Source organism: Pelophylax lessonae (assembly GCF_965119305.1).
Source record: "Pelophylax lessonae genome assembly, chromosome: 6".
NCBI classification, from domain to species: Eukaryota; Metazoa; Chordata; class Amphibia; order Anura; family Ranidae; genus Pelophylax; species Pelophylax lessonae.
The window spans coordinates 42,326,551-42,398,639 of NC_138773.1; the positions used below are offsets into that span (position 1 = coordinate 42,326,551).

Sequence of the window (72,089 nt, forward strand, 5' to 3'; positions counted from 1 at the left end):
TAATCTTCGTGTAAACTAATGGGCCATACACACTATAAGATTTTCTGAAGACTTTTTCCTTTAGACTTACCAAAACCATATAATATGAGGTCAAACCTAAACACTTTCAATTTGTATGCAATCTGGCAGGCCCTTGCACTACATAGAAAAGGTAAATCTGAAGGAAATCCAACCACAAAAATTGGATAGTGTGTATCCAGCATTAGTCACAATGAAATCGGAGGTGCAATTTGTCATGCGTTTTGACAGTTACAGATCGCATGACAAGTCGCACCCCATTGCCGGCAATTAATTTAAAATTGCCACAACTCATGTCGCAGTGACTTTGAAAAAGGTTCCCGCACTCCTTTTTATCTTTTTATCCGATTTTATTGTGACTTGCATAAACTTCTGGTAAACTAAGTCACAAGCCGCAATGAAATCGAAGGTTCAAATCGCAATTTCAAAGCCGCACTGGTGTGAACCACGGCTTACTGAACTGCAGAGGAGGAATAAAGAATCAGGTCTCCTCCCCTGCCAGGCAGGACTATGCTATGTGATAGAGCTGTGTAAACCCCAGGACTGGATGAAAAGAAATACAAATCATTTGGCCCTTATATAAACGTCATCTGTGTTTTTAGCAGTTTGCCTGGAGTTTAGTTTTAAAGGTAACTTGTTGTCACAACAGAAATGTCTAAGCTGCCATTGTTGACTCGCTCTGAGGCTATCGACCCCCCCCCCCCCCCCCCCGCCGGCTCCAATGCCTAGTAAGTACCTGTCCATAAGAGTAAATAGGGACCACATTAAAGAAATACTCCAGTCTCAATCTTCACAGGACATACATATATCTCCAAAGTCATTCAAAATCCATAAAATGACCTTTCAATTTCAAACTGCAATTAACAATTTCCATTAAAGGAAAATCTTCCTTCCTTGCAACCAAGGCAAAAGTATTTGGGCTTGGGCTAAAAGCTCTGGCTGGCCTGCTCTGGTGACTGGCTCTCTGCTTTTAGCAGGAGACAGTGGTCACATTACAGGCAATGCGGTAATATGGCATCCCCAGGCTTGGTTTACTGCACTGAGGGTGAGCAACTCAGCACAGTGCTAAACATCTAGAAGGATGCTGGTGGGTTTAAGGTTTTTATTACACTGCTGAAAATGAGCATGGGATCATAATCAAGACAAAGCCTTTCACTTAGCATTATCTCCATATCTACAGGACAAAGGCAGGCAAGGATTGCCAATAAGATTTGCTGGAATTCTCAGCATGTATAAAGCCGTCCTGGATGGTACTGAGAATGGAGTTTCACTTCAAGTGACTTGTCACAGGAAAATGTTCTTTGTTCTTTAACCCCTTCCTGCCAGCTGTATGCATATATGTGGAGGAATAGAGATGGGCCTTAACATTGGACTGACACATCTATGTTCACCTCTTTAGTGTTGCGAGCACTCTGTGCTGTCACCTACAGCTCACGGCCACCTAGCAATGTTCAGGAACTGGCAGGACAGGCTCTCAATCATGTGATCACATGGTTGTGAGGCCCATGCACCGCCCAGCAAAGTGATGAGAGTGCTGTGGAGCTATGAAAGGGAGGGTGGGGGTATATATGGCCAGTGTGATATGGCAAGTTTTAAGGCAAATGTTACCTATCAGAATCCTTACTTAAACCCCTTGACGCTCCCGTTAAGGGGTATCATAAGCCGGGAGGCAGGCTTTATGATCATGTGACCACTGCGATTGGCACATGATCAAAAACTCCCGATCGCAAGACGTGATCGGGAGCTTTCAGTTAGCCGCTCTCAGCACAGCTGTGTTTGCAGTGTGGTACGCAAATATATGCCCGCTCCGTGCCAAGGCCCATTCACAGAGAGGCCACATATTTGCATGCCATCGGAGCCAAGAGGTTAGGAAGCCAAGAATTATACATTGATGGCAACGACAAAACAAACCAACAGCTATGCATTCCCTTTCAAAGAGAACTGGTCACAAGCAGGCTTATGTAAGAAGCTAAATATACCGTCTAAAAGGATTAGAACTGAGTAGGTTTACTGATGAAATATTTAGAGCTGCTGCTTTCTTCACTTAAAAAAAAATATATACATCACTGGCTAGAGGTGGTCTGAGGCCTAAAGGGGCTTTTCCAGTCATCTGCTTAACCTCAGTCTCTCAGCTCCCAAGCATGCATCTCAGTATCCGACAGCCAACTGCTGCAGTTGTATTTTTTACATTCCTGTTAACGATGGGGCCTATTCTTTCATGAGGTTATGCATACTCAGAAGCTGGGAGTCAGATTACAAGCTCTGGCACCTGACTGGAAAACAAGAAAGAGCGAGACTTCAGGTGACCTCTTGCAATTGACCTTCAAGATGAAGAAGAAAAAAGGATGCTGCACTCTAGGAAAATTCCAACTGACAACTTTACTGTTGCCTTGCACGAGATCCCAGGCAAGGTACTCTTTACTTGTTTTTCCGGAACAATAAACTTTGTCAGCGTTTTAATGTTCCTGGAGAGCAACAGGCCTTTACCCTTTCCTAGATTTATTAGGCAAAGGAAGAGCCCCCACCAGCATTTAGCACTCAGGTCTAAGCTTCAAGCTAGTCAGGCTCCAACAATAGCTACAAATTTGGGCAGATATAAACCTTTTATAAGTAAGCCAGCTTGCATTATTGAAATTATGACCAATTCTCTTTGAACTCACTGACTACATGGAAGGGGTCAAGCAAATCCTCACTCAATTTTTTTTCCCCAGAGGAACCCTTGAGACACTTTTAAGATCTCAGGACCACCAGCTGAAACCAAGCCAGTGTGAAAAATGCCCAGAACATGGCTGGTCAGTAGGAAGAATGCTCCCCTTACAGTGATGGTTACAATGCCACCATTACAGACATCTATAAAGACCATTGGTGTCATGCTGCAGGTTCTACCAAGTGTTGTTGGCCCAGGAACTAGGTAGGCACCATCAGATAGGGCAGTGATGGCAGACCTTGGCACCGCAGATGTTTTGGAATTACATTTCCCAATACACTGCAGAGTGCATGAACATCATGGGAAATGTAGTTCCAAAACATCTGGGGTGCCAAGGTTCGCCATCACTGCTCTAGAGTGAAGCAAGGAAGGAAATGACCACCTCAGAAGTCCACAACGGTAATGATGGTCAACTACACTGCACAGTGCATGAACATCATGGGAAATGTAGTTCCAAAACATCTGGGGTGCCAAGGTTCGCTATCACTGATATAGAGGATCAATCAGCCACAGAACCTCTAGCAACCTCTGGTGGAACACTGGTTAACAATGGCTGGTCTAGTCTGTAAGCAGGAGAAGCAATCAGGAACATTTTGGTTGAGGTGAGGTCTCCTCTCTAAAGGGTGTAGTGTACCATATTATCAAACCTATAATGGACCTGTTAGTATGAAGTTTAGTGTATGCTCGGTGACACCGAACTGTAGTGTTTTTGCAAGATTCCTATAATATTCACATACGGGGGAGGGGCTGCAGTGGGTTTGTTTACTCTGGTATCTCTGGTCTAGCCATGTTAGTGTGTCTATATCAGAAAACAAGACTGTTTCTGCCCGGGAAGGCAAGCTGCAAAATAGGATGGGAGCAAGATCCAGCAACCAAATCTGTCTCTATTACTTAGCCTGACCCCGCTTATACAAAAGAATACTGGTTGTTTACAGCTCGTGCACGAGAAGCAGCATTGGCATCGCTCATATCCTCCGAGCTGGCACCCCCTGGCTGCAACTGCTGCAGGCGGACTGCGGCTTCCTCCTGATTTTCAACAGGTGCTGCGCCCTCCTCTTGCGGAGTGATCGGAGGCTCCGGAGGAGGCCGGCTGATCACAGAATCTTCTGGAGGGGAGCTGCTGGGCGGGTACCAGGGCGGCTGCATGTTCCCCTCAGCGCTATGATGCCGCGACAAAGGGTGGGGGGGCAGTGGGGGAGGATTACGGCTGCTGGCTGCCTCTGCAAACAGGAAAAGAAAAAAAAAAGGTTAGACACACAGTCATGAGCCATACTAACACCATCTTGAATCCAGATCCAGCTGGTGTTTAACTATTAAATCATCTAAAATGATACAACATAAAGGAGGAATTTTCAATAATCACAGGAGGTGTCCTACAACTGCAGAAAACGGGCATGAAACTCTTATGTCTTAAAAAAGAATCCAACTATTCATCAGAGTAGAAGGTAAGAGTGTCTTACAAACTTAATAAGCACAGCAAAAAAATAAAAGTAGAACTATAGGCAAGAAATAAAATCACATACATGATTCAAGCTGCCTTTAACAATAAGACTGCATTGCTTGTTTCTCCAAGTTCCCACTGTAAATGCTTATTAATCCTGACAGTATTACCATTCACCCTCCATAAATCTAAGGAAGGCCATAGATTATGCGATTTTCTTTCCTGCACCCATGGGTTGCAATAAAGAAAATTGCTCGATTCCCCCATCAACACAGTCAGTGTTGATGGGGAGGGGGAAAATCCCTCTTGCAGAGCTGTTGTGTTCTCCTGGACAGGTAGGGGCGCAGGAAGCTGTCCCTGCCAGCAGAACACAGTGATTACAGCTAACGGCTAAAGCCGCTGTCATTTCGCATGCTAGAAATCTGGCATGCTGGTTGTACCCAAGTCTATCGATGGATTGACTTGCTAACAATCAGCCTGCCCATAGATGGATTGAATAGCGACAGTCCCTACTGAAACGCCCGAAATTTGAACCATCTACAGCCAACCTAACAGTCAGAATCCTTCAATAAACATTGAAGAAATTAGAGCCTATAGATGAATTTTGCCTGATTTTGAACACATTCCCAATAGACATTTATCATCTCTCTTCCTAAAGCAGAGCTCCACTCAAAAAGGGAAATTCCGCTTTAGGCACTCCTTCCACATTGTGTATGTATTTCTTTTGGGAGGGGGGGGGGGTACCTAGGTTTGACAGGTACCCACTCCCACTTCCGCTAGGATAGCCTAGGTGACCAAGCGGGAGTTCTCCTCTCCCCCTCCCTCACTGCAGTCTTCTGGGCCACAGGTCCCAGAAGACTGCCGGGCTACACACAGCTGGGTGCCCACAGTTGAAGTGCCAGCACCAGGGAGAGGAGAGAAGTGACGTTTCAGGTGAGTACATCATTAGATCCTGGGACAGACAAGTGCATGTTTATTAAAGGTCAGCAGATACACTTTTTGTAGCTGCTGACATTTACTAAGCACAAAAGCGACTGGAGCTCCTCTTTAAAACATTTGTTTTTTGAATAAGTCTTGCTGCTGCTACCCCTCACCTTCTTATGTCTGGGGTGAAGCTAGGAGGCAGCCTATGTGTTCAGAATAGATAACCTGTAGGTGCCCATGTGAGACATATCCGTAGCAGCAAGAGGGCGAGCTTTATGCCTGCATGCTGCACATATACGTCGCTGGGCAAACGAGCATTCTGTGCTGACAGCATGCTCACTGCACACTTCCAGCATAAAGACTGAGCTGTCACAGACAACTCCCGGTCCGGACTAAGGATCGGTAGCTGGAGGGACCGGCTCCCAATCATGTGTCCACTGTGACAGCCAATCACAGTGGACACCTGACCCACCATCCCGCCCACCACTGGGCATTTAGAACTTTTTAAAAGGGATGTTGGGGCGAGCAGAGCTAAAAATTGTAAGCAGGTAGCTCTTTACTGCAGACAAGACATGCAATATCCTCTTCTGCAATGACAACACAGTTTTCCAGCATGCATAGATAGTATTCATTGCATACAAATATCATGTGACAAGAAATCACACTAAGTGACTACTTTCAATAATCTATTTGCCTGCTCACTGCAAGTCACTAACATGCTTCCTTTAGAGATGTATATTAGAAGCGCTCCAACCCCAGCTTGTGAGTGACTCGCTAGAAACAATGTCCACCTTCCCACCTTTACTAAAACCTGCTTATTGGAGGGGTCAATCTTGTTCAGGGTTAAATATACCATTGAATTAAAAATGCTATACCTGTTGATGCTAACAAATCTTGTGAGCTGATGACTTCCTGTGCGCTCTGTCTGTGTGGACTGCTATCAATTCCATGGTTCTCATTTATGTCTGAGAACTACAGAACCTGGCCTCTATAGGTTATGTGGAATAGGTGAGAGGTCGGAATCATTAGTCTTATCCTGTTTTTTGTTATCCTGATACTGTTTGGTGAATGAATGTTGTCACCCTACGACAGGGAGTATGTTACTGACAGGATCACCAGATAAAAATAAAGCTAAAAAAGCTTAAAAAAGAAAACCAATGCAGCCACCACATCGAAATACTGGTAAGCTGCAATATATTACATTTTTGTTTTTGGGGTTAGGATACACTGAGTTTCCATCTCAGGTGGACATAAAACAGCTACTAATAAGTGAAGTCCCACAGACATGGAATAGGCCCTAGGATCCCCACTGCATGGTTAAAAGCATGGTATAGGCCCCAAGGATCCCCACTGGGTGAATACAGGCATTGTATAGGCCCCAAGGATCCCCACTGGGTGAATACAGGCATTGTATAGGCCCCAAGGATCCCCACTGGGTGAATACAGGCATTGTATAGGCCCCAAGGATCCCCACTGGGTGAATACAGGCATTGTATAGGCCCCAAGGATCCCCACTGGGTGAATACAGGCATTGTATAGGCCCCAAGGATCCCCACTGGGTGAATACAGGCATTGTATAAGCCCACAGGATTATATAAAAGCATTGTACAGGTCCTCAAAATCCCCACTGGGTGATTACAGGCATTGTATAGGCCCCCCAGATCCCTACTAGGTGATTACAAGCGCTCTATAGACCCCAGGATTCCCATCGGGTGATTACAGGCATTCTAAAGAGCCCAGGATCCCCATCGGGTGATTACAGAGATTTTATAGGCCCCAGGATCCCCATTGGGTGATTGCAGGCATTGTATAGGCCCCAGGATCCCTACTGGATGATTACAGGCACTCTATATACCACAGGATCCCCATCGGATGGGTACAGGCATGCTATAGGCCCCAGGATCCCTACTGGATGATTACAGGCACTCTATATACCACAGGATCCCCATCGGATGGGTACAGGCATGCTATAGGCCCCAGGATCCCTACTGGATGATTACAGGCACTCTATATACCCCAGGATCCCCATCGGGTGGTTACAGGCATGCTATAGGCCCCAGGATCCCCATTCGGTGATTGCAAAACTATGGTTATGGTTTTGCCAGAATGAACAAGGTTTAGTTAGCCTATTGTCTGCTTTCCCATTATAAAAAAAAAGTATAATATTTAACTGGTTGGACTTAGAAAGCTCAATACCTCTGCCTGCTTCTTTATTAGACTGAATTAAACAGATAGCAAGTTGAAATGGGCTTCTAGCAAGAATTTCAATTTTATGTCTTAAATTATTGTAGTCTTCTTATGGAAACGGTATAATTATCCCAATATTTAGCTTTACTTACTCTGAAGACAACATCTAGAGGGCTTACAGATGATTTGTAATTAGGATATTACATGATGTCTCCCAGCTCATTAGGGTTCATAACATTATCAAAAAAGCAAACCTGTTAAACTGATTGGTGACTGGTAATCTAACATTGTGGTGTTCTACTAAGGCTGAAAGCCTCGTGTAAGTTAGGTGATGTGCGGTCTTCCATTTAATAAGAAACTACAAGTTCCAGCACACCTTATCAGGGCAATGCTGGGAGCTGCAGCTCTTCTGCAGGTTGCCTACTATGTACACTCCCAGATATTAGAAAACCCCACAATGCCTGGCGTTGGCACAGGTCCACCCCCCCTAACTCTCACCTTCCTGGGAGGGGATTGTGGGAAGGGACACAAATGGGGCATGAATGGTTGTAGTCAGCACTTACATACAGTCATTCGCTCCAATGGAGATGGGGTTTGATGGTGAGTCTGGGATGCGGTGAGGGACCTCACATACGGTCGTTCTACTGTCAGCCCTGTCTCGGCCTGCAAAGAACAGATGGTGCCCAATCAGAGAAGAGGATGGAGTGAAAAGGGGAGGGGGGGGGGGAGAGTAATGCATGTGGAGGGGGGGGGGGAGAGGAGAAAGCACTTAAAGACATCTCCTCTGCTGAGCATATGTGACTTCCTCTGGTAGCCATCTTGTAAAGAAAATGCAGACCTATTACTATGGACTTCACATCTTATCTGCTCAACAAAACCAACAACAAAAAAATCCAGAAACCAATTGTGGGTCACATGATCATAATGTTCAATTAAATCAGACTTTTTTTTACTTAAAAATGAGGATTCCACTTTTCAAAAAGAGCAAAAAAAAAAAAAAAACTTTCCCAACCTACAAAAGGTCAGAGTGACCTGAAAATGTAATGGCAGGTGGACTGGTTTTTCAGTCTGAGTAAGTCAAGGTGATGATCGGTTGATCGTAAACTGTCCATAGCTTTTCATGAAAGCTTGTTCAGCTCTTTTGATATTGGAGAGAGACAGATATATTTTATGCTGACAATTGTCAGAAGTCGCTCTTCTTCCAGCCAAAACCGCTCCGCATAATGTTCATAAGAGAGCTTACATGTGCCTCAGTCCATTTAACAAGTATGGATGTTTAAGCCAACCTAATGCCTCCTGATAACAAAGGGAATATGTGGCCAGGTCCTGGACTTTCAAATATCTACATATTTTTAGCAAACATTTATTCAGCTTGAAACAAGCCCTCACTGACCCCTCTGTAGCTGCAGTCAGCTAAACACAACATCCCCAAATCCAATGCTACTCTGTGCTTATATTAAAGGTGACAGGGCTGAAAGGCTGTAGACTCACTGCTAGAAGAAAGTAGCAGCCTGAGCTTAGTGTCACTGCAGCCGCCGGGATACCCAAGACGCTGCTGTTCCTGCAGCATGAAAAGTGTGCAAGATCTCACTTGCAAAACTCCATATCACAATGCTAGATCTCTGTCTGCGCATGCACAAGATCTGTCACAGCATCATTGGGAAGAGAGGGCTGCAAAAAAACAAAAAGTGTATAAAAGAATAAATGCTGCACTAATGCACAGATCACTATAACCAATATCTGTGATCTGATGTTCTGTGTTTTCAGCAATCATCAAATAATCAGAAAAAACTCTCAACCAAACAAAAAAAAGCAAAAGTCCATATAATTGTGAATGTAGTAGTCCCAAACAGCCCAGGTAATGTGCAAGTAAAAACACCTCCACCACGTTGAATCACTTATGGGCAAACTCTCACCTCTCTGTAGTAACCACCACCACAAAAGTCAATATGCGCTCCAACAATAGATGGACTCCTTTCCTTCTGAATCAGCAAGGACACTGACTCTCGGAGAAGCTCAGGTGTGTTGGTGGATGGATGACTCAGTGTGTATTTGCATGTTAAAAGACAAAAGGAACCCATATATAGTGCTCACTGTTGTTATTTAAAAAAATATAAATAGAATAAAACATAAAAATAAAAAGGCACGCACATGTATTAAGCCCTGACATGAGCCTATATAGCTTTAAAAAGTTCCAAATGTGTAACCGTCAGGGCAGATTGGTTGGAACATACAATGAAGGATCTAACAGTGAAGGATCCAATCCATTGCCTTCTGCCCTGACAGTTATAGATGGGAACCTTTTAAAGCTATATAGCAAGGGTCTTCAAACTAAGGCCCTCCAGCTGTTCAGGAACTACAATTCCCATCATGTCTGTGAATGTCAGAGTCTTACAATGCCTCATGGGATGTGTAGTTCTGCAACAGCTGGAGGGCCGTAGTTTGAGGATCCCTGCTATATAGGCTCATGTCTGGTCTTCAAGAGGTTCTTCACCATGTAAACAAGACTGTAAAAGTCAGCAGCTATAAATACTCTAGCTGCTGACTTTTAAAAAACACACACTTACCTGTCCCAGGATCCAGCAATGTCCTCACTCGACTCGTATCTTTGCTGGTGGATGCACTGGCATCCTGTGGGCAGATGACTTCACAGCTGGCTGCCTACTGTGCTTGCATTAAACGCGCTGTGCCCCGTGATTGGTCCGGCAGTCTCCTGGGACCTGTGACATGTCCCAAGAGGCTGTGGGGGAATTCCAGTTAGATCGCGGCGGAAGTTGGAGAAGGTACCTGTCAAAATCGGGTACCCCTCCCAAAAAAAAAAAAAAAAAAAACCATCACAAATATTGGAGAGGAGGGGATACCTGTCAAAATCAGGGACCCCCCCAAAAAATATAAAAATAAACACATCCCAGATATTGGAGAGGTGGAGGAAAAGCGGAACATCCCCTTTTGGGTGAAATTTCACATTAATATATGAGAGTGGCTTTTTAGGTTTATGTTTTTTTTTAAATAAAATAACAGTGAGCACTATATGGGTTCTCATTGTCTTTTAACATGTAAATACATCCAATCATCCAATCACCCACCTGAGCTGCTGAGGTTCTTCAAATGTCAGAGTCCTTGCTGATTCAGAAGGAAAGGAGTCCATCCAGTGTTGAAACGCATATTGACCTTTGTTGCAGCGGTCAATACAGAGAGGTGAGAGTATGCAACTGTGCTGGTGTTTTCCACTTGCACATTCTTGCAGCACTTACCTGGGAGTGATCTATATCACAAGTTGTATGGGACTACTACATTCACGATTATATGTACTTTGCTGTTTTATGGATTAGGATTGCTTGAGAGTTTTTTCTGATTTGAGGATTGCTGAAAACACTGGAACATCAGATCACAGACATTGGTTATCACGCACAGATAAACTATTGGTTATTACGCACAGATAAACTACTGGTGATGGTGCAGCATTTATTACTTTATACACATTTCAATTATTTTTTTCACTTCATGCATGGGGCTTTAATTGTTCACATGCTTGTGCGCCAATAATTACATACACAAAGAAAAACAGGAAGTGACAGCCGAATGCCAATGCCATAGAAAAGATGGCGGTGTAGGCCTGGGTTTGCAGCAGAGTGGGTTACAAGAGGGCACAGTGTGATTCGCTAGGCTGCTAAGAATGTTTATTCTTCAATTAACATCAAAAAAAGGAAAAAGGGATTGGGCAAGATTTTACTTGGGAAGGTCCTCTTTAATGGAATCAGTGATTATTTAACAAAACTTGAGCATTGATTGGTCTACAGTGCCTAAGGCTAGGGAAGAGTGATGGGGGGTTTGTTTTAAAACCGATGTAGTGCTTCTTAAGAATGTGTAAATACTTGAATGTCCAAAGTCCTGCCACAGATTCACTTTAAGCTATTTTACAGCCCATTAGCAAAGGGTGGAGCTGCTGTCGCAGCCTTTCATGTCAAATTAGAGACAGGGCAACAGAGCGATCTGTAAAAAAAAAACTTTGGTTAGAAGTAGACTTTAGGGCCTCTTAAAAGAGGGTCAAAGCATTGATATAAGCAGCAGTGTAAATCTCCAGCTGAAAAAAAAAAAACATGCCTGTGTTCCACCACCCTGAGATTAGAGAAGTGCCGACATATTTTCTCCTGGTAACGCGAAGAACACTTACCATGCAACCTTTGAGAAGACACCACGTAGCTGATGAGGGTGACATCACTCGAGCCCCCTGACTCCAGAGGTATCGGGTGCACGCGAAAGTGCTCTAGCATGTCGAAGATGGTCTGAAACCAGAGGTGTTGCACTCGGCACTGGCCATCCTCGTTCAGAGACAGGCGGAGGTGCTATGGGGGGAGAGAGGGAGTGGAAATTACTCTTCATGGAAAGAAGAAAAGACAAAGCCAGCACAACAGAAATAAATAGTGACTGACCTTGGCTTTGCCCTGGAAGTTGAAAGTCAGCACGTACTCCCCTCTCCGAGTCTCGCTCTGCCGCACCAAAAAGACACCGTGGCTGTTGGTGCCCCCTGCAAGCACAAGCTGGGCTGCTTTGAGTCGGGATAGTGTACCATGGAACCACTGGTACTCAGACAATGGGTGCTCCCCATCTCCAGGGTCCTGCTCTCCTTGGCATAGGAATGAAGCTAGAAAATGGAAATTAAAAAAAATACAACACATTTCGAATGTGAGTTAGGGACCATAGATTGTAAGCTCCTTGAGGGCAGGGACTGATGTGAACAAACAATATATGTTTAAAGCGCTGCGTAAATTGACAGCGCTATACAAGTACCTGTAATAAACAAAATAAAATAAATTTCATAAAAAAAAGTAGAAAAGAACAACAAAAATAGACTTTAGGTTTAGAGTATCTACCTTCTAAGATACTATGCTGAAACTGAACATACCTGGTTGCATGACTCATAGTGAAAGGCTGATAGGTCAGTCTAGTGAAATGTTACATTTCAATTGAATAAGGAGTTTGGTGTGCATAGTATCCATCCTCCTGGGATTTTTAGGTTTTCTTGTATCCTTTATAGAGAGTGTTTCACTCCTCCTGCTACATTCTACATAATATAAATTAAATGCAACAGGGAAAGCTTGACTTCTTCATAATGGGCACAGCAGGTCTGCAGATCTGGCAACCCAATGCAGGGATCTCCCCAAAAGAGTCCCAGAGAGAAGTAGAGACGGTCACATGAATAATATATCCACCATCTACCTGTATAGACGGACTACACCTCCTTAAAGCGGAGTTACACCCATTTTTAATACGTTGGATTACATAGATGTATGTAATCCCCTTTAAAACGACTTTTACCAATGGAAACTTTTTTTTTTCGCTAGTAAATACCTTATTTTCTCGTTTATTCCTCCTCTCCTCAATTCCGGGTCCGATCGGCGATGACGTCATTTGGAGATTCGCAGTGTGTGCTGGGATGTATTCCATGCTAGAAATCTCGCAGTATTACCCAGGAGCTGAGCTGTACTGAGCCGTGACCTGCCCCGCCTCCTCTCAGTGAGTTGTACTGTATGCATTGTATTCAGCCCGTGCTCTGCCCCGCCTCCGCCTCCTCTCAGTGAGCGAGGGCTGAAAGCATTATATCCTCACTGAGAGGAGGCGGGGCGGAGGCGCGGCAGAGCACGGGCTGAATACAATGCATACAGTACAACTCACTGAGAGGAGGCGGGGCAAGTCACGGATCAGTACAGCTCAGCTCCTGGATAATACTGCGAGATTTCTAGCATGGAATACATCCCAGCACACACTGTGAATCGCCGAATGACGTCATCGCCGATCGGACCCGGAAGTGAGGAGAGGAGGAATAAACGAGAAAATAAGGTATTTACTAGCAAAAAAAAAAAGTTTCCATTGGTAAAAGTCGTTCTAAAGGGGATTACATACATCTAAAGTTACGAAAATGGGTGGAACTCCACTTTAAGGCAAAGCCTATACCTTACCAGGGTGCAATGGTAGCCCGTAGCCACTGCTTACTTGATTTAAAGGTGCAAGCTCCAAGGCAGACATCTATAACAAGCCTTGAAATCAGAGGGTCACATGTGAAGCTTTTATAGATAGTAAAAGGTAAAAGTGTTTACTCAGATCTGCATTGTGAAAACTTGTGAGGAGGAGTTTCCTTTCCTTCCACAAGCAACCTATTAGAAGACCCTCAATGTACTCACTCCTAAATAAGCAACTGAAAGCTACGCAAACTCTACGCACCTGCAGTGTCTGGGGTGTCTGGGAAAGGGGCCCCCATAGCGTTTTGCGGTCTCTCTTCGTCGATAGGTGCTCGTGGAGGCAGCTCTGGCGGGAGAAGCTCCATAGAGTCAAAGTGTGAGGCGGTTATGGAAACTGAAGTGGGTGAGATGGATGCAGAGGGCCGGTCAGAAAGGCCACCATAGGCTCCTATCAGGGAGTAAAGGAAACAATCATGTAAGGTCCCCCTCACGTCTTTTTTCCCAGTGTCAGGAGCTGAAAGTAACACCTGGTTGGGAGAAGCATGTGACATCACTGGGCCAACCAGCAATGTCCCACCTTAAGAATTATTTATTTTATATTAATTTTTTTGACACTGTACCTTTACATCGCTTATAAACTTTATTGCTAATCACAAAGGATGCCTTCATCCCTTGTGATCGCAAAAAAAGTTAAAAGAACAAAAAAAAAAAATGTAAAAGGGTACAGTTTCAAAAAATAGCTGGGGCAATGACAGGACCTCTTTATGGAGAGATCTGGGATCTGTTAAGACCCCAGATCTCTCCTCTGCCCTCCAAAGCAGTAGATCAAACCAAGAACGGTTTGAGCGACTGCTTTACACCTGAAACCTGAAGTGTCGAAATCCTTGTAGCTTCTGGTTTCATATGCCATAGTGATGATCTCTATGGTATATGAAACCAGAAGCGACAAGGATTGGGATGCTTCCAGTTTCGGCTATAAAGCAGTCGCTCAAACTGTTTGACCAGAAATACTGATGTTTAAACATCAATACCATGTGCACATACCCTAAAGCAAATCTGTTTTGTCCAGTATGGGAAAAGCACAGGTTTGCTTTGAAAAAAAGTTTGTTCACTTCGATGCTCCCACGCACCTTGCAGTTCTTGGTGTTCACACACCTCCTATTACACATTCTAGAACACAAAACAATTTAAAATAACAGTTTTGTGTTTACCAAAGCTTTAATCCTTGCCATGCCTTCGCATCTGGCAAAGGCTGCTCTCAGGTCTTTATAACAAAAACACAGGTACAATATGATCATGTAAACCAGAAGCTAGAACGCAGTTTCACCTGGTGTCAGGTGACATGTATTAGGTAGGCGTCTGCCTATACCTTGGCAGAGCTGCTCGTTGCTCTCCGTGGGTAACAGAGGTAGATCCCGGCTGGGCATACTTTCCGAATGGTTTATATGAATAGGTTCTGTGGGGTCAGGTCTTTCCCTGCTGAGCAAAAACACAAGACATTATTACTCAGGAGCTAAAAAATAATAGAAAATAAAAACCTAATGTACAAAAATTTCAAAACAAAAAGAAAAAAAAATACTTTACTGTTGAGTGACAGTAAGACCTACCTAGACATCATGCAGTCCTGTATGTCAGACAGCCAGGATCTCATCTGCAAGGGGTCTACTGACTCCATGATGTACTCTGAGGAATTCTCTGTCTGGGGATCCACAAAAATACCCATTAATACCAGAGCAGAAGAAACAAATGCAACATAGATCCACTAAGCAATCTACAACAATAACTATCAATACCAGTGCAGAAGAAACTAATGCAACATAGAGCCACTAAGCAAACATGGGGCATATATAAGTATCTGAACTGCAGCATTGACAGTGGAAAAGCTGTAAGGAGATTATTTGGTCGTAATGTTCAACAAGTGATAATAGCACTGTGTGTGTGTGAATGTGTGTGTGTGAATGTGTGTGTGTGAATGTGTGTGTGTGAATGTGTGTGTGTGAATGTGTGTGTGTGAATGTGTGTGTGTGTCAATATCGATGGCACAACTACCGGCCCATCCCCACATGCCAAGGTCCTAGGCGTCATCCTGGACTCTGAACTCTCCTTCAAGCCCCACATCCAATCACTGTCCAAATCTTGCCGCCTCAGCCTCCGCCACATCTCCAAAATACGCCCCTTTCTAACCAATGACACTACAAAGCTCCTAGTTCACTCCCTGGTCATCTTGCGCTTCGACTAGTGCAATTCCCTTCTCATTGGCTTACCTCTACATAGGCTATCCCCCCTTCAATCCATCATGAACGCTGCTGCCAGACTCATCCACTTTACCAATCGATCAGTGTCTGCTACTTCTCTCTGTCAAGCCCTCCACTGGCTTCCGCTCACCCAACAAATCCAATTCCAAATACTAACATCTTACAAAGCCATCCACAATTTAGCCCCCAACTACATCACTAGCCTAGTCCCAAAATACCAACCTAATCGCTCTCTTCGTTCCTCTCAAAACCTCCTGCTCTCTAGCTCCCTCATCACCTCCTCTTATGCTCGCCTCCAGGACTTTTCCAGAGCCTCTCCAATCCTATGGAACTCCTTACCACAATCTGTCCGATTATCTCCTACTTTATTAGCTTTCAGACGATCCCTGAAAACCCTCCTCTTCAGAGAAGCCTATCCTACCCACACATAAGAACTATACCTCCATTTTCTCCATCGACCCATCCCCCACAGTTATTGCCTTTTGTTTCACTTGACCCTCCCTTCTAGATTGTAAGCTCTAACGAGCAGGGCCCTTTGATTCCTCCTGTATTGAATTGAATTGTAAATGTATTGTCTTCCCTCATACTGTAAAGCGCTGCTCAAACTGTTGGCGCTATAAAAATCCTGTATAATATATATATACATATATACACACATACATATACACACACACTAGAGCTGCATGATTCTGGATAAAATGAGAATCACAATTTTTTTTAGTTAGTATAAAGATCACGATTCTTGGCATAATATCAGCTTTTACATTATACAAAAGAATTGGGCAAACTTTACTGTTTAATTACGGTATTATTTTTTTTAAATTCATTTAAGTGTACTTTTTCCCAAAAAACTGCCTTTGAAAGACTTCTGCGCAAATACAGTGTGACATAAAATATTGCAACGATCGCCATTTTATTCTCTAGGGTCTCTGCAAAAAAAAGAAAATTATATATTATATATATATATATATATATATATATATATATATATATATATATATATATATATATATATAAAATGTTTAGGGGTTCTAAGTATTTTTTCTAGCAAAAAATACAGATTTTAAGCAAACAAGTGTCAGAAAAAGGCTTAATCTTTAAGAGGTTAAACTGCCCTCACAGATGGAAGTTAATTCCTTTGATCTAAAAGGAGGAAATGATACATTGTAAAGCATTGTGTTTATAGTTATCTAGCAGCCTTAACAAATTTGGATAAACATTTGCTGGAGGCTCTTTTTTTTATTTTTTTTGACAACTATGAGTGAGCAGAGAATGGCTCTGTAAGAATCGAGGACATGCTGTTTTTAAGATCGTGAGGAGGGGTGAATCGAGCAGCTCTAATACACACACATTAATAAAGCTGTAAAAAAAAAAAATGTAATAAAAAAGCAGCGATAGGTGGGCGCTTCACTTTCACACACATTGAGGCAAATGTATCAAAACAGGAGCAGTTGTGCATGACAACCAATCAGCTTCTATCTTCAGTTTGTTCAAGACCAGTTTAATTGTTCATTATATTAAAGTGATTGTAAAATCTCGTTTTTTTTCTATTAAAATAACATATTATACCTGCTCTGTGTAGTGGTTTTGCACAGGGCAGCCTGGATCCTCATCGGGTCCCTAGCTGGAGCTCCTGGCCTCTCCCTTCTGTTGAGTGCCACAACAGTAAGCAACTTGCTATGGGGTCACCAGAGTTGTGCTGCAGCTCTGTGTATCCATTCAGACACGGAGCTGCCGTTTGGCTCCACCCACTCTCTCTCCTGATTGACAGCAGTGGGAGCCAATGGTGCCGCTGCTTTGTCTTAGTCAATCAGGAGAGAGAGTCCCGGGTGGCTGAAGCACTCATGGACATTGTCGGATAGAGAGGGGGCTTAGGTAAGTATTAGGGGGGGGCCGCTGCACACAGAAGGCTTTTTATCCAAATGCAAAGAATGCATTAAGATAAGAAAAAAAAAAAAACTTCTGACTTTACAACCCCTTTACCCACCTGAAGACCAGGCTTTTTCTGGCACTTTTTGTTTACAAGTTTAAATTCATATTTTTTTTTTTTTTTTACTTAGAACCCCCAAATATATATATATATATATATATATATATATATATATATATATATATATATATATATATATACACATACACACACACAGTGTATAATATATATATATATATATATATATATATATATATATATATATATATATATATATATATACTGTATATATATATTTTTTTTAGCAGAGACCCTAGAGAATTAAATGGGAATCAATGCAATATTTTGTTACACAGTATTTGCGAAGCAATCTTTTAAACACTATTTATTTGAAAAAAAATACACTTTAATTAATAAAAAAGTAAAAAAGCGACAAACTACGATACTTAAAAATACTAAACAGCGACACTTCAAAACTTGTTACAGGTTACCTATTTAGAGTTACAGAGGAGGTTTAGTGTTAGAAATATTGCTCTCGCTCGAAAGAGAAAATATCCCTTGTAATAGAAATAGGGATGACAGGTCCTCTTTATTGAGAGATCTGGGGGTCAAAAAGACCCCAAGTCTTAATTTACCCTTAAAAGTTAAAATTTCTTTGAACTGTTGCTTTGACAAAAAAAAAAAAAAATTTACTATGGCCTGAGACCCAGAAGTGACGTCAGAGGTCGCTCCGGTCCTCCAAGGGCATAGAGATGAGTGAAGGCCATTTTAGGCTCACTCTTGTTCATGACCAGCTAATGGCATCATCAGATCACTCCCTGGCTTTATCGATGGGGCAAGTAGGCCCAGGAACGGCCAAGAAGTGGCAGGTGGGGTGGGGGGTAGAAACCCCTCCCGCTGCTGTAAAAGTGATCATGAGGAGAATCCTATCTTACAGACAATCGGCCATAGTAAAAATAAAAATCCAGGGGTTATAGCAGCTAGCTGCTGTCATATCTCCTGTATTTAACGTCAACGTAATGACATATTTTTACTATGGGCCAGTCGTCAAGGGCCAGTCGTCAAGTGGTTAAGGACTGTATTTCAAGCTAAGTGTTGTCTGCTATAGCGTTAATAAGGTTTAGAGAGAGCCCAAAAGGATCTCATTAGATACTGTATATAGATTTTGGAAATCTAACCACTTTATTCGAAACTAAAAAAAAAAAAGATACCAGACCCTGTCACATTGCCCATTCCCTCCCCATAATAATAGGGCTTCAGGGTGTGGAGAAGCCCTGACCTTCCCCATGTGACCATGCTCAGGTCAGGGCAGCCAATCACTAGGCCTCAACACTGTCACGTAGGTTGCCATGATGTCATCCTGGTCTAAGCTTTGACACCAGCTGACACTGATGCTTAGACAGGCATGGAAGCTGCAGTAAGAAGGTGGCAAGAGAATGTGGCTAGATAAGTATGTTTCAGTCTCTTTTTATTATACATCCATAGCATTCAAATATCACAATCAACTTTTGAGCTTAGGATTAAATAAAAGAAAAGAAGCCCTGCCTGTTCCACCATGGCTCCTTACCTTCAACACAAACGTGTTTTCCTTGTCTGGCATCTCCAATGGCGTTGTGGTCCGTACATCAGCAATAGACGAGCATGGGATGCTGACCCGTGGCTTTGTGGCCTAGAATGTAAAAGAAGCAAAAAAAGATAAAAATTAAAGCAAATGCAGTATATGGGGACATACAGCCGGCACCAGAACAGTGTTAAATGTCACAATTAGCTTTTCAGGATCTCTTCCCTGTTGCTGGAGCCTTCTGAATAACCAATACTCTTTGGGTAGAGAGCCAGTAGGCATGTTTCTACTATATGGCAGGGCTTGGGAGCTCAGCGATCTACAGGGGCATACCCGAGCCTCTTCATACGAGTCAGATATTGATGAGGGGTTCTGTGGCCTCATAAAACACGATCTCTCATCATAGAATAGCCTGGTGAGAAACATGGAGAGAGATTTCTCCTTCACTTCCTGAAGACCCAACAGAAAAAGGAGAGGAAATCTTTACAAAGTGACAGGAGTTATTTCTCTTCTGAACATGCCTCACCATTGAAAGATTTGTGTACCCTCGCCTTTAAAAACAAAAAAAAAAAAACATTCAGTTAAGACCCGGTTCACATTAGCGCGACTTGTCAGGCGACTTGTCAGCCTGACAAGTCGCGCTCCCTCGCGGTCCATTGACCGCTACAGGACCCGTTCTAATAGGAGCGACACAAGTCGCTCCGACTTAGAAAAAGGGTCCTGTACTATTTCGGGGCGACCTCGGAGCGACTTGCATAGACTTCCATTATGTGAAGTCCCTGCTCCGAGGTTGCGGTGCGAGCAGCGCGCCGCGACCTCGGAGCGGCCGCCACGGACTTCATAACATTGAAGTCTATGGCGGTCGCCTCCTGGTCGCCCCAAAGAAGCTCCGGACCCTTTTTCTAAGTCAGAGCAACTTGTGTCGCTCCTATTAGAACGGGTCCGCAGCTTCCCTATGGGAGGCGACCTACGGCCTCACAGGTTGCCTTAGTGTGAACGGGGACTTATGGGAGGCGACCTACGGCCTCACAGGTTGCCTTAGTGTGAACGGGGACTTAGAATAGAAATGAAAGGGAAACATTTGTGTATAGATTTAAAAAAATAAATAAATAAGTACCTTTTTTTATAAGTGAGTTACCTCTGTTCTCAGCTGCATAAGAGCTGGGGAAGGAGAAACAGCAGGACACCAATCTTCCCAGTGAATAGCTGTGTGTGTGTGTGTGTGATCATTGGAGAGCAGGCTGAATTCCCAACAAAGGCTAGAGAACTGACCATACTATGTTCTCCTGCTTAGTTGGGTCTGTTTTTAAAGTGGTTGTAAACCCACCTTTAATAAGGCTTACCTATAGGTACTGTAAATACCTCCTAAACTTGTACCGTTTAGGAGATATTTACATTTCATGCAGCCGATGACGTCATCGGCGCATGCACTCTGAAGAAACGGCCGCCTGTTCCATTTCTTCAGAGCCATGTGCCGTGACCGGCGGCTCCCGCATGCATGCGCAGGAGTGACGTCATGCAGCTCCGGCCAGTAATACAGCCGGAGTCCGCAAACCAGGTAGGAAGACGGGCGAAGATAGATTCAGCCGCCAGCGACGACAACAGGAAAGTGTCACATAATGTGCTAGTATGTGATGCATACTAGCACATTATGCATTTACTTTGCAGAGAAGAAAAAAACGAAAAAAAAAAAAAAACACGTAAGAGTTTACTTCCTCTTTAATAGGAAAGCAGATTGGCTAGCGGGAACACCATAAGAACAAAGAGAACAGGATACTTCATCATAAAAGTACATGGTACAGCAGGCACATATCAGGAATATGAAATGTTGGGTTTACTAATGGCGCTTTTCCACTGCATGGAACCGAACAGTTCGGCTTGCTTTTGTGCTTTTCCACTGCTGGTACCGCATGGTATGGTGTAGGAACGGTTCGGTACGGTACGGTACGGCGGCGCTTTTCCACTGCATGGAACCGAACGGTACGGCTCTCAAAAACAGTACCTACTCGATTGTGGTTCCAACAGGTACCATACCCGGTACCATATCCCACAATCCTTTGCATGCAGTCACTACTAGCCACTGATTGGTCAGAGAATCCCACCCACCCCGTTGTTATCCCACCCACTTAACTTTAGTGGAAAAGCAAACCATACCATACCGAACCGAACCGTTCCTACACCGTACCATGCGGTACCAGCAGTGGAAAAGCAAACCGGGCCAAGCAGGGCCGAGTAGAGCCGAGCCAGTACTTGCAGTGGAAAAGTGCCTATACTCACTAACCTTTATTATTTTCTGGTGATAGTGCAAAATTCTGGGCTTTCTAATACTTTCAGGTTCAATGACAACAGTCATAAGAACAAACAGTGATCGTGGGTGCAACATCAGGCTCCTGCAGACACGTGAAGCTTTCTGCCTGTAGCTCCATACAGGCTTTCAGTTCTAAATTTGGAGCATGTGTCAATGGACTGAGTGCACCAATCTGAACACATGTAGTCACAAGCCGTCTGCCGCAGTGCACACAGGACTTGTAGTTTACTCATTGACAGATCACTGTGAATGAATGATACAGTTGTGCGGGCTGAGCCCAGCAAAGCCACGCTGCCAATATTAAATGTTACCATAAATGAGTGGTTGCCAACTTATGAGCTAAAGAGGGCCTCAAATGCAGCCCCTAAAATCACCAAAGGGCCACACAATGTTTATTTGTGTAATGCTTGAGAAGACTGTCAGACTCTGCAGACCTAAAAGAGGAATATTGAGGATCAGAGAGTGTGGACAGGATACATTGTTGGCTGGGGATTTGCTGCAGAAGACAAAATGTACCTGGAAAGAGGTTACATGAGGCTAATAGAGATCAATGCTATTACCCCAATCAATGTTCCCACTACAGAGGTAGGAGGACCACACATCATATACCAAAGGGTAGGTGCCGCAAGTTGGCCACCAGGGCCAAAAGTACAGGTGTAACATGTTACTAAAGGTGAACTTATCCTTTAGAACAATGGCCTCAACTCTGGTCCTCGGGGCCCACTAACAGGCCAGATTTTAAGTATTACCTTGGGGAGATGCAGACTAGAGTACTGCAATCACTGAGCAGCAAATGAGATCGCCTTTGATGTAATTTAGTTATCTTGCAAACCTGGCCTGTTAGTTGGCCCCGAGGACCGGAGTTGAGGACCACTGCTTTAGAAGGAAACCTTTTCTGACTCTTTAGTGGTAAAATACTTGTTGATGGGCTGCCATCCAACCCAGCAGCTTCAATACTTTAGGCTGCTGAGAACAAACATGCAGATAACAGCCCCTGACTTTCCTATACTGCATACTAATTCTAGTGGTTCAGCCCCTGAGTACCCTCCTTCACATTTCTTATGGCTCACCTTGGGAGGAATGTAGAACTCCAATATATACCCATCGCTCTCAGGTTTTCGCAGGATAAGCCGGCACTTCTGCCACCGAGCCCGGCTGCTGCTGTTCACCTCTTCTGCCACCACGAAGTTCAAAACCCCTTCCCGCCGCACATCTCGTAGCTCTAGCCTGGGGGCCGGAGGTCTACTTAGCCGCAGCTTCTCGAACCTGTGTGTCCATCGCTCTCCGCTTGCCCTACCGGCTGAGGAATTGCAGTTGCTGTTGGCCCCTGTCTCCTCGGTGGGGGACTCCGCCGAGCTTCTCCACTGCAGAATCCCCCGAACGCTACCCCGTACGCTGCGGCTAACATTACGCAGCGAGAAGCGCTTCTTCAGACGTGGTTTGGCCGTGGTCGAAGAGGTGGAGACGTCCTCCGAGCTGTGGGACTGACTGCTGGACAGGCCGGAGGTGATCCCAGAGGAGTCCTGGCGAGGTTGAGTCTCCACTGGCGATGCCAGCGAGGAGTCACTGCAGGTCTCCGACAGGTCCCTGGTTGAGGTCTGAGCACCTGTAAAGGGAGCGATGCTGCAGCGGGTGGGAGAAGGGCCGTCCGGGGCATGGCTCTTGTTCACCTCCGTCTCAAAGTGCTCCACGAAATGCTCGGCAAACCGTCTTGAGAAGCTGCTCTCCGCCCCCGGTGTGGCGTACTGTGGATTCTCGCTCAGAAAGACCCGGAACCGTCGGGCGAAGTCAAGAGCAGCAGCATGGGCGTGAATCTCACAGAACTCCTTCCAGTTTGGAGATGGGGAGGAGGAGGTGGGTCCCTCTGGGGGCAAACTACCATTCATCGTGGGGGCTCCAGCTGGATCAGCTGCTAAACAAAAATAGAAAAAGAGGAACAAAATCATTAGAGGAGCACATTCACCAAAATGAGGGGAAATACAAAAAATTACCAGCATTTAACCACTTAACCTCCAGAAGATTTAAACCCCCCCCCCCCCCCTTCGTGACCAGGCTATGTTTTGCGATACGGTACTGCATTATTTTAACTGACAATTGACAATGAAATTTATGGCATTTTTTTTCCTACAAACAGAGCTTTCTTTTGGTGGTATTTGATCGCCTCTGCATTTTTTTTTATTTTTTGCACTATAAACAAAATAAGGAACAACAATTTTGAAAAAAAAAAACAATATTTTTTACTTTCTGCTATAAAACATATCCAATAAAAAAAAAATCTAAATGTGTTATTAAAATTAGGCCAATATATATTCTGCGACATATTTTTGGTAAAAAAAATGCCAATAGGTGTATACTGATTGGTTTGCACAAAAGTTATAGCACCTAGAAACAATAGTAGATATATTGGAATTTTATTTTTACTAGTAATGGGGGCGATCAGTGAATTATAGTGGGACTGCGACATTGCGGCGGATATTCTGATTCTGTAGGAATCAGTGACTAAAAATATGCACTGTACTGACGACACGGGCTGGGAAGGGGTTAAACATCTGGTGATCAAATGGTTAAATGTGTGCCTAAACAGTGTTTTTGTGTACTGTGTGTGGTGCATCTACTAAGAGAAATTATGGATTTTCTTGCCTTGCTTAGCAGGGAAAGAAAACCAATTACATCCCTGCTGACAGGACAGAGCTCTGCTTTGTTTACATAGGACAGAGCTCTGCTTTGTTTACATAGGACAGAGCTCTGTTTTGTTTACATAGGACAGAGCTCTGCTTTGTTTACATAGGACAGAGCTCTGCTTTGTTTACATAGGACAGAGCTCTGTTTTGTTTACATAGGACAGAGCTCTGCTTTGTTTACATAGGACAGAGCTCTGCTTTGTTTACATAGACGGTCATCCATCGGCCCGGAACCCACTGATCAGCATCTGCTGTGTCCAATTACAGTACAGCTGGGTTGCCTCCCCTACCTGGAAGTACAGGATCACGTACCTAGTATCCGTAGTTCCGTACATGTAAGTGATACGGTTGGCAATCGGTTAAGTTGCCTTTTCTTATTTGCAAAGCTATTTAAATAATAAAGCGGAACACCTTTTTAAATGCCCTGAGTAGCGTTCACAGGGAAGCTATAAGGCTCTTTCTGTGCAGAGATCTACCTCAGTGCTAACAGTGTCATCATCCCCTGAGCATTACATTTCCCAGTATCCCTTAAAGGGGAGTTCCACCCAAAAGTGGAACTTCCGCTTGTATGCCTTCTGATGTTTTGGAACTACCCCAAGGTTTGCCATCACTGTGATAGCCTCATCCCCAAAAAGACTGAGTTGTCATAAAATCAAAAAGTTGCTTCAACAAAGTATTAGTTGAGGGTGTGCACACTTATGCAACCATATTATTTTATTCTTTTATTTTTACTTCCCTCCACCAAAAAGATTTAAGTTTGTACAATTGTATTTGAGTTGTACAGTTTATAGGTCACATTAAAGGTGGATAAAGTTCTGAAATGATTTATCTTCGTCTCATTTTTTTTTACATCACAGAAATCTGACATTTTAACAGGGGTGTGTAGACTTTTTATATCCACTGTGTGAACCGAGCCTTAGGCCGGCCATAGACAGTTCAAATCCCGAGATTCAAACCGTGTGTGGGCATTCTGAAAGTACTAAGTTGCTCGATCGATAAACTTGGGTACAACCAGCCTGCCGGATTCACTTGCAATTATCACTGTTTTCTCCCGGTGGGGACAGCTTCACCTTCCCGCACTCCACACCAGGAGCAGACAATGGCTCGGCAGGGGGGATTCCCCTATCAACACTGTCTACCTTATGTCCTACTCCGGTGACATCAGTCCTCAAATCCTAAGGGTCCTTAGTTGGGTTGTTGTGAAAAGTTGAAATATAGTAAAGAAGCCTTTGAAATTCAGACGCAATATCCTATATCATAGGGATTATTGCCTCTCTAACAGGATCCAGCACTCATAAGCACACATGTCCATGTCCAAGTCTGTGTTATAATGTAATTTTATAAACAATGAGACCCAAAATTGGTAATTGAAAAGATTTTTTCGAATAGTATGAAATAATTACTTACATTTTTGTATGTTATGTTTTTTTCATTAGCATATATGAATATTATCCAAACGAAACCTCCTGAAGAAGCTAGACAGCGAAACATGTTGAGGAATTGTTTGTGGTAATGTTCCAAAAAGATGGATAAGAGCCCATTCACACTAGCACGACTTGTGAGGCGACTTGTGTAGCCCCAGGTCGCTTGACATAACAAAAGCAATGTTAATCAATCAGTGCCTTCTTAATTGGCACTACTGAAGTCGCTCCGACTTCAGAAAAGGGTCCTGTACTACTTTGAGGTGACCTGTGATCCGACTGTCCCATATACTTCAATGGGAGTCGCCTCCTTATCTTAATTGAAGCGACTTGTTATCAGACTTTCCAGGAAGAAGAAAGAGATTAGCCAGGCATTCCCCACAGGCAAAGTCGCCTGTCTCTTCAAAGTATTGCACAAGTCTCTTCCAAGTCTCTAAACAAGTCGTCTCTAAACAAGTCGTCTCTAAACAAGTCGTCTCTAAACAAGTCGTCTCTAAACAAGTCGTCTCTAAACAAGTCGTCTCTAAACAAGTCGTCTCTAAACAAGTCGTCTCTAAACAAGTCGTCTCTAAACAAGTCGTCTCTAAACAAGTCGTCTCTAAACAAGTCGTCTCTAAACAAGTCGTCTCTAAACAAGTCGTCTCTAAACAAGTCGTCTCTAAACAAGTCGTCTCTAAACAAGTCGTCTCTAAACAAGTCGTCTCTAAACAAAGTCTCTTCAAGTCACGGGGCGACTTTCTGGTCGTGGTAGTGTGAACCGGCTCTAATTGTTTTATTAATGTTATTATACATTTTCTACAATAAAAATTGGTGAATTTTATTACTATGTGTTCTTCTGAATTGTTGGCACCCTAAAAAGCCCCAAAAACTCAGAGTCATTTTGCAACTGTCTACCTGTGGTTGCAGGAAAGAAATTTGCAACGTCTTTGGTTTGCCTTAATGAGGCAACAGATTCCCTTTTAAGCGAGCAGCTCTTCATACTTGGTAGAGCTGTACACAAGTCACCGGGTAATCTGCCTTTCATTGATGGTAATCTCTGTGTACGGAGATACTACTGATGTTGTGCCGTTTGAAAACAGCGGTTTCACCTTCAGCACAGTGACCAGCTCACCAATCACTGAAAAAAAAAAAAAAAAACATCCGTGACCGATGACCCCGGGAAACTAATGCCTCGTACACACGTTCAGATAATTGGACGACTTATCGTTCGCATTTTGTTGCATGATACTAATATCGAATTCAACAATGCATATAAAAAACGTATGATTTTTTTTGTACGATTCTGGAAAAGCTTCCTGGTTGTATCAGATGGTGCAAAACAAAAACAATGGCAGCCAGGCTTTTTCCGGGCTATTTTTGTGTTTCTGATCATGCGTGGTCTTTGTCGACTGATTTCTACCGGACGCATAGTGTACTGATTAAACGATTGTTGTTCGCTAGGCTATCGTAAGACAGAAGTTTTCGTGTTTATCCCTTCGGATTTTGTTGGACGAACTGTCGTGATCAGCTGTAAAGTTGTGTGCCAACGATCAGATTATCGTGCGATCAAGTTGAAAGCGATTATTTGATTGTGTGTACGAGGCATAAGAGCCCATCATCAGAGGATCCTCCCATATACTGGTGTTCAGTCTTCACCATGTTATCTGCCCAAGGCATGATCTAATCATCTGAGAACCAATGTTCAGATTGTTCCACAACTGGGTTAGTAAAAGCAGATTGTGTAACGGTTATTACACAAGATATGCAAATACACAGAGAGTTATACTTAGAACAAGGAAACAATACTAAAGAAATAAGCAAGAGGCCATGGCTGTTCTTTCTTATTTCTGGAATTGCTATTGACCTGGCTGTGTCTGGCTTGAAGCAAAGATGCTTACATTCTGCCCTCCCTGTTTCCTCCTTGACTCCCCATCCCCCTTCATAAAAAAGCTACCGTATTTGCCGGGGTATAAGACGACCCCCCTCATTTTCAAGTTAAAACGTAGGTTTTGGGCAATGCTTGCCCTAGAAGAGTATCCCCCTTCCGAGGCAGCCGAAAAAATAATGTATGTACCGTAGTATAAAATGTGAGGACTACCATACTTTACATTGCCCAAAACAAACAACCCTAATAATCTCTCAATGCGCTGGATATGCGGTAATGATGTATGTACCGTAGCTTCGGCTACATACAGTATACCATGCTGAGCCAATCACGGTGTGCGATGTATTCTATTATTGAATACACAGCCTGCTCAGATTGGCGGAGTCAGAGAGGCGGGCTGATGATGTTACTCTCTCTGACTCCGCTAATCTGAGCAGGCTTTGTATTCAATAATAGAATACATCGCTCAGCGTTTTTTTTTGTAGATTTGGAGGCTGAGAGCAATAGAAGGGACTTTTTAATACATAGGAATACATATTAGAATAAAAAATATATTTTAAAACAAAAACGTCACTTTAAAATGTATCCAAGGCCAACATTTTTATTTATAAATGATATACTTTATTTTTGGATAGAGTGGAGAGGGATTCAAACACCTGAAAGGTTTTTAGAGCAGTCTGTGTCCCCATAAGGGAGATACCCCCTATTTATCTTAGTGACCACCATCACCAGAAGTGAGTGAGAAACCAAGATTTTGGTCTGTCGCCAGAACAGGAATAGAGAGGAAATCTTCCAATGAGGACAACTGTCTAACAAAGGGATTTCCCTCACTTTCCAGAGATTTCCTTTCACTTCCTGTTATCTATTGGAGGACAGGAAATGAAGAGAAATCTCCCCCCAATGTTTCACCACACCCTTTGAAAAAAAAAAAAAAATTTTGGCTTTAGTTAAACTGTAAGGGTCCTTTCACACGGGCTTTCTGGCCGGCGGACTCAGTTTTGCTTAGCGGGGATCAATCCTCTGATCCCCGCTGTGCAGGCGGATGACAGGTCCGTCTCCGCTTACTTTGCAGAGACGGAGCTGTCAGAGCCCCGCTCTCCTCTATGGGAGATCGGATGAAAACGGACCGCCTGTCCATTTTCATCCAATCCAATCCAATTCTCAGACGGATGGAAAATAGGGTTTCCATCCGTCTGGATTTCACAGACCACATCGGATCGGGTGTCAGCGGAGATCTCACTGCTGACATCCACTGCTTCATAGAGGTGCATGGAGCATCCGATCCGGTCCGCCTGAAAAACTGACAGACGGACCTGATCAGGAAGCCTGTTTGAAAGGGTTCTAACAGAATTGCTAAATGCCGCAAATGTACAACACCCAAAGTCACCAAGTCACAATAAAATAATGGACATCAAAGGAGTGTAGAGATGCACTGAATGAAAATGTCGGTGCCGAAACCAAAACAGAAAATTCAGGATGCACTTAGCCAAAAACCGAAACTGACAGTTTTTAAAAAAAATATATATTTTTAAATGTAATTGTATTATATTCTACTTTTTAATAAATATCATTAATTTAACCACTTAAGCCCCGGAAGATTTTACCCCCTTCCTGACCAGGGGGTATTTTGCGATTCGGCACTGCGTGACTTTAACAGACAATTGCGCGGTCGTGCGACGCTGTACCTAAACAAATTTGGCATCCTTTTTTTCCCACAAACAGAGCTTTCTTTTGTAGTATTTGATCACCTGTGTGATTTTTTGATCACGCGCTATAAACAAAAAAAGAGCGTCAATTTTGCAAAAATAACAATATTTTTCACATTTTTTTATATGAAATTTCCCCAAAAAAAAAAATGTAAAAATCAAAATTTTTTAACATTTTCGGCCAATTTGTTTTATGCTACCAATGTTTGGTAAAAAAAAAAAAAAAAAAAATCGCAAAAAGCGTATTTTGATTGGTTTGCGCAAAAGTTATCGCGTTTACTAACAAAGGGAAAGATTTTTGGCATTTTTGTTGTTTTTTTTTTTAACGCGTAATGGCGGCGATCTGCGATTTTTTTTGCGGTACTGCGACATTGGGGCGGACAGATCGGACCCTTGACTGACAGTTGTGACACTTTTGGGGTTACCAGTGACTTTTCTACAGTAATCAGTGCTATATATATGCACTGTTACTGTAAAAATACACTGGTAGTGAAGGGGTTAACTTTATTTGGGAGGGAGGAGCTGTGTGTATCCCTAGGGGCGTGCTTTCTACTGTGATTGGCTGTGGCTTGAGCTGTAAGGACACTGATCAACGGATCTACATACTAGATCCGTGTGATCAGTGTCTTTACAGCGAAGAGAATGACAGGTGGCTTGTTTACACAAGCTGCCTGACATTCTCCCTCTCCCCCGCCGATCGGGTCCGCTCCTCACACGCGCGGGGGGGGGGGGGGGGCGCCCGCTCCCTAGACCCTCACAAGCTAGTGACGTAGCCCTACGTCACTTTGCCTGTGAGGGGCTGACTGCCGACGTAGATCGGCGTTAGGCAGTCGGCAAGTGGTTAAAGGAATATAATTTTTTTGCCATTATTGTCACCTTTAGCGCAAGAAAATCTTAAGAAAATTTATCTCTTTAAATTTCATGTATATCTTCACACTGGTCCATCGTGCTTCTGTTGTGGTGTTATAAATCTTGCTTTCTGCATTTTTGGACAGTTAAAAAAAAAAAACACACCAAAAACGCACCTCCCCATTAAAGTTCATTTAAAACGCAGCAAGAACATATCAATATCGCACCCATTACATTTTTGAGGCACATGACCTATGAAAAACACACCATAAGCACAGTAAAATCGCAAGCGTTTTCGGCACTATTATCGGCACTTTTTTCTCATATTAGCTGATATATTTTTTGGCTGCCGAAATTTGGGTGCATCTCTAAAGGAGTGATTAGATTTGTTACTAGACTAGATAATGTTGTTTGAGGTTTTGTTATTTTGCCCACCTTTACATTTAGACCGCATTCACACTGAAGCGGCACGACTTTGGGAGCGACCTGTGAAGTCGCGTGCACCGCAACTTCGGCGCAACTTGCAGGGACTTCACATAACATAAGTCAATGCAAGTCGCTCTGAGGTCGCCCCGAAGTAGTACAGGAACCTTTTTCTAAGTCAGAGCGACTTGTGTCGCTCCTATTAGAACCGGTCCTGTAGCACTGCATGGACCGCGACTTGTCAGGCTGACAAGTCGCCTGACAAGTTGCGGCAGTGTGAATGGAGCCTTATATAAAATGTATATTATTATATTTATGACTCAAAGTTGCCAGACATCTTATGCCTCGTTTCGGTACAGTTCAGTACGGTTCGGAACGGTACACCTCGATCAGGCTTGCGTTTCCACCGCCAACAGTATCTCAACAGTGTAGCTCCACCCTATTGGTACGGTACTAATGTGCTTGGTACTAGTGACCGACCGATATCGTTTTTTTGTTGCCGATACCGTATTTTGGTCATCGGATATCAGTCTCAGCCGATATTTTCGGACATTTAAAAAAAAAATGTATTTATTTATTTTCACAAGTACTGTGGTGGAGGGATCTGGGGGTCTAAAAGACCCCAAACCCCTCCTCTGCACTTAAAAGCATTCAAAAACACCAAGTTTGGCTGTTTTAAATGCTGTCATTTTTTTAAATTTGTCACCGAGTACCCGGAAGTGATGTCATGTCATCACTTCCGGGTTTTTTACATGGAAACCCGATCAGAGCCGAACGCTGCTTTGATCGGGTCTTCTCTTCGGCACCTGTTCAGGTAGGATGCCCGGCCACAGAAGGCGGCGGGAGGGGGTTGGGGGGGGATGTCCCCTTCCGCTCCTTGTAATGACAGCCGAGCGGCTTCTCAGCCACATCAGTTGTCATTACAAGGCAACCGACCATCGGCTATGGACGCCGGTACCGGGGTGATGCCTCTAGCTGTAATATCGGTAACCTCCGGGGCCGATTCCGATATATCGGTCGAACCCTACTTGGTACCCCAACAAAAGGGTTCCAAAAAAGTGGTACGGTATGGTTCGAAATTAGGGTACCATTCACAACTTTTGACAATGGAAACGGCGAAAATTGCGTACCGTACCGCTCAGTGGAAACGAGGTATAAAGCTCACCACATACTATGAAATCTGACTCTACAATCTGCTTTTTAGATCCACAATTAGCAGATTTACTGCTACAGGGCAATTGTTCTATGGAGAATCAAGTACAAAATATGTGAGTCTGCACTTCCGGATAGGGGGTGCGCGCAAGCGCCGCTGGCACACCACGTCTGCTGTGATTAGTCACAGAAGAAGCCGATCAGTGGGTGCCGACCAATGAATGTCCGCCAGCACCCACTGATCATTGGGGAGACAGACTGGAAGGAGCTCTGCATATGTAAACAATGCAGAGCTCTGTTCTGTCAGCGGAGATGTGCTGGATTTTATTCCCTGCAAGCAGGGAATAAAATCCAGCACATCACTTAGTAAAAGTAGCACACTGTGTACACAAATACTGGTTAGGCACACATTTAACCCTTTGATCGCCCTAGATGTTTAACCCCCTTCCCAGCCAGTGTCATTAGCACAGTGACAGTGCATATTTTTAGCACTTATCACTGTATTAGTGTCACCGGTTCCCATAAAGTGTCAGTCACAGACTGTCCACCTTAAAATCGCAGTCCCGCTATAAGTCGCTGTTTGCCGCCATCACTGGTATAAAAAAAAAAAGAAACAAAATAAAATTCCAGTATCCATACCATAGTTTGTAAACGCTATAACTTTTGCGCAAACCAATTAATATACACTTGTTTGTTTTTCACACCAAAAATATGTAGCAGAACACGTTAGCCTAAGGCTCTGTTCACATGTAGGCATTTTTGGGGAGTTTTTCTGCTCTAGGATCAGCTCTCAAAACGCCCAACAAGACAAATCCTATTCATTTCAATGGCCCCTGTTCACATCGGAGCATTTTGACGCTGTGAGCAAAACGCCCAACGCTCAAAAAAGTACATGAGCTTCTTTTTGGGCAGATTACAGGCGTTTTCCATTGGTCTCTATAAAATCTAAAAACGCCTGCACAAAAAACACCTGTAAATCACGGTAAAGATCGCGGTAACGCTACGCTCAGGTGTGAATGTAGCCTTAATTTATAAAGAAATTAGAATGGTTTTATTTATTTATTTTTTTTATTGAATGTTTTATAGCAGAAAGTAAAAAATACTGTTTTTTTTTTTTTTTTCAAAGTTGTCGGTCTTTTTTTTTTTTTAAATTATAGCGCAAAAAATAAAAACCACAGAGGTGATCAAACGCCACCAAAAGAAAGTTCTATTTGTGGAAAAAATTATATGTACAGTGTTGCATGATCGTGCAATTGTCAGTTAGGCTGCATTCACATGTCAGCGTATGGATCGCGGGCAGAATCGCCGTGATTCCGCCCGGCGATCCGGAGATCATTGCAAATCGCGGGACGCCTGTGCGTTGCCCGTGATTTGCAATAGCACCCCAAACGCTGAGCGATGTTGCCGCGATTTCCGCCTGCCGAATCGCGGTAACATTGCGCAAAAAAAAAATCGCGGGACGCAGTACGCTCCAAAGAAGCTCTTGTACTTTTTTGGTCATAATGCGTCCCCCGATTTTTTTTTTGCGCAATGTTACCGCGATTCGGCAGGCGGAAATCGCGGCAACATCGCTCAGCGTTTGGGGTGCTATTGCAAATCAACGGGCAACGCACAGGAGTCCCGCGATTTGCAATGATCTCCGGATCGCCGGGCGGAACCACGGCGATTCTGCCCGCGATCCATACGCTGACATGTAAATGCAGCCTTACAGTAACGCAGTGTTGTATCACAAAAAACGGCCTGGTCCTGAAGGAGGGGGGGGGGGTAAATCTTCCTGAGATCAAAAGGAGTAACTCCACTTTTATTGGGGAAAAAAAAGATGCCCTCTGGGTGATCTTTGCACATTGCAGGGATTTTACCAAACTTTGTTGTTAATTCCTACCTTTAGTTATGAAGAAATAGCAGTTTGTTTCTCTGTGTCCGTGTGCCAAGTAAATGTGAGTGACTTTATATTTATCAATCAGCTGCTGCACCTGCAGGGATGTAATGAGGAAAGCTGCAGGGTCTGCATTCCTTTAGACGTGATTTCCTATTTGGAGTATCACATGAAAAAAAAAGAAATTGTTGTTGCAGAGGATGCCAAAAATTTGATTTGTATCTGAGTGCAGACTTCTGGGGAAATGAGTGAGCCAATCAAACAAGAAGGATAATACATTTCTGGGGGTGTCCTGTTCACCAACTGTTTACAGAACAGAACGCCTCCAGGTAGCCATAATGCATTGCAGCCATAGCATTTGTATAGGCTATTTTTTTTATTTGCTATTTTTTCCCAGGAAAGTGGAGTTACCCTTGCAGTGTCAGATTGCATAGATGAGGTGCGTCCTCCTACTATATCATTTTGGTAAATCTAGGAGATTGTATGGTATGTGTCCACTAGCGATGAGCCCAGACACGGCATGAACTTGTCTCAGCTATCCCGCCAGCCAATCATAGGCAGCGGAGGCATTCCCTGCCCCGCCTTCACATGTAAACATACCCATTGTTTACAGATGGCTGTGAAGTGTGGAATGCCTCCGTCGCCTATGATTGGTGGACAGCTTCCTGGCGGGATAGCTCAGTCAGATTAGGACTCCTGTCCGCACACCCCTAGTGGCCACCTTAGGACAATGCATATATCCAATTAATGAAAAACAAAGACAGTAAGAGCAGTAATACCTCTTGGGATCCCTTTCGCCTCTGCCCATCCTGTCCCGGATCCTCTATGCACAGGGCCCCCGGGATGTGGCCCTTGGCTGTGTGGGATTCTCCTGGGTTGTGGCCCCAGCCTTTCTGCTTGCTCGCTCACAAGGTAAATCTCTGTGTCTGTCCAGCCAGTTTTGGGATAGGGGATTGGCAACGTCAGATGAGGTGAATGAAGTTGCTATGAGATGAGTCACGGAGGGGGGGGGGACTTTGAGGTGTGGCCCTGGTCTAGGGTCTTCTATAGGACCCCTGTGATGTCAGTGGGCTCCCCCCAGAACAGTAACAGGCGGGCCTCTTAATGGAGATCCCAATAACAGTGATGTGTCAGCACCAGGCGGAGCTCCGTGTGATGGGAGGGCTCCAGATAAACCAGTGACAACCTAGAAGACAGTGACTGGTCGGCTGCCAGGAGGGGCCCCTGAAACAGTACCGCAAGTATGCAAAGCTTATTTGTGGCCCCTAGTGGCGGTTACGGCCGATCTGCAAACTGTATGTGCTCGTGTGACAGGTGGGCTCCTACAAAAGGGGCCCCTACGACAGTAAAGAGCTGGCTCCTATGAAGGGGCCCAATGTGACAGTGAGGTGTGGGCTCCTACGAAGTGCTCCCTGTGACAGTGAAAGGTGGGCTCCTATGCTGGGGCCCCTGTGACAGTGATGTGTGAGCTCATATGACAGGGTCCCTCTGACAAAGATGGGTGGGCTCCTATGAAGGGACACCTGTGACAGATGGGCTCCTATGAAAGAGCCCCTGGTGACAGGTGGGCTCCTATGAAAGGGCCCCTGGTGACAGTTAAGCTCCTATGAAAGGATTCCTGGTGACAGGTGGGCTCCTATGAAGGGCCCCCGGTGACAGGTGGGCTCCTATGAAGGGCCCCCGGTGACAGGTGGGCTCCTATGAAGGGCCCCGGTGACAAGTGGGCTCCTATGAAGGGCCCCGGTGACAAGTGGGCTCCTATGAAGGGCCCCCAGTGACAGGTGGGCTCCTATGAAGGGCCCCCGGTGACAGGTGGGCTCCTATGAAGGGCCCCGGTGACAAGTGGGCTCCTATGAAGGGCCCCCGGTGACAGGTGGGCTCTTATGAAGGGCCCCCGGTGACAGGTGGGCTCCTATGAAGGGCCCCCGGTGACAGGTGGGCTCCTATGAAGGGCCCCCGGTGACAGGTGGGCTCCTATGAAGGGCCCCTGGTGACAGGTGGGCTCCTATGAAGGGCCCCTGGTGACAGGTGGGCTCCTATGAAGGGCCCCGGTGACAAGTGGGCTCCTATGAGGGGCCCCCGGTGACAGGTGGGCTCCTATGAAGGGCCCCCGGTGACAGGTGGGCTCCTATGAAGGGCCCCTTGTGACAGGTGGGCTCCTATGAAGGGCCCCCGGTGACAGGTGGGCTCCTATGAAGGGCCCCCGGTGACAGGTGGGCTCCTATGAAGGGCCCCTGGTGACAGGTGGGCTCCTATGAAGGGCCCCCGGTGACAGGTGGGCTCCTATGAAGGGCCCCCGGTGACTGGTGGGCTCCTATGAAGGGCCCCCGGTGACAGGTGGGCTCCTATGAAGGGCCCCCGGTGACAGGTGGGCTCCTATGAAGGGCCCCCGGTGACAGGTGGGCTCCTATGAAGGGCCCCCGGTGACAGGTGGGCTCCTATGAAGGGCCCCCGGTGACTGGTGGGCTCCTATGAAGGGCCCCCGGTGACTGGTGGGCTCCTATGAAGGGCCCTGGTGACAGGTGGGCTCCTATAAAGGGCCCCCGGTGACAGGTGGGCTCCTATGAAGGGCCCCCGGTGACAGGTGGGCTCCTATGAAGGGCCCCCGGTGACAGGTGGGCTCCTATGAAGGGCCCCCGGTGACAGGTGGGCTCCTATGAAGGGCCCCTGGTGACAGGTGGGCTCCTATGAAGGGCCCCCGATGACAGGTGGGCTCCTATAAAGGGCCCCTGGTGACAGTGAAGGCTGAGCTCCTATAAATGGGGCCCCTGTGACAGTAATGTGAGGGCTCCTTAATGGGGCCCCCAGTGAATGTGATGTTTGGGCTCCTATGTGTGGCCCCCAGTGATGTGTAGGCTCTCTCAGTGACAGTGATGCTTGGCCCCAGTCAGGGCCCCCCAGTGACAGTGCTGGCCCTCAGTAAGGCAGGCTCCAGCTCCTCCAATCAGCTCGTAGGTCCGGTTGCCCCCAGGCTCGGGACAATCACACACAGGGCCCGCCCTCCGCTGATCCCCGGTCCCTCTTGTTGACTGACTCGGTTCAGTCGCGTCCCTGGGGCTGCGGCCTCGCCATTCGCACGCCTGCGCAGTTTGCCTGACGTCACCGCCAGGATCAGCGAGGAAGCATGTAAACAAAGCAAGAGCGTCTCACACATACCATAGAGGCGAGTAACCCGAGCACAGAGCGACCAAGAGACAGGAATAGGAGGTGCGCACTGTGCGCAACAGCGCCTCCGCCTTCGCAGCGGCCAACGTTTTAACTACACCTATTATGATGAGCAACACACTACAGCCTTTCACTGTCATGTGTCTCATGTCACCCCTGCTGTATATTCACTGCAGCCGTTCAGTGCAATCGTGAGAATGCTGCAAAGCATCCTGGCCTCATATCTATGAGATGCATACAGCAGACCAACATTCAGTATCTGCAATTATCCAATCTGACTATCCTTATATATGACAACCAGGGTCACGTGGCTGCTGTCTATAAACAGCACCCCTTCACTGTCATCTCTGAGCCATTGCTGATCACATACATATACCTCATACCTCCCAACATTAGAACTTCGGAATGAGGGACACTGAAAGAGGGAAAAGACTTGCGGTGCGCTGAGCGTGCCGCGGTGAAAATGTAGGCATGACCAATCGCTTAGCAGAGGGAGGGGCCTAAGGGATGTGGTTCTACAAACCCAGGCTTCCATGTACCCATAAAATATGATTTGGTTGCCTTGTTTAAGCCTACCGTAAAAAAAAAAAAGAACTTCATTATAATAGTCAGGGACTGCATAGCAACCAGAAACTGTTGAGACAATAAAGACTTTGGTGAGAAGTATATAATGTACAGTATTATGTATATATAGTGCGGGAGTATGTAATGTACAGAATGCAGGGGACAGGAGTATGTAATGTACAGAATGCAGGAGACAGGAGTATGTAATGTACAGAATGCAGGGGAAAGGAGTATGTAATGTACAGAATGCAGGAGACAGGAGTATGTAATGTACAGAATGCAGGGCACAGGAGTGTGTAATGTACAGAATGCAGGAGACAGGAGTGTGTAATGTACAGAATGCAGGAGACAGGAGTGTGTAATGTACAGAATGCAGGAGACAGGAGTGTGTAATGTACAGAATGCAGGAGACAGGAGTGTGTAATGTACAGAATGCAGGGGACAGGAGTATGTAATGTACAGAATGCAGGGGACAGGAGTATGTAATGTGCAGAATGCAGGGGACAGGAGTATGTAATGTACAGAATGCAGGAGACAGGAGTGTGTAATGTACAGAATGCAGGGGAAAGGAGTATGTAATGTACAGAATGCAGGAGACAGGAGTATGTAATGTACAGAATGCAGGGCACAGGAGTATGTAATTTACAGAATGCAGGAGACAGGAGTGTGTAATGTACAGAATGCAGGAGACAGGAGTGTGTAATGTACAGAATGCAGGGGACAGGAGTATGTAATGTACAGAATGCAGGGGACAGGAGTATGTAATGTGCAGAATGCAGGGGACAGGAGTATGTAATGTACAGAATGCAGGAGACAGGAGTGTGTAATGTACAGAATGCAGGGGAAAGGAGTATGTAATGTACAGAATGCAGGAGACAGGAGTATGTAATGTACAGAATGCAGGGCACAGGAGTATGTAATTTACAGAATGCAGGGCACAGGAGTATGTAATGTACAGAATGCAGGAGACAGGAGTATGTAATGTACAGAATGCAGGGGACAGGAGTGTGTAATGTACAGAATGCAGGGGACAGGAGTATGTAATGTACATAATGCAGGAGACAGGAGTATGTAATGTACAGAATGCAGGGGACAGGAGTGTGTAATGTACAGAATGCAGGAGACAGGAGTATGTAATGTACAGAATGCAGGGGACAGGAGTATGTAATGTACAGAATGCAGGGCACAGGAGTGTGTAATGTACAGAATGCAGGGCACAGGAGTGTGTAATGTACAGAATGCAGGGGACAGGAGTATGTAATGTACAGAATGCAGGGGACAGGAGTATGTAATGTACAGAATGCAGAGGACAGGAGTGTGTAATGTGCAGAATGCAGAGGACAGGAGTGTGTAATGTGCAGAATGCAGGGGACAGGAGTATGTAATGTACAGAATGCAGGAGACAGGAGTATGTAATGTACAGAATGCAGGGATAGGAGTATGTAATGTACAGAATGCAGGAGACAGGAGTATGTAATGTACAGAATGCAGGGGACAGGAGTATGTAATGTACAGAATGCAGGGGACAGGAGTGTGTAATGTACAGAATGCAGGGGGCAGGAGTGTGTAATGTACAGAATGCAGGGGACAGGAGTATGTAATGTACAGAATGCAGGGGACAGGAGTGTGTAATGTATAGAATGCAGGGGACAGGAGTATGTAATGTACAGAATGCAGGGGACAGGAATATTTAATGTACAGAATGCAGGAGACAGGAGTGTGTAATGTACAGAATGCAGGAGACAGGAGTATGTAATGTACAGAATGCAGGGGACAGGAGTGTGTAATGTACAGAATGCAGGGGACAGGAGTATGTAATGTACAGAATGCAGGAGACAGGAGTATGTAATGTACAGAATGCAGGGGACAGGAGTGTGTAATGTGCAGAATGCAGAGGACAGGAGTATGTAATGTACAGAATGCAGGGGACAGGAGTATGTAATGTACAGAATGCAGGGGACAGGAGTATGTAATGTACAGAATGCAGGGGACAGGAGTGTGTAATGTACATAATGCAGGGGACAGGAGTGTGTAATGTACAGAATGCAGGGGACAGGAGTATGTAATGTACAGAATGCAGGGGACAGGAGTATGTAATGTACAGAATGCAGGGGACAGGAGTATGTAATGTACAGAATGCAGGGGACAGGAGTATGTAATGTACAGAATGCAGGGGACAGGAGTGTGTAATGTACATAATGCAGGGGACAGGAGTGTGTAATGTATAGAATGCAGGGGACAGGAGTGTGTAATGTACAGAATGCAGGGGGCAGGAGTGTGTAATGTACAGAATGCAGGGGACAGGAGTATGTAATGTACAGAATGCAGGGGACAGGAGTGTGTAATGTATAGAATGCAGGGGACAGGAGTATGTAATGTACAGAATGCAGGGGACAGGAGTATTTAATGTATAGAATGCAGGAGACAGGAGTGTGTAATGTACAGAATGCAGGAGACAGGAGTATGTAATGTACAGAATGCAGGGGACAGGAGTGTGTAATGTACAAAATGCAGGGGACAGGAGTGTGTAATGTATAGAATGCAGGGGACAGGAGTATGTAATGTACAGAATGCAGGGAACAGGAGTGTGTAATGTATAGAATGCAGGGGACAGGAGTGTGTAATGTACAGAATGCAGGGGGTGGCTCCATCCATTCCCGCCATTCCTATCCTGGCTCCATCCATCCCAGCTTCCTATCCCAGCTCCATCCATCCCAAACACCCACCTCAGCTCCATCCACCCCCCACACCCACCCCAGCTCCATCCATCCCCCACACCCACCCCAGCTCCATCCATCCCCCACACCCACCCCAGTTCCATCCATCCCAAACACCCATCCCAGCTCCATCCACCCCAAATGCCTACCCCAGCTCCATCCACCCCCCCCCCCCCACATGCTTCCCTCCTCTGCAAGTTAGTATAGTAGTTAAAATCATAGAACTCAAATCCAGTGGCGGCTGGTGCTCAAAATTTTTTTTTGGGGGGGGGGGGCAAACAGAAAAATGTAATAGGCATTGCTTTGCGGCAAAAAACGCTGTAAAAAATTGCGTGACTTTGAAATCGCAAAAGTGCGAAAGGGGCCTTCAGTAATTAAGGTATAGTGTGCCCCCTTTCAATGCAGAGAGACCAGCGTGCCCCCTTTCAATGCAGAGAGACCAGCGTGCCCCCTTTCAATGCAGAGAGTCCAGCGTGCCCCCTTTCAATGCACAGTGACCAGCGTGCCCCCTTTCAATGCACAGTGACCAGCGTGCCCCCTATTAATACACAGTGACCAGCATGCCCCCTTTCAATGCACATTGACCAGCGTGCCCCCTTTCAATGCACAGTGACCAGCGTGCCCCCTTTCAATGCACAGTGACCAGCGTACCCCCTTTTAATGCAGAGATCAGCATAAATGCCCCCAATGCAGAGACCAGCATACATGCCCCCTTCAATGCAGTGACCAGCATACCATTTCCCCAATGCAGAGATCAGCGTACATGCCCCCAATGCAGTGACCAGCATACATGCCCCCAATGCAGTGACGAGCACACATGCCCCCAATGCAGAGATCAGCACGTGTGCCCCCTTCAATGCAGTGACCAGCATACATTCCCCCAATGCAGAGATCAGCGTGCGTGCCCCCTTCAATGCAGTGACCAGCATACATGCCCCCAATGCACAGACCAGCATACATGCCCCCTTCAATGCAGTGACCAGCATACCATTCCCCCAATGCAGAGATCAGCGTCCTTGCCCCCAATGCAGTGACCAGCGTACATGCCCCCAATGCAGTGACCAGCATACATGCCCCCAATGCAGTGACCAGCATACATGCCCCCAATACAGTGACCAGCGTACATGCCCCCAATGCAGTGACCAGCGTACATGCCCCCAATGTAGTGACCAGCGTACATGCCCCCAATGTAGTGACCAGCGTACATGCCCCCAATGCAGTGACCAGCATACATGCCCCAATGCAGTGGCCAGCATAAATGCCCCCAATGCAGTGACCAGTGTACAGCCCCCAATGCAGTGACCAGCATACATGCCCCCTTTCAATGCAGTGACCAGCATACTTGCCCCCTTTCAATGCAGTGACCAGCGTACATGCCCCCTTTCAATGTATGACCAGCGTACATGCCCCCTTCAATGCAGTGACCAGCGTACATGTCCTCTTTCAATGTAGTGACCAGCGTACATGCCCCCTTTCAATGTAGTGACCAGCGTACATGCCCCTTTAATGCAGTGACCAGCGTACATGCCCCCTTTCAATGTAGTGACCAGCGTACATGCCCCCTTTCAATGTAGTAACCAGCATACATGCCCCCTTTCAATACAGTGACCAGCGTACATGCCCCCTTCCAATGTAGTGAGCAGCGTACATGCCCCCTTCAATGCAGTGACCAGTGTACATGCCCCCTTTCAATGTAGTGACCAGCGTACATGCCCCTTTTCAATGCAGAGACCAGCGTGCGTGCGTGCCCCCTTCAGTGCAGTGTGCCCCCCCCCCAGACCAGTGCACTTACCTGGAGGCTGGAGCCCTGGAGCAGCCTCAGTGTCTCGGAGGCCGGCTTCTCTTCAATCCCCCGACGGCGTGTCTCCTCGAGTCCTCCCACTCCTGCCTCCTCCTTGGCCAATGGCATGGGGTTTGCCTTGCGGCCAATCAGGAACGCGTATCGGACGAACTCCCTGATTGGCCAGGAGGAGGATCCGTGTGACAATAGCAAATTTGCATTCGCTATTGTCACATAATGGGTGGGCTTGGGATGCACTGCTCTGCGCCCCGGGTCCACCCTTTGCATCGCCCTATTAGAGCCTCTGGCTCTAATAAGGTGATGCCAAAAAAAAAAAAAGCCCCATTGAACTCCATGCGTCCGGCGCCCCTGCATGCAGATTAGGGGGCCCGACGCATTGATAGGGGGGCGGCACCCCTGCGCCCCCAACGCACCGGCCGCCACTGTTAAATGAAAAGTAATTTTTGGTCAAAATGAAGGTCAGTAGATAAAGGATAAACCGACTGCGTGGCCAAAGTGACCTATGCTGTTCCATGAGCAAGGACCCAATCATCCGGATGCCCCACTCGTTCGGGATACTAGAATACAATGATTCTATATCAATCGCAACCAGTAGGGCGTCCGGGGGAACATGGGTCCCCTCCACATGTCTCAGCAGATCTGATGTATCCTTGATATAAGAAGGAAGTCTTGTTACGTGGGGAAGCAAAAATAAATCCACAAATGTACTGGTATTCTCGGTAAGTGAGCCGATGCCAGAGATTATGGATCGACCAGGTGGGTGGGACAGATTTTTGTGGACCTTGAGTAAGGTGTAAAAAGTAGGTGTCCAGGGAAATGGGTTGATAAAGTAGTCTAGGGTCTCTTTGTCAATGAGTCCCTTCAAAAACGCCTGTGTACATAGTTCTCTAAATTCCCTTTCGTAAAGTGAAACTGTTGCCATATCGATATGCAGGGCTTTTTTTCAACTGGACCTTGGTGGAACTCAGTTCCACCACCTTTGGCTCAGGCCCTCTGCTCCCTGCTCACCACTATCACTTATAAACACAGAGGTCTGGCTTCCTTTGTTTTCCAAGTGCAGTATGGGGACAAAGGAGATGCCGGTGCCTGGGGTGCAGTGGGAATGCTGACATCCCCACTGGATTATCTCACTGCAAGATAGAGAGGAGAAGCAATCTACAGTGAGAAGGAAGGTACTAGAGAAGAGGAGGGGTAAAAGTGAGATGTGGATGGGAGATGCAGAACTAAGCAGCTGTGAAAGAAGGTTGAACTCTGTTCTCTGTGTGTAGTGCACCCCTGAACTCTGCACATAGCACACCCCTGAATTCTGCACTGTGTTTAACCACACTGAGCTCTGCAATCTGTACATAATGCACTCCTAGTATTTGATGCCCCTTTAAGACCCTCCCTGTTAGAAACCGTTTGTTAGAAACCGCTAATTGGCTAATACGCATGCGCAAATTAGCTCCCGTTAGAAACCGCTAATTGGCTAACGCGCATGCGCGAATTAGCCAATGCGCACATTATGCGTTCTCACGTTGGCACGCATTGACCCAGAAGTTTTGGCGCCAAAGAAGGCCTATTTAAAGGCAGCTGGTGCATTTGCACTTTGCTGTCTTGTCTACAGCTCTTGCTGTTGTTCCTGAACCTGTGACCTGTTTCCTGCTGATTTCTTGTTGAGCTTTTGGCTCGACCCTGACTCCGCTTGTCTGCTGCTCGTCCTGACCCCGGCTTGTTTGACCATTCTCTCAGATCTTCCTTGTCTATTTATCTCCCTTCGGACCTTGACCGGTTCTCCCTTGGTGGGGCGACCCTGAGGACCGCCACCTGGTATCCACACGCAGTGAAGTCCATCCTCACCATCATAGGCTCTGTCGAAAACCGGTGGATACTTAGATTCTGCACCTCAAGCTAGCCTGTGTCACTTACCTTGGGGGTTCCCGTCCAAGCTCCACCCTCTAGCGAACATCGGGGCCTACCTCTGCTGTCAGGTTACCACCAGCAACCTAACACTCCCACGGTTAGTAAAATTTTGACCAGTTTTGGGAGGGGGTTTTGGGGGGTTCATGGTTAAGTTTTTGTACCTTTTTTCTGAGAAAAAAAGCCCTGTCGATATGACAATACCATTGTCTGTTACACAAAACATCATTACTCATCCGTTGGTACTGCAAGTGGGTCATCAAAACTATGTTACCCCTTTTATCTGATTGTTTGATAATAAACTCAGTCTGTGTCTTGAGATGTCTAAGGGCGGATAGCTGTTCATGTGATAAATTGGGTGAGTGATAAGCCGATTGCCATCTGGCTGTTTATAAATCCTTTACAGTTTGCTGCAGAAACATCCATACAGAGTGTGACGTGATTTTGGTTTAAACTTTTGTGCCTTATGTGAGTCTACTTCAAAAGAATCCAAATCTACATCCAAATCTACAACTCCCTCGTCATATAGTAACATTAAGTCCCTCAGGGCTCTAAATTCTTCCATTGAAAAGTTTTTAGTGCGTTCAGAGATTTCTTTCTCCATTTTCTTTTCTTTACATTCTGGATGGAACATAAATTTGTAGGTAAGATTTAGTGTAAATAAATCAGTGTTGGGGTAGTTACTCAAAAAATGTAACTAGTTACTTCTGTAAATTGTAACGAGATTACTTTACTAGTTACTGCATTTGAAAAGTAACTTCACTACTTATTACTTTACTTTCCACTTTCTTAACCACTTTACCACCGGAGGATTTTCCTGCTAAAAGACCAGAGGGTTTTTTGCGATTTTTTACTGCGTGACTTTAACGGACAATTGCGCGGTCGTGCGACGCTGTACCTAAACGAATTTCACGTCCTTTTTTTCCCACAAACAGAGCTTTCTTTTGGTGGTATTTGATCACCTGTGCGATTTTTTGATCACGCGCTATAAACAAAAAAAGAGCGTAATTTTTGCAAAAACAACAATATTTTTCACTTTTTTTTTATATGAAATTCCCCCAAAAAAAAATGTAAAAATCAAAATTTTTTAACATTTTCGGCCAATTTGTTTTACGCTACATATGTTTGGTAAAAAAAATCGCAAAAAGCGTATTTTGATTGGTTTGCGCAAAAGTTATCACGTTTACTAACAAAGGGAAAGATTTTTGTCATTTTTGGTGTTTTTTTTTTTAACGAGTAATGGCGGCGATCTGCGATTTTTTTTGCGGTACTGCAACATTGCGGCGGACAGATCGGACCCTTGACTGACATTTTTGACACTTTTGGGGGTACCAGTGACATTACTGCAGTAATCAGTGCTATATATATGCACTGTTACTGCAAAAATTACACTGGCAGGGAAGGGGTTAACAGTATTGGACAGGGAGGGGTTAAGTGTGTCCTAGGGGCGTGATTCTAACTGTGCAGGGACAGGTCTACTAGTGTAAAAACGAAGATCAACAGTTCTACATAGTAGAACTGTCTGATCTTCACTTTTACACAGGGAGAACTGACAAGCGGCTTGTTTACATAAGCCGCTCTGTCTTTCTCCCGCTGTACCGGCGATCGTAGTGTGACTGGCGGACATCGGGTCTGCTAGTCACACTCCCGCACTCCTCCGTGAACGAGCCGAGGCGGGCGCGCGCCTCAGCGGGCGCGCGCCCGCCCGCTATTGGCTCTAGAAGGAGTGACAGGCGAGCGACGTAGACCTACGTCACTCTGCCTGGCCGGGGCCGACTGCCGCAGTAAATATACTGTGCGCAGTCGGCAACCGGTTAATTGACCGTGTAGAAGAAGATACATGACACTCTTTCTGCATAGAGTTTATTGTATAAACACAGGCTTTGGGAAACATGAGAACAAAACCTGAAAAAACAGAATAAAACATAAAGTGCAACAAAAAGTCATAAACTTCATCACTCTCTATTCTTCGAAATAACGATTGTATCGCACGGCTTGGGTAACGCAGAAAAAAAACGCGTTCCTATAGCCTAGTAAAGTAGTGTAGTTACCTCCTATAGCCTAGTAAAGTAGTGTAGTTACCTCCTATAGCCTAGTAAAGTAGTGTAGTTACCAGTATTAGTATTGTAAATAGTTACGTTACTTCCTTACCAAAAAAAGTAATGTAGTTACTGTAATCCGTTACTTTGTAACTAGTTACCCCCAACACTTAAATAAATATAAGTCCCTAATTGTTTCCATTACATCTATCTCTTGTGTGGGGCAAAATCCTAAACCCATTCATAGTACGGATTCTTGGGCTGATGTGAGGCAATGATCAGTGAGATTAATTATGTTGAGTTCTGAGTCCTGTGTGCTGTCAGTGTTTGAGATGTCCGTACTACATATGTATTCAGATTGCTCTGGAACTTGGACTCTGATAGGGCCAGAGCCGGATCAAAAGGGAGCTTGGTATTTGCAGGTACATTTGTAGTGCCCTTGTTTAACAATCTGTGCAATACTGGTGTAAAATTGGCACCAATAACCTCTGACTCCCCCAATTGAGGCGACATGTATGTGATTTTTTTGTCTATATCTATAGGTGAATACCCACCACCGTGATTACGTGAATGTTTAGGAGGACGTGCTCGTGAAGATTGCGAATTCGGAAGTCGTGACTTAATCTGTGAAGAAATAGAGGCAGTAGTAGAAAAACAGAACACAAATATGGGGGCACACAGGACTTTCATGGTACCACTGGAACAGTAAACACAGTCAATAAAAGTTCATCATTTATTAAATACATCATTAAAAATGTACATCTTATCACAACAACATACAAGGATAAAAAAACGAACAATCAGACTGACTATTTGGTTAACATATCACATCTGACATATTATATAGCTAAGGTAGCTGATCGAGGAAAGGAGTCAAAATATCCCTTTAAGTGGGCAACCGTGGGTCTGCGCTACCTAGGCACCTGGCTTTCGCCCAATCCCGCGGACTTGTTTCGCCTAAACTTCCCACCGCTTCTCGCGGTAATTCGCATACTGCTAGAGAGGTGGACAAGGGGACTTCCCTCCTGGTTCGGACGTTGCAACATCCTAAAGATGTCGGTACTGCCCAAGCTTTTATATCTGTTTCAAGCATTGCCTGTCTTTATCCCGGCGTCATTCTTTCAGAAGGTCGAATCCACTTTTACACACTTCGTTTGGGCTGGGAAGAGTCCACGGCTGGCTCGCCGCTTTCTTGTGTTGCCTAAAAAATATGGAGGGGTGGCGTTGCCGGACCCCCGTCGCTACTATCAGGCAGCCATGCTGACGCGGTGGATTGACTGGGCCCGACACGCTCACCTTAAACAATGGGTGACCTTGGAGCTACACCTATTTTCACTCCTCCTAATCAGGGCCCCTCTGATCCCTCGGGACATACCTATCGCGGTGAAGCTCCATCGGCCCGACGATTCGAGCATGCTTTGTGGTAGCTCTTAGCAAGGGCCTTTCGGAAGGGCGATTCCCGTTGTCCCCAATTTTGGGACACCCGAAGTTCTCCCCGGGCTGTGCGGGGGATATATTTGGAGACCTCCTGCGTGAGGGCTCGTTCCAGGCATCCCATTTTATCGAGGGTGGGGAGTGGCCGAACCTCTCCCAGCTGATCGCCACAGGGGGGAAATTCCGTCTGTCTCGTTGGCAGGCGCTGCAACTTCTCCATTTTTTTAGAGAGCTGGGCCCCCCTTCACTATTCGTGAGGGACTTGTCGCCATTCGAGAATTTTCTGACCACCCAGGGTCACATGCCTCATGCTCTTTCCCAACTGTATGCCCTCCTCTCGCTTCCCCCTGAGGATTTCATTCTTCCGGGAATCCTTAAGTGGGAGGGAGAACTCCACAAGACGTTTTCTGAACCCCAGAGACTTAACATCCTCCGGTTCTCCCTTAAATCTTCTATAGGCACCCGCATCCAGGAATCTAATTACAAAATTCTTACCCATTGGTATTACTCCCTGGTCAGACTCCGCCATATCTTCCCTGAGGCATCTGACAGGTGCTGGCGCTGCCAACAGGATGTGGGCACTATGTCCCACATCTTCTGGAGCTGTCCTCTGCTCCGGGTTTTCTGGACTGAAGTACGCAGGATTTCCCAACTTATGACAGAGTATATTATTCCAGATGACCCAGCATTCTTTCTACTACACTGCTCTGGGATGGCTCCGAAGCGCTTCAAACGATCTGTGCTCCGACGCCTCACAGATGCGGCTAAGTCCTGTATTAGCCTCTGCTGGAAAAGTACGACCCCCCGACGATCTCCCTCTGGTTGCGCAGAGTGAAATGGATTCATGACCTGGAGGACCTAGTGCTCTCTGCACAGGGTAGACGAGAGCAATACTCTAAAACATGGGCATGTTGGAACATGTTTATTCTTTCAGACGAGGGACAGGCTCTGAGCACCTCCCCATCGGGCACTACCTGACTAGGGACGGGGTCACCTGCACGGGTTACTTACGACCTCTCTCTTTCACCGCTACCCGTCCCCCCTCTTCCCTTTATACTTGCCCCCTCCTGGCCTCTTCTTCTTACATGCTCCATTCCCACTTCTCTTCCCCTATTTTCTTACCCGTCTTTCACCCCTCTTGCCTCATATCCCCTCTTTACATACGCAGCTACTCCACCTTACCCCACCTTAAGCGCATGAATCAAATGGTTCTGACATTCAGTACACACGTTTCTCTGCCTCTTCTGCTGATTATGGCTACCATACTGCAGTGATGCCTTGTACTTAGACTCTTTAACCTCTACGTTTGGCATTCGTATGCATTATGAATCTCTCCGTTCCCTGACGTTTATACTTAATGAATGCACTTTATTACGGTTGCTGCTGATGTGCTCTACCTCTGTTTGTACGCATTTTGTATACAGTGTTTTATTTTATATTTCAATAAAGTTGAATTTGACAAAAAAAAATATATATATACTCGACATGTTTCGCTGGTTTAACCGCTTCTTCAGGAGTATGTAATCAAAATAAACTGTATCATCTATTAAAAAAAGATTTTTTTGTTATTTTATAGACACACTGAAGCAATGATTTAAATAAATAAATGTTACAAATAATCACCACCACTTAATATTTATATAATCTCTATCACAGATCTATTTTTCTAGATTCAATTTCTTCTGTTTTTTTAATCACAATTTCTTTGTTCATAGTTTCAAGATGCTCCCTGATTTCCCTCCATCGGGGGGGGGGGTGGGGGTTGGGAAGCAGGGAGGTCAAGAACATGTTTGTAATTTGTATTAATAGCCTCAATCTCTGTATCCAAAAGTCGTAAATCAACAGTATAGTGATTTACCTGTAGGGTCATAAGCTCTTTACTACATTTTGTGAGGACTCCTTCCCATAGTTTTTTCAAACTTTCTTTTTTTTTTATGGTCGGAAACGTGTGAAGGTGAAAGCCTTGAGGGTAATGTTCTCCTTTATGTAGCATTGAAAATATTCATTATCCCAATATAAGTGTGACTTTTAAGTAACGCCCTCATTTTACTCAAATACATGGCTAAGTCATCATCATTCTTTTTGTTAACATTACATCCTGTTTCAAACTGGGACATGAACCTTGCCCAGGCGGTACCATAAAGATCCATTAGGACATCCAATGCCAATGGTGACTAGTCAATCTATCCAAAATTTGGTTAGTGTATAGAAAATCAAAAATCAAGAATCGAAACCCCTCCAAAAAGATAGGGTGGGGGTATTTATATAAACTTTATATAATATGATCCCAATATAAGTGTGACTTTTAAGTAATGCCCTCATTTTACTCAAATACATGGCTAAGTCATCATCATTCTTTTTGTTAACATTACATCCTGTTTCAAACTGGGACATGAACCTCGCCCAGGCGGTACCATGAAGATCCATTAGGACATCCAATGCCAATGATGACTTGTTTATCTATCCAAAATTTGGTTAGTGTATAGAAAATCAAAAATCAAGAATCAAAACCCCTCCAAAAAGATAGGGTGGGTATTTATATAAATTTTATATAATATGACACACAAAGATTTTTAAAAAAAAAATTAGGTATAACACACCGATTAAGTTGTCTCAGAGTGTGTTATCCACCCATTTAAACTGTCAAGGGAAAGGAGGTGTCAATAACATGAATCATAACTAAAGTACCTACGTCCTATTATATTCGAAAGTGGAGAATGTTTTGAGGAATTTTTTGTATGGACTTTAATAGTACTGTATAAGGCTTGACAAAGCAAACTGTTTTTTATAAAAAAATTAACAAATTTAATTCACAATATATATATATATATATATATATATATATATATATATATATATATATATATATATATATAAAAACATATCAATGTCTAAAACATAAGTACAGACAACTGTACCATTCTCTATTGCTCTATAAAAATAAATCACAGATGGGATGACCTCAAAGATGTCATAACTGTAAAATATAACAGGATAAAGGGTGCTCAACATGTTTCGCGGAAGAATTGCCGCTTCTTCAGGAGCTTTCATACATCAAGTAGTGCAGAGATCGATATGCAATACTGAAAGAGAGTGATCAAAAGTAAATGTTTGAAAAAACTATAAACAACAAAGTATATATTTACTGTATATAGAATGTGATGTCATTCCATGTGCTCTCTTACCCCAGGTGAAGCCAAACCCAGGGTATATAGTCTTACCTCAAAAAGAGAGACCTGATTCGACGGGATCCTGGAACACGGACCATTTTCCGGGACTATCCCAGAGAATCAGGGATGGTTGGGAGGTATGAATACAACTATGAGGTGTCATCATCCAATATGGATGTTTTAGTCTGTTAGCATCAGGAAATAACCGGAGGTGTTCCCAGTATCCTACAATATCGGCCACAGAAAGGAGACATATTTGATAAAATCATGACATTTTATATTAAAAGCATCTATGAATACCCATATAGGGAAAAATTGATACATAAAATATGCACACAATAAAAATGAACAGATTCAGATGGAAACAATCCTTATAGTGATGTGCTGCACTTCACTCTCAGCACTGTGTGTCAGAGGCAGCCGGGGAGAGAGACCGGCTGTCAAGTGTTGCTCATGTCATGTGGGAACTAGGCCGCCCCGCATCACCACGGGCATTCTGGGACTCAGCCCTGATTCGCCAGGATCCCGAAACACGGACCATTTTCTGGGACATTCCCGGCGAATCAGGGACGGTTGGGAGGTATGAATACAACTATGAGATGTCATCATCATATATGGATGTTTTAGTCATTTAGCATCAGGAAATAACCGGAGGTGTCCCCAGTATCCTACAATATCGGCTTCAGAAAGGAGACATATTTCGTAAAATCATGACATTTTATATTAAAAGCATTTTAAAATATTGAAAGAGATCTATGAAAACCCATATAGAGAAAAATGGATACATAAAATATGCACACAATAAAAATGAACAGATTTAGATGGAAATAATCCTTATAGTGGTATGATGTGGTGTTGTCTGTACGGTCAACGTTTCTCCACAAACTTGGCTTCTTCAGGACCCAGACATATGATCAATTTTTTAGTTACCAATGTAGGTCAGAAACGGATCAATCAACCCGACTGCCTGGAGCGGGCATAGGAACACACCAGGTGCAAACACACTGCAGTGCAAATGGTAAAAAAGAGACAGCACTCTTAATCAAAATGCAGTATAAAGTATGTATGGGGACAGATAATGTAGCCACGAATCGGGGACAGCAAGGTATACCAATTTCACAGAAAATATAATCATATACTGTAATAGGCTCATGGGGGTAACTACATGGGATAGAACTCTAAAATACTGTAATAAAAAGAAAAGAGAAGGCGCCTGGCCCTTTAAATAAAAGATTGTTGAACCTGCTGCCCTTTTAATTGTAATAAAACAATAAATAGGTATATATCATAGGTAAAAAGGCGCTGGTAATCTTAATATATCACGTGTTATAAAAATTAATAGGTGATTTAAAGTGTAATATATGTGATTAAAAATTGCTACAAATATATATATGATCTACTATTGGTGCAATTAGCAAAGAAAAGTGCATACCAGTGCAATTTCAATTCAGAAGTGTTTGTGCTTCTCAAAGTAAATTAATCCACAAAGGTGTGGATCAGTGAACCAATAAATAGATATATAAAGAATTCCATACAAAAATCACATAAGAATATATAAAAATATAAATATATAAATGTGCTCCAAGTAGTGTTTAAAAGTCCAGGCAATAGCATGCAATCAAAATTGTGCTTGGTGGATTCTTATTAATCCCTTCACAGTGCTCCAGGTGCTGGGATGTGACAACCGTCAATTAAGAAGTGCTTGTGCTTCTCAAAGTAAATGAATCCACAAAGGTGTGGATCAGTGAACCAATAAATAAATATATAAAGAATTCCATACATACAGTGCACCTGGAGCACTGTGAATGGATTAATAAGAATTCACCAAGCACAATTTTGATTGCATGCTATTGCTTGGACTTTTAAACACTACTTGGAGCACATTTATATATTTATACTTTTTTATATATTCTTATGTGATTTTTTTATATATCCTTATGTGATTTTTGTATGGAATTCTTTATATATTTATTTATTGGTTCACTGATCCACACCTTTGTGGATTAATTTACTTTGAGAAGCACAAACACTTCTGAATTGAAATTGCACTGGTATGCACTTTTCTTTGCTAATTGCACCAATAGTAGATCATATATATATTTGTAGCAATTTTTAATCACATATATTACACTTTAAATCACCTATTAATTTTTATAACACGTGATATATTAAGATTACCAGCGCCTTTTTACCTATGATATATATCTAAAATACTGTAGTTGGTCCAAAACTGTAGCTAAGATCATCAGATTATTCATCTGCCTGTAGCCACGAAATACAGCACCATTCTTCACACCAAATCCAGCTAGACATTTGCTCACTGCTATGGAGAGCTGTTGTATTTCGTGGCTACTGGCAGTTTAATAATCTGATGACCTGAGCTACACTATATTGTCAAAAGTATTGGGACGCCTGCTTTTACACGTACATGAACTTTATTGGCAAGCCAGTCTTAGTCTGTATGGTTTAATATTGAGTTGGCCCACCCTTTGCAGCTATAACAGCTTCAACTCTTCTGGGAAGGCTGTCCAGAAGGTTTAGGAGTGTCTATGGGAATGTTTGACCTTTATTCCAGAAGCACATTTGTGAGGTCAGGCACTGATGTTGGATGTGAAGCCCTGGCTCGCAGTCTCCACTCTAATTCATTTCAAAGGTGTTCTATCAGGTTGAGGTCAGGACTCTGGAGGGGGGATTATGGTGTGGGGCTGTTTTTCAGGGGTTGACACCTTAAGAGTGCCCTTCACTAGAACTAAGAGGTCAAGCCCAACCCCTGAAAAACAACCCCACATCCTAATCCCCCCTCCACTAAATGATTTGGACTAGTGCACAAGGTCATCAGATTATTCATCTGCCAGTAGCCACGAAATAGAGCACCATGCATCCAGCTAGACATCTGCCCGCTGCCATAGAGAGCAGCTCTCCATTATGGCGGGCAGATGTCTAGCTGGATTTGGTGTGAAGAATGGTGCTGTATATTGTGGCTACCGGCAATAATAATCTGATTATCTCAGCTATATTGAACCAGCTATATCAGAGTTCTATGCCATGCACTTACCCCCATGAGTCTATTTCGGTATATGATTATATTTTTACTGAAATCTTTATACCTAGCTGCCCCTGCTTCATGGCTACATTATGCGTCCCCATACATACTTTATTCTGCGTTTTGATTAAGAGTGCTGTCTCTTTTTTACCATCTGTACTGCAGTGTGTTTGCACCTGGTGTGTTCCTATGCTCGGGTTGATTGATCTGTTTCTGATCTTCATTGGTAACTAAAAAAATTGATCATATGTCTGGGTCCTGAAGAAGCCAAGTTTGTGGCGAAACCTTGACCGTACAGACAACACCACATCATACCACTGTAAAGATTGTTTCCATCTAAATCTGCTCAGTTTTTTGTGTGCATATTTTATGTATCAATTTTTCCTATATGGGTATTCATAGATCTCTTTCAAGATTTAAAAATGCTTTAAAAATAAAATATCATGATTTTATCAAATATATCTCCTTTCTGCGTTGCCGATATACTGTAGGGCATAATTCACTAAGCGATATGTGACAGCAACCAAGTATGCAGTCACATATCGCACAAGGTTGAAAAAAAAAAACTGTGGTATTAACGAAGAAACTCTCCTTATATACTCACATGCGTTCTCTATTTCAAAATACTGCATGACATTGTGCGATAAGTTATTGCAAGAATCTCGCATAAACATATATATGTGCTCCTTAACCACTTGCTGACCGTTCGCCGTAGATTTACTGCGGCAGGCTGGCTCGGCTGCGCAAAACGATGTAGCCCTACGCCGGTCGTGCAAGCGGTGCTGGGGAGTGAGCGCGCACGCTCCTGCCCCCACTAGGAAGCTGGGATGCCGATCCATGGGACCGGCGGCCGAGATTGCCTGCCGGGCACCCGCGATCGCTCCCCGCTGAGAGAGAAGGACGGTCAATTGTTGTAAACACAGCTGACCGTTCTTCTCTCTGAAATTATCACAGAGTGCCTAGGCTGAGATGATGTCATCAGTCTTCTGCAGGCAGGAGAAAGCTTTTTTCTCAGTCTCACTTCTCTAGTGATCAGACTGCAACAGTAAGAGGCAGGGGTTGATCTGTGGCAGACATATGTTAAAGAACCCCAACATTTCATATTCCTGATATGTGCCTGCTGTGCCATGTACTTGTATGAGAAAATATCCATTTCTATTTCTATTGCTTCCTTTGTGTGAAATCTCTGGCATTTCTGCCAGTCCCTCTGCTTTCCTTTTAAAAACTGACCACACGAAGCAGAAGAGCACAGCGTGGTCAGTTTTCTAACTACACTGGGAACTCAGCCTCCTTTCCTCCAATGATCAGACTTGTCCTTACATATCCCCCTGCACAACCATTCACTGGAAAGCTCAGTGTGCTGCTGCTTCTCCTCCTCCCCCAGCTCTCTATGCAGCTAAGAACAGAGGGAATGTAATCACTTATAAAAATGGTAAAAAAAATTGTAGCACCACCCCCGCAGGAGCTGCTGATTAGATTATTGGGTCTACGTCCTGCCTACCAACCCCTGGAATTGGCTCGAACCCTCCCTAGGCACAACTGACACGAAATGGGACTATAATACCAAATGGCTACAGGAGAACACAATTCAGGATATATCACCCCAATAAGTAATAATAACTTGTTACCTTTCTCCAGCCGCAGTCCCTCTGGGTGACACAAGGTGCAACACACAGACTTTTGCTTAACCAAAGTAGCTTTACTGAGAATTAAAGTACAAGTTGACTCCAGAAGACATCACAAGAGTCAACTAAGAAAGATAAAGTTAGTGTCACAATAATAAACAATATGATTAAGATAGCTATTTTTGTATACTTATGCAACTAAAAGATAACTCATAAGCTTTCTTTTACCCAATTCAGACTACACTTTACACGCGTCTAGTCTCTTGTATCAGGTAGGCAGAACCTATTGGAATCCCACACACAGTTCCTTCCTTTTGGTTTGGAATCTTCGCTAGCAATCGTTGGTGCACAAGCTATTTGTAATCCAAAAGTAAGGATATATAGTCAAAAAGGGTGAGAAAAAAAAGGTTACAATCACCCGCAATGTTACTGCGTAATTGGGTGTATGAATCTTCTTAGTGGTGCATATATAGGCCCTGACACCTTATGTACTTGGGTTTAAATGCTTAGTCTCCTGGAAGGTGCACTAGGCCGCTAAGTGTACTGCGTACTATCTGAAGTATAGTTAGCACCGGCTATAGTTACTTTCTTCCAAGCGAGAATCAGATTTTGGGCATGTGCCCTCCTCACCAAACAGCCTCTTTCTTCAGGAGCACTCCACCTCCGATTTCTGTCACCAGCCGCGCTTGTGGTTAGATGTGGGCGACACCAGTCTCTGCAGAGCATCGATGGGTTCTCTGGGAAGGCTCCTTTACTGAAAATGAAACGCTTCCACTCAGTCACTTCAGGCCCAGGCTTCAGGCCTAGTCCGCAGCATCAGCCCACAGCATTTCGCCCACTAGGGGCACCTGACTTAGTGCTGGGTATGGGGGGTGGGGTTTTTGACCCCACCTTCGTCTGACAGAGGCGCCGATTGGCGCTCTTCTGGGGGTCATCGGGGCGCAGAGCAATGCGCCCCGACACACCCCCACTTTGTCCAGGCTGTGATTGGTCCAGAGTCCAGCCTGGACCAATCACAGGAGGACATCAGACCTGGTGCACAGCCCCGGCGTCACAATCACCTTCCGTTCCCGCCCGTGGCCCGGCGCAGAGAGGCGCGACGATCGTGAGCAGCGTGTGACCGTGGAGGAGCTGATTTGGACGGATCGGATTCAGATCGGAGTGAGTGAGGCGTAGCCGGCCGCGACCTACCGTAGGAGACGTCCTGAATCGATTCCTGGCTGGCTCACCCCACCACTGGCACGGCACTGACTGAGACGAGTCCCGGAGTCCACCAGGTCAGACCGTCAGACGAGTCGAGTTCAGGCAGGCCGCAGGCGCAGCCAGGGAGGGAGAGTACTAGTCCAGGCCTGTCCGCACTCCGAGTCCGCAGCAGGCCGCAGAGGTGCAGACACCGTCCCACTCCCAGTGGCAGTGTGTGTGACAGACAGTCAGAGACCAGCAGCAGCCCAGCCAGTAACGGTAAGTGAAGAACTTTGTGATTCAATTGATGGCGATGCGATGCTGATTCAGAATGACTCCCTATAGCTTAATAGCAAATCTATTGCATCAGTCAGGGTCCAGGGATATATTTTGCCAATGCCAAGAATATATGATATATTGTTTTGTTTTCGCTGATATTGATATAGAATCTCAGCTCAGTCAAATGTCGGTATCGGTAATTCTAGCTAAATTATGTTCAATATCAGTACTGCTTACCGGTGTAGATAAAAAGTGACAAATTGTGAACTTTTATTCCAGTCAATATTGCACAAAACGTTCTACATCCATGGCTGTACAAGGCTGTATGCAGGCTTAGGCCTCTACTTGCATAAAATACTGTGCATTGATTACTGAAGGCCCCTTTAACACTTGTGTGGCATCAAAGTCACGCAATTTTTTACTGCGTTTCTTGCCGCAAATTTTACTTTTTGCGCCCGCCCCCCCCCCCCAAAATTTTGAGCACCATCCGCCACTGGTGCAACTCCATCTGAGACAAGTCAAAAGCCTGAAGTCTCCAGTCTGAAGAGGAGTCAGAGGAGGATGGTGCCGGGGGGATGAGGAGGAGCAAGAAGAGCATGCTTTAAACCTTTCTGGGATTCCTGGTGTTATCCGTGGATGGGGGGAGGAGAACGAGGACGACATTATCCTGGGTGATGAGCTGGAAGCAGGCCACTACACCGCTTCCAGTTTAGTGCGAATCGGGGCCTTCATGCTCCAGTGTTTTAAGGGGAACCCCCGTATAAAAAGCATAAAGGCCAAGGACCAGTACTGGGTGGCAACGTACTTAGACCCCCGGTACAAACAAAAAATGGCAGAAATGTTACCACAATCACAGAGGGTGTTCAGAATGTAGCACTTCCAGGCCTTGCTGCGAGAAATTCTGCATTCTGCTTTTGCGTGCACTGGCAGAGGAATTTCCAGTCACAGAGAGACCGTTGCGGGTAGCAATCCAACAGCACCTGCAAGAAGAGGGCGGTTTGAAGATGTCTTGGTCACTTCAGATATGAGATCCTTCTTTCAGCCGAACCATCAACAGCTGTACTCCGGATCCAGCATCAGGGAACGCCTAGGCCGACAGATTTCCGGCTACATCGGGTTAACGGCCAATGTGGACGCTCTGAGGAGTGATGAACCCCTGGACTACTGGGTGGGCAGGCTTGACCTCTGGCCAGAGCTTGCACAATTTGCAATGGAAATGTTGGCTTGCTCCCCATCCAGTGTCCTGTCCAAAAGGACGTTCAGCGCAGCAGGGGGGATCGTGACCCATAAGCGCAATCGCCTAGCTCATGACAGTGTAGACTACCTCACATTTATAAAAATGAATGAGGCATGGATCTCAACACATGTGACCAGTAGACCATGTTTCATTGAAATTCCTCATGCCAGGCCACAAATATCCGCCAGACCGCCATCCACCCACAACAATTCCTGGTCCTTGTCTTCGCTAAATACATCGGCATAAAAGGCATTTCATGTCCATTTAATGCCACATTTTTGTGGCCTTTCAGGGCCAACAATTATTTTTTATGTGAATGCCTAATGTACCTCCAGCCACAGAATACAACTTCCTTTGCTGTCAAGTAAACCCATGTGGGCTAATTTTTTGGGCCTATACTGGCCGGCACTTACTTCTGTATCCTGTGAATGCCTAATGTACCTTCAGCCACAGAATACTGCGTTCTTAGCTGTCGGGTAAACACATGTGGTCTAATTTTTGGGGCCTATACTGGCCGACACTTACTTCTGTATCCTATGAATGCCTAATGAACCTTCAGTTACAGAATACTACGATCTTAGCTGTCAGGTAAACCCATGTGGGCTAATATTTGGGGCCTATACTGGCCGATACTTACTTCTTTATCCTGTGAATGCCTAATGTACCTCCAGCCACCAAATACTACATTCTTAGCTGTCAGGTAAACCCATGTGGGCTAATTTTTGGGGCCTATACTGGCCGACACTTACTTCTGTATCCTGCGAATGCCTAATGTACCTCCAGCCATCAAATACTACGTTCTTAGCTGTCAGGTAAACCCATGTGGTCTAATTTTTGGGGCCTGGAATGGGCGACACTTACTTCTGTATCCTGTGAATGCCTAATGTACCTCCAGCCACCAAATACTACATTCTTAGCTTCAGGTAAACCCATGTGGTCTAATTTTTGGGACCTATACTGGCCGACACTTACTTCTGTATCCTGTGAATGCCTAATGTACCTCCAGCCATCAAATACTACGTTCTTAGCTGTCAGGTAAACGCATGTGGACTCATTTTTAGGGCCTTTCATGGCCGACACTTACTTCTGTATCCTTTGAATGCCTAATGTACCTTCAGCCACATAATACAAAGTTCTTAGCTGTCAGGTAAACACATGTGGGCTAATTTTTGGGGCCTGAAATGGCCGACACTTGTGGAATGGATGCGGACCCATTTTACAGATGTGTGAATTTATCCTATATGTATTTGACATGTATTTACCGGCTGCTGTCAGTTCTGACTGATTTATGAAAAAAAAATATATATATAAATTTTTTGCTGTAAAAAAAAAAAACAATTTTTAGGGCAACTTTTCCAATTGCAATAATTCTGTTATGATATTGTCCATGTACTGGGACTATTTGCGCACAGCTAGTAAGTCTTTTGTTGCTGCAAATATGACCTAAAGGTTTTTAAAGTTCGCCTCCCATTAAAGTCAATGGGGCCCGCCGCGAACTCGCGGTTTGCGGACTTTTGAGAAAATTTGCGGCTGACATTCGTGAACGGCCCCGTCCGATGTTCGTCCATCACTACCAGTGACCAGATCTGAACCTAGTTGCTCTCCCCCACCTTGGGTCTTTATGGCCCATGTTGGCATGGTGTCCATTGTCGCATTTGCAGTGGCAAGGCAGTGTAGGACTGGCCAGAAGAGGGATTACTTTGATGCAGTTGGTCAGCCTATACATGTATTGCAATATATGTGAACTAAATATTCCTTTTTTTCATTGCATAGTTTGCTGGAAAGGGTGTGGCAGTGTGCAGAGGGTCCATCCAGAATTTGTTTCTAACCAGGGGCAGTCCCTCAAAATCAGGGACAGTTGGGAGCTTGGCCCCATTACCATGCCCTCCTGAACCCTCAATACTTTTCCATCCTTAGCCTCCTTTACTGTGCCCTGCTGATCCCCCTACACATTGCCCTTCTGACTCTCCATCTTTTGCCCAACTTTTCCCTGTTCACTACTCTTCATACTACTAACCTCTGTGCATTGCCCTACCAACAACTAACCTCTGTACACTGCCCTACATACTACTGACCCCTGTACACTGTCCTAAAAACTACTGACCCCTGTACAATGGCCTACATATACTGATAGTACACTGCCCTACATCCTACTGACCTCTGTACACTGCCCTGCATACTACTAACCCCTGTACACTGCCCTACATCCTACTGACCTCTGTACACTGCCCGGCATACTACTGACCTCTGTACACTGCCCTACATCCTACTGACCTCTGTACACTGCCCTGCATACTACTGCCCTCTGTACACTACCCTACATCCTACTGGCCTCTGTACACTACCCTACCTACTATTGACCTCTACTGACCTCTGTACACTGCCCTACATACTACCGATCTCTTTACACTGACCTATATACAGCTGACCTCTGTACTAGGGATCAACCGATATCGGTTTTTCGTTGCGGATACTCATATTTTGGCCATAGCATATCGGTATCGGCCGTAATGGGCCAATATTTTGTACTTTTAAAGCTTTGCAAAATAAACACAAATTTCGACACAAATCTGTTACTTAACATTTTAACGTTTATATTACATTTTTTAACATTAAGAGCTCGTTCTTCACACCTTAACTGCATGAAAACTGATAGGAAAACCACACTTGCAGGGACATCAGTTTCACATCCTCTGATTGTGAATGAAGCTTAAACTGCTGTAGTAGTGCACTCACTCACTGCAATAATTTTAAATCACTACTGCAGTGCAGTCAGTGGCAGCAAAACTGCTAGAAAAAAGCTAGACAACAGATAGACAGTGGATTGGAGTCAGTGGACTACTGCTGCAATACTGCAGTCACTGCAATGATTTTAAATCACTACTGCAGTCAGTGCAAAACTGCTAGAAAAAAGCTAGACAACAGATAGACAGTGGATTGGAGTCAGTGGACTACTGCTGCAATAGTGCACTCACTGCAATGATTTTAAATCACTACTGCAGTCAGTGCAAAACTGCTAGAAAAAAGCTAGACAACAGATAGACAGTGGATTGGAGTCAGTGGACTACTGCTGCAATAGTGCACTCACTGCAATGATTTTAAATCACTACTGCAGTCAGTGCAAAACTGCTAGAAAAAAGCTAGACAACAGATAGACAGTGGATTGGAGTCAGTGGACTACTGCTGCAATAGTGCACTCACTGCAATGATTTTAAATCACTACTGCAGTCAGTGCAAAACTGCTAGAAAAAAGCTAGACGACAGATAGACAGTGGATTGGAGTCAGTGGACTACTGCTGCAATAGTGCACTCACTGCAATGATTTTAAATCACTACTGCAGTCAGTGCAAAACTGCTAGAAAAAAGCTAGACAACAGATAGACAGTGGATTTGAGTCAGTGGACTACTGCTGCAATAGTGCACTCATTGCAATGATTTTAATCACTACTGCAGTCAGTGGAAAACTGCTAGAAAAAAAGCTAGACAGTGGATTGAAGTGGACACTAGTTATACTACACTTTTCAATACTCCCAGTTAAGTAGAACAATATTATACTGCAGAAAGCAGAACATTTCAGCATGTTCATGTTCACCTGTTAAACGGCTTCTGTTTTTTTTTCATAAAATGCTGCCACTTCATTAACATGCTCACTTGGTACAGGAGGAGTGGAAGACAGAGGAGCAGAGAGAGAGAGGTATCTTCTAGCATAGGAAGCAAGTATTTTGTAGCGTGCCTCATTTTCTTTCCACCACTGAAGAGGATCATTACTTCTTCTGTCAATTACTGGTTCCTTCAAAAAGAGATGAAGTTCATCATCCAGGCTCATTATTGCAAATTCAGAAGAATCTTCCGCATGAGGCCCCAATAAAACACTGAAAATGTCAAGATCAATTCAACCACGGTGAAGAAGATTCTCTTCTGTTTGTTGTCGTCTTTTTGGACATGTTTCTGTTTTTGCTGCATGATGCTCTTTCAGATTATAAAAATGCTGTTCTGGACTTGTCTTTTCGGCAGAAACCTCCTGCACCCCCTGTTGAATATCTTCTGTCAGCCTTTGTTTTGGCCAATATATCATCAGAAGAGAAAGCATGGTTCTTGTATTGAGGATTCAAAAGACTTGCCAGCACAACATTTTTAATCTCTTCATGCTTCTCAAAACATATATCAATTAAAGCTCTCTGGCTTGACAGACCATCATTTGAAAGTTGGAGGGTGTTGTGTCCAATGACACTGAGGTCTGACATATCAGCAAGCGTCATTCCTTTCCGCATGTTTTCTCCGCTGTCTCGAAGGAGCACAAGCATCAGCCGGTCTTTGGTGATTCCCCATTCTTCAAACATGCCTAGAAACATTTCTCTACTGTACTCCCCAGTGTGGGATCCTTGCATCACTTTTGTATTCAAGACCAATTACCTTTTTGTCCATCCGCTGTCAATGAAGTGGCATGTAAGATTCATTAGTGACTCGGTTTGTCCTCCTCCTGACTAGCACTCAGTCGTGAATGAGAGTGAGTTGACAGAATTCTCTGGTTGCAGCATAGCTTTTACTTTCTCAACAGCCTTTTGGTGAATCTTTCCTAGCATTTTGGTTTGATAATACTTCTCACTCTTCAGTGTGTACCTTGGCTCAAGTATGGACATCCACCGCTTAAATCCATTGTCAGACACCATTGTAAATGGCTGGTTATCAGTGACCATCATCTCTGTGATTACTCTGTCCAGCAGTTGGGATCTTCCATCTGAATCTAGATTGTGACACCTGTTTTTTTTTCTGAAACACATCTGTTATTGTTGTCTGGGATAGTTGAGGAGGTATTTCAAAATCACATTGATATTCATTTTGTTTTTTCTGTGCTGCATGATATAATTCAATATGATGAACTCTTAGATGGGCCCAAAGATTTGACATATATATTTTTTTTTTTTGCAGTTACTGATGCCATGCTTATATTGTTTGTGCATGTGTTGCACACTGCTGCTTTTCCTGGAGATGGTTGAGATGAGAAATAGTCCCAGACTACACTTTTACTTTTTCTGTCTTCATCCATCTCCATTGCAATTTGAAAGAGACGCCTGGCAGTGTGGGTGGCTTGCTGGCACCCTGTCGTGGGTGGCTGGCTTGGTGTCACCCTGTTGTGGGTGGCTGGCTTGCTGGAACACTGTGGTGGGTGGCTAGCTAGGTGTCACCCTGTTGTGGATGGCTGGCTTGGTGTCACCCTGTTGTGGGTGGCTGGCTTGCTGGAACACTGTGGTGCGTGGCTGGCTTGGTGTCACCCTGTTGTGGGTGGCTGGCTTGCTGGAACATTGTTGTGGGTGGCTGGACTGGTGTCACCCTGTTGTGGGTGGCTGGCTTACTAGAACACTGTGTTGGGTGGCTGGCTTGGTGTCACCCTGCTGTGGGTGGCTGGCTTGGTGTCACCCTGTGGTGGGTGGCTGGCTTGGTGTCACCCTGTGGTGGGTGGCTGGCTTGGTGTCACCCTGTTGTAGGTGGCTGGCTTGGTGTCACTCACCCTGGCCTGTTGTGGGTGGCTTGCTAGAACACTGTGGTGGGTGGCTGGCTTGGTGTCACCCTGTGGGTGGCTGGCTTGCTGGAACCCTGTTGTGGGGTGGGTGGCTGACTGCTGGCACCCTGTTGTAGGGTGGGTGGCTGGATGCTGGCCTGGAACCCTTTTGTGGGTCAATGGCTGGCGGCTGGCACCCTGCTGTGGCTGGCTGGCTGGCACCCCGTGGTGGGTGGGTGGCTGGCTGGCACCCTGTGGTGGGTGGATAAGGCCAGGGCCTGTGGGTGGCTGGCTGGCACCCTGACCGAACTGCAGCTGCACACACTGTCCGAGGCTGTCCGAGGCGTGAGAGGCGGTCTTAGAAGGCAATGGCGTCACGTGTGCGCCACGCACAATATCGGCAATATCGGTAACTTCCGGGTCCAATTCCGATATATCGGGGAAAGTGCATATCAGCCCTCGATATATCGGCCTTGCCGATAATCGGTCGATCCCTACTCTGTACACTGCCCTACATACTACTGACCTCTGTACACTGCCCTACATACTACTGACCTCTGTACATTGCCCTACATACTACTGACCTCTACTGACCTCAGTACACTACCCTACATACTACTGACCTCTGTACATTGCCCTACCAACTACTGACCACTGTACACTTCCCTACCTATTTTTGACTTATGTTGACCTCTATACACTGCTCTACCTACTATTGACCTCTTCTGACCCCTGTACACTGGTCTACATACTACTGACATCTGTACATTGCTCTATCTACTAATGACCTCTTCTGACCTCTGTACAGTGTCCTACCTACTATTGACCTCTACTGACCTTTGTACACTGCCCTATCTACTACTGAGCTCTGTACACTGCCCTACTTACTATTGACCTCTACTGACCTTTGTACACTGCCCTACCTACTATTGACCTCTACTGACCTCTGTACACTGTCTTACCTACTATTGACCTATACTGACCTCTGTACACTGCCCTACCTACTATTGACCTCTACTGACCTCTGTACACTGCCCTACCTACTATTGACCTCTGTACATTGCGCTTCCTACTATTGACCTCTACTGACCTCTGTACACTGCCCTAACTTCTATTAACCTCTACTAACAACTGTACACTGCTCTACCTACTACTAACCTCTACTGACCTCTGTACACTGCCTTACCTACTATTGACCGCTATGGACCTCAGTACACTGTCCTACCTGCTATTGACATCTACTGACCTCTGTACATTGCCCTACCTAATATTAACCTCTACTGACCTCTGTACTTTACCCTACCTACCATTGACCTCTACGGACCTCAGTAGACTGCCCTACCTACTATTGACATCTACTGACCTCTGTACATCGCCCTACCTACTACTGACCTCTACTGACCTCTGTACACGACCCTACCTTCCATTGACCTCTACAGACCTCAGTACACTGCTCTACCTTCTATTGACATCTACTGACCTCTGTACACTGCCCTACTTACTATTGACCTCTTCTGACCTCTGTACACTACCATACCTACTATTGACCTCTACTGACCTCTGTGCACTGCTCTGCCTACTATTGACCTCTACTGACCTCTGTGCACTGCTCTGCCTACTATTGACCTCTACTGACCTCTGTGCACTGCTCTTTGGGAAACTTGGGGAAAAAAGCATTGGAAATGCATCAAAACACACTGGAACGCAGCACAAGAGCATTAAAAACAGACCGGAAAGTGGCAAAAAACACGCATTCAGAAACACATCTGGACTGTGTTTCTGTGGTGTGAACTGGCCCTTTGAGCAGTGTTTCTATACCTTTTTTTTTCAGTCAAGCCACCCTTTAGAGTTGTGCACAGCCCAGGGCACACCAATCTGAGGGCTCCTTCACACCAGAAGCTGCATCTGAGCATGCACTTTTTTTTTTTGGGCGTTCCCACGTGTTGCATTTTTTAATTGTCTGCTCTATGTGCGTGAGACATGTAAACAGGTGCCAACATGATTTTTAAAATCACGTAGCACCAAAAGGAATGGTACTGCATTACGATATGTTTTAGCAGGCGCAAATATACGCATGTTTGCTAGATGCATGAGGGTGCCATTAAGAATTTTTAAAAAAGCAAAAGGCAGCACATTTTTGTGCGGTGTGGGAAACACGCACTGCACCTGGTGTGAACAAGCCCTAAAATGTAGTCTTTGAGAGTTCAGTGATCTATAGGTTGTAAATCTTCTCCCTCCAAGTCTCCCACCCTCCAAATCCCTCTACTAGCACAAATCCCCCCAACACAAACCCCCCAAATCCCCCTCCTCTCACCACTGATGTGAGAGCGACCCTGTGTTAACTCCTGTGCACAGAGCAGAGAGGAGAGAGGGAGCACAGCCCGCACCTCCTCCCTACTGCTATCTGTATTATTGCCAACAAAACTGAAAGCTGTGCGTGCTGCCCAACATGTCCAATGAAGCTTTCCGCATTACCAACTTTTGTACAGATCTACGGATAGCAGCAGAGAAGAAGAGAGAGCCGGGCGGAGGTGCAAGCTGTGCTCTTTCTCTATGCACAGGAGTTAACGCAGGATCCTGCTAAGCCCCGGCTGTTGCTGCAGAACCCCTGAGGACTCTCTGCTGCGCCCAGGTTGCAAAACACGGCATTGAGGCTCATTAGGGCACATAAAGGGTTGGGGGGGGGTGCGGTAAAACCCCATGGTTAATCTGTTTTTTTACTGCCCACCAACAACTAACCCCTTTAGCAACAGAGGCATTGGCTAGGGGTGTACACATGCCAGGGCAACAATGCTATGTTTCACAGCCATGACAGTAATTATAGAGAGCAAGGCACATGTGAATGAGTCCTTCATTTTTATTTTATTATTTTTTTTAACTTTATTTTTTCTACATTTTTAATTTATAAAATATTTTCTATTTTTACCGTCCCTGTTGGGAGGACTTTTTTTTTTAAATAAAGGAAATGTCAAAAACTGCCTCCTGTTTTTATTTATTTTTACACTTTTATTGGTGAATGGGTAGGGGTATACTGATTCACATGGGGGGGGCAGGATCTGGGGGCCCGTTGTTAAAAGGGGCTTCAAGATTCCAATAAGCCCCCTGCCTGCCGACGTCCACAACCAAAAGCCAGGGTTGTGTGGAAGAGGCCCTTGTCCCCATCAACATGGGGACAAGGTGCTGTGTGATGTTGAGGGTGCTGTGTGATGTTGAGGGCATGTGGCCTTGTATGGTCCGGAAAGGGGCGCTCTCTTGTCCCCGCCCTTTCCTGACCTTCCAGGCTGCATGCTCAGGATAAGGGTCTGTTATGGATTTTAGGGGGGGAGCCCACGCTGTTTTTTATTTAAAAAAAAGAATTGGCATAGGGTTATCCTTAACCTCCATACCAGACCTGAAGGGCCTGGTATGGATTAGGGGGACCCCCATGCTGTTTTTTTTTTTAAATTTCTATTGCCAGCAATGGTATTGTATTGCTGGCAATTTTATTGTCATTTCATTATTTTTTTTTTTTCCTTTATAAAAGTCAGTTTTGCTGCAGTAGGTTCTATACATGGTACAGATGCGCCACTAACTTAGGCAGACTAAGGGGACCCCCCAGACACGATATTTAAAGGAATTTTTAATTTTTATTGTTTTATTTTAAGCATCATTAAAATCACTGCTCCTGAAAAAAATGATTGTTTTTTAAAAACAATTAGCATTAGTACATGTCCCCCAGGGCAGTACTTGGGCCCCCCCCCCCCACATACCCTTTTTATGGCCAATTACTTGCCCATAACCCTTAAAAATGGGGAATTTTGATTTTTCAAGTTCAAGTCCCACAGACTTTAGCTGTTCGGGTTAGAACTTTTTCTCTGTTCGGGAGTTCTTGTGTGTAAGATTTATTTCCCTTTTGATATAAGAGTTTTTCATGAATAAAGAAAAATGCACACTTTTAAGCACCCCTGAAGGTGTTAAAGTGATATTAAAGTCTTGTTTTATTTGTATAAAAAATAAAAAATAACAAACATGTTAAACTTACCTCCTCTGTCATTGGCGGCTGGTGCATATGGGACGCAGGGGTCTTCCCTATCCATGCGTCTGGCCCCCTAATCTACACGCTGGGCGCCAGACGCATGGAGTTCAATGGGGCTTTTTTTTTTTCAACCATGTGATTAGAACCAGAGGCTCTCACAGGCTAAAAAAAAAGGGTGGGTTTGTGGCGCAGAGCACTGTGCCCTGAGCCCACCCAGTTGTGTGATAATAGCAAATGAAAATTCGCTATTGTCACACGGATCCTTCTCCTGGCCAATTAGGAAGCGGGTTCTGAGAGGGAGGAGACGCAGAAGACAGGGGGAAGAAGCCACCACCGTCGTTGCTGTCGCTGATGTCCAGGCAGGGTGAGTGATCCTATCCTGTCCTGGGGGTCCTGTCCTGCTGTGGTCCAGGGGTTTGCAGCCTGGTGTGGTCCTGGGGGGGTGTATAGTGCGGTCCGTCTGACGCCCCCCCCCCCCCCCGACCCATGGAGCACCAGCCGCCACTGTCCTCTGTGCAGTTGGTTTTGCACAAAGGAGACCTGATCCTCCTCTTCTCGGGTCCCTCATCGGTGCTGCTAGCTCCTCCCCCCTGCCGAGTGCCCCTGCAGCAAGCAGCTTGCTATGGGGGAACCGTAGCAGAGCTGCTGCTCTGTGTGTCCATTCAATTCATCTGATTGGCTCACTGATTTTGATTTACATCAGTGGGAGCCAATTGCGCCCACTTTGTGTCTCAGCCAATCAAGAGGGAGAGCCCTGGACAGCCGAGTCTGTCGTGCAACATTGCTGGATTGAGGTGGGGCTCAGGTGGGTGTTAGGGGGGGCTGCTTAATGCACACAATGGATTAGGATAAAAGAAGATTAGATTAGGATAAAACCACAAGTGGTTTGTCTCATCTGTGTAAACTGATACATTCTGCTAGAGAGCTTGTGAAAAAAACAGACTTGCTGGCTGAATCACCTGATAAAAATAAAAGAAAGAAGAAAGAAAGCCTAAAAAATGAAAACGAATACAGCCATCACATCTTTAAAGTGATAAGCTGCAATATAATAATTGTTTGCCTTTGTGTTTAATACTGCTTTAAGGTGGACAACACAGGACTGGGAAAGTCTATAGATACATCCACATATAGAAAATGAACACCTGGCTCTAGGAATAATAGGTACAACTGCTAATGGAATGTTGTGCACACTCCCCAATATTAGAGTGGTGGGACATCTCCTAGGCAGTGCCAGATTACAAAGGCAGAGTGGGCACTGTCCTATAGGTTCAAACCACAAAAGGGCCCCATGACAATAAATCAAAATAACACAGACATCCCAAGTCTCCCGCATGCGGTCTGCGGCCCCCTGACACCCGCAATTGCCGTGTGATATCCCGGCTCTGGGCTGTCAGCTGTCTGAATGGAGCCGATGCTTCCTGTATAGTCACAGGTCTGTCCTGTCACAGACAGTGATATCAAATGCAATCCATCTGTGAGAGGAGAGATACAGGAAGCATCGGCTCTGCATGCTTCCTTCAGCGCCGCTCCTTACACTCCATTGATGTCTCTCAGAGGAGCCAGCATTTCCAGCCAGCAGTACCAGCTAGCAGTACCCACCAGCAGTACCAGCCAGCAGTAACCACCAGCAGTAACCACCAGCAGTACCAGCCAGCAGTACCTGCCAGCAGTAACCACCAGCAGTACCCTCCAGCAGTACCCACCAGCAGTAACCACTAGCAGTGCCCACCAGCAGTACCAGCCAGCAGTACCCGCCAACAGTACCCACCAGCATTACCCACCAGCAGTAACCACCAGCAGTGCCAGCCAGCAGTACCTATCAGCAGTAACCACCAGCAGTTTACCCCTTGAGAAAGTCACGTGGTTTGTGACGCAACTCGTCGGGAGAAGCCGTGGTGACGTCACTTCCGGTCTACGGCCGAGACCGGAAGTATCGGAGTATACCGCATCGGCGGTCCTGTGTTTGTTCTACGCATCTTCCTGTATCTAACTGTAAGTTATCTGCATTGTTTGATTACATTTTACCCTGATTTACCACACCATGAGAGTTTTCCTCTTATATTTCAGTCGCAATGAGTGAATGTCCCAGAAATTCATGACACATCGTGGTTAAAGGAGAATATCGCTTATAAAGGAAAGGATTATTCAGTTTACCATTGCTGAGACCCATATATATATCTTGAAGCACTGCATATTGTTTGGAGAATACTATATGATTGTCGGCATATATAAGTATTATACATACTGGAGAAGATCAAGAGGTCCTATATGGTGAACAATTGCACCTAAACGCTCATTTGAGTGTTAATGGAGGGAGCGGCCATTACACCTAATTTTTTAGCTCACCTACCACTGCACCTGGCTGTCACCGGAATTATTGTTTCATCTTTTTAGCCACTTGATCTTTTTATGGACGTTTGAGCACCTTATTTATTCACCGGCATCTTTTTATAGTCACTGAATTTTTCTATGGACTTTTTAGTACTTTATTTATTCACATTTAATATCAGCACTTGTATACACTAGCACAGTGGTTCTTAACCTTGTTGGAGGTACTGAACCCCACCAGTTTCATATGCGCATTCACCGAACCCTTCTTAATTGGAAAAATAAAATATGGTTTTTCAAATTCAAAACCTAGGTATATATTATTTTAGGTATATATTTATACATAGGTGCACAAAATGAACAAAACCATTAAGAACAAAGAATAAAACCATTAAAACATGATTTTCACACAAAAACAAAAACATAATAATGAATATTTACTGCAAATTAGTGTGACTTCTGCTGTTGTCTTTCAGAGACCAGTTCAGAAATGCGCGGCTTTATCTTGGCATGTGCCACTCTGATGTCATTATCATGTCTCATGTCACCTCACCCTGGCCTGCTGTAAGGGGGGAGATCTATATGGGGGACGGGACCTCACCCTGGCCTGCTGTAAGGGGGGATCTATATGGGGGACCTGGTCCCCCATATAGATCCCCCCTTACAGCAGGCCAGGGTGAGGTCCCCCATATAGATCCCAGGCCCCCTATATAGATACCCGCTTACAGCAGGCCAGGGTGAGGTGAGGTCCCGTCCCCCATATAGATCTCTCCCCTTACAGCAGGACAGGGTGAGGTGAGGTCCGGACCCTGGCCTGCTGTAGGGGGGGATCTATATGGGGAACCCCAGAGTGACCTAACCTCACCCTGGTCTGCTGTAGGGGGGGGATCTATATGGGGGACCTCACCTCACCCTGGCCTACTGTAAGGGGGGATCTATATGGGGGATCATGTCCCCCATATAGATCCCCCCTTACAGCAGGCCAGGGTGAGGTGAGGTCCCGTCCCCCATTTAGATCTCCCCCCTTACAGCAGGCCAGGTTCCCCATAAAATAGATCCCCTTTACATAGTCTTCTCAGTGTTCTCACACAGTCAGTCAGACAGTCAGTCACTAGACTAGTACAGCCAGTACTACTCCAGTCCTACCTTTTTTTTCACCTGTGTCCCGACTCCCGATCACAGGCTAGGTTTTCCTCCTGCAGGCTGCAGCACCACTGGCTCTCTGGCCTCTCACCTGCCGGCTTCTTCTGCTGCTGCAGCTGCCTGGCCTGGTGGTTCTCTCCCGCGCTGCGCTGGGCGGCCGCTGCACGGGTTAGTTCCTCCCCCAGACAGTCCCTCTCCGCACCGCACGCCTGGTCTGTCTCCCCCTCCCCCCACCACTCCACAGTGGGCGACGTCGGCTCCGGCTGGATCGGATTTGGCCGGGAGCCGAGCTGCACAGCCAGCAGTGAGAGTGAGCCAGGGGCAGAGAGAGCTGCGAGTGCGAGCAGACTCAGCGGGCAGCGGCGACCAGCCTATCATGAGAGAGTGAGTGACATGACACTGCGGATGCACCCCCCCCCCCAGATGTTGCGCCCTGTGCGGCCGGCCCCCCCTGCACCCCCCACGCTAGGCCACTGGATGTTATGTATTTCCATGATGACGGCGCGGAGCGGGAGCGGAAGGACATGCCCGAAACTGGAGAAATAGTCCCTGACAGCGAAGTTGTACTAGCGGAGGGTGTGCCGAACCCTCGAGACTGACCCACCAAACCCCTGGGGTTCGATCGAACCCAGGTTAAGAACCACTACACTAGCACAAGAATATATCTTACATACATTTTATTGATACTTTCTGGATTTATATTGAAACTTTGTTTATCAGTATCTTCACCTTTCACATTTGGATTTACATTTTGTCTATACTTATTTTATGTAGCTGAATCACTGTCACATTCTTAGCTACTGGCGCTCAGTAGTTTATCACCATTTCTGCACTTTCTCAGCACCTATCACTTTATTATATTTATAGTATTTTCTATGTATTTATTTGATCTATTTATGACCGTTGACTGATTGCATCTTTTATACTACACTGCAGATATTTATTGTGATTTGATTTTACTGCTACATCACCATTTTTTCACTACATCTGTTACTACGTGTTTTATATATTTATTCTTCCATTATTGGGTGGTCCATCATCTTTGAGGATCCGAGCACTGATTCTCTCTATTTTATATATTATTGTGGTATGTGGTGACACTACTGAATTGGCTGCTTAGTCCTTGGTGGTCCACTATACATAAATATATCTTCTTCTTGCTTCATACATCTTATACCTACTGGTAGCGCATAGGTTTACCCCTTTTATTTTATAGTTAATGAGCAGCTGATTGGTTGCTAGGGGGTCCTAGCAACCTAGCAAAGTTAACTCCGGCAGCGCCCGCTATTTATTTAGCGCTGGTGAGTCTCTCTCTTCCGTTCTGCTTGAAACAGTTTCTCCTGCTCCGCTCTTTTGTGTTAATGAGTGGCGGAGGCAGTCCGACGGCCGGCTCCGAGGTTTCACCCTGGTGCTCCCTGACACCCCCTAATGTGTGGCACCCGGGGCGGACCGCTCCTCTACCGCCCCCCCCCCCCCATTGGTACACCACTGGTCCTGGGGTATTTCCTCCCAGATCTGGTCCAGGGAGTCACTGAGCTCTTAAACAGACTGAGCTGCAACATGGCGGCGTCCTATGGACCAAAACATAATGTCCCAGAGGTGTTCTATTGGATTTAGGTCAGACGAGCCTTGGGACCATTCAATGGTATCAATTCCTTCATCCTCCAGGAACTGGCTGCATACTC

General features: G+C 45.1%; 1 protein-coding gene across 6 annotated transcripts; it reads right to left on the reverse strand.

Annotated features, from left to right (window-relative positions):
- Positions 1-3,228: 3,228 nt before the first annotated feature.
- SH2B1 (SH2B adaptor protein 1) lies at positions 3,229-34,258 on the reverse strand. 6 transcript variants are annotated; one of them, XM_082261983.1, is made up of 10 exons: positions 34,043-34,258; positions 22,362-23,203; positions 18,990-19,091; positions 14,845-14,936; positions 14,607-14,713; positions 13,500-13,685; positions 11,711-11,922; positions 11,452-11,623; positions 7,841-7,940; positions 3,782-3,945 (listed from the first exon to the last, which is right to left on the reverse strand). In XM_082261983.1, exons 2-10 carry the CDS (start codon positions 23,175-23,177, stop codon positions 3,927-3,929), a joined length of 1,806 nt encoding a protein of 601 aa, XP_082118109.1. In that variant the 5' UTR covers positions 23,178-23,203; positions 34,043-34,258; the 3' UTR covers positions 3,782-3,926. The 6 variants fall into 6 exon arrangements, with proteins under 6 accessions (XP_082118105.1, XP_082118106.1, XP_082118104.1 ...); XM_082261982.1 differs by having other exon boundaries at positions 14,607-14,716; XM_082261979.1 differs by lacking the exon at positions 7,841-7,940 and having other exon boundaries at positions 3,229-3,945; positions 14,607-14,716; positions 22,362-23,200.
- Between the last annotated feature and the right edge of the window lie 37,831 nt (positions 34,259-72,089).

Bases quoted from the DNA above. Each gene is read 5' to 3' on its own strand.
- SH2B1 (XM_082261979.1), bottom strand. From the start codon at position 23,177: ATGAATGGTAGTTTGCCCCCAGAGGGACCCACCTCCTCCTCCCCATCT. The intron at 13,686-14,606 runs GTATAGGCAGAC...ACTCCCTGATAG, and splicing joins CAACGAGCAGCTCTGCCAAG to GAGCCTATGGTGGCCTTTCT. The intron at 3,946-11,451 runs GTAAGTGTTCTT...TCCTGTTTGCAG, and splicing joins GTCTTCTCAAAGGTTGCATG to AGGCAGCCAGCAGCCGTAAT.